The sequence below is a fragment of the Gouania willdenowi genome, chromosome 10 (genome assembly GCF_900634775.1).
Source record: "Gouania willdenowi chromosome 10, fGouWil2.1, whole genome shotgun sequence".
In the NCBI taxonomy this organism is placed as follows: Eukaryota; Metazoa; Chordata; class Actinopteri; order Blenniiformes; family Gobiesocidae; genus Gouania; species Gouania willdenowi.
Window position 1 is genome coordinate 4,744,047 of NC_041053.1, and position 72,089 is coordinate 4,816,135.

General features: G+C 39.1%; 1 long non-coding RNA gene across 1 annotated transcript; it reads left to right on the forward strand.

Annotated features, from left to right (window-relative positions):
- The first annotated feature begins 35,142 nt into the window (after window positions 1–35,142).
- On the forward strand, window positions 35,143–59,362 carry LOC114471408 (uncharacterized). The gene is made up of 3 exons (XR_003674968.1): window positions 35,143–35,155; window positions 49,801–49,808; window positions 59,200–59,362. It is a non-coding gene; the product is annotated as an uncharacterized LOC114471408 (long non-coding RNA).
- The last annotated feature ends 12,727 nt before the right edge of the window (window positions 59,363–72,089 follow it).

Below are 72,089 nucleotides of genomic sequence, written 5' to 3' on the forward strand. Positions count from 1 at the left end.
TCATCAGTAAAATCAATTAAAATCATCAGTAAAATCATCATTACATCAACAACATGACCAAAAATCTCTCTCTCAATCATACACAGTAGAGAAAAAAAGTGCCTTTAACTTTGATTTAAAAATGTTCACATTAGATGCTGACTTCAGCTCTGCTGCAGTTTGTTCCACTTCTTTGCAGCATAACAACTAAAAGCAGCATCACCATGTTTACTGTGAACTCTGGGCTCCACTATCTGACCTGTGTCCATAGATCTGAGAGACCTGCTGGGTTCATACCTGACTAACATGTCACTGATGTATTCTGGACCAAACCCATTCACACATTTATACACCAGCAGCAGAACTTTACAGTCTATTCTGAGGCTGACTGGGAGCCAGTGTACACATCCATAGATTATAGCTACCAAATATCAGCCCGATCTGATCACGAATAACAGAGGAGTAGCAGAAGAAGAAGAAGAAGAAGAAGAAGAAGAAGAAGAAGAAGAAGAAGAAGAAGAAGAAGAAGAAAGTAAATGTATGTGTAATATAAATGTTGTTGACATCACCAGCTGACAACAGCAATAATTGGATAAGTATTTGATTTAGTCTAGTACGTATACGTTTATTTATGACTTTCTTTCTTTTTTTCATTTTATAAATATAATAAGTTACAAGAGAGGGAGATGCTGAATTACTTTAAATATAAATTGAAATAATGTGAATCAAACCACCTGCTCAGTTAGGATATAGAACAGTCAATTAAAACTACTGTATTCCTATTTGGAACCAGATCACGATAGAATAACACAAATTAAATAATATAGATTAATATAATTATAATTTAAATGAGTTTGTGAAATATATCACGGTGCTTCAACTTATTTTTTCTTCAGCAAAAGTTTTTATATTATATTGATAGATTATTTCTGCACAGTTTATGTTAAAGGGTGATCACGTGTTTTTGTTGTTTCTTAGAATATAAATGTTTTAACATCCGTCTACACTTGATAAAGACTCATAATCATTTCCAAAAGTCATTCCTGACTGGTTTTCCCCACAAATAAATAAGAATGAATCAATCAATCAAATTTTCACATCCCACGGAAAGAAAACTGATATCTGGTTAAAATAGAATACACACAAACTACATAACTATCATAGACTCACCACACTATATGTGTTTGAATATGAAAAAAGAAATTGTAAAATATGTATTGAACAGCTTTTGTAATCATGTGAAGTTTTCTATGTAACATTGATTCTGATGAGCAGGTATTCCACTTATTGTTTGTACTGATTATTTCAAGTTTGCTATGAATATATAATATAAACACAAATCATGTTTGGTAGAGGCAGTGTGATGTCATCTGCCCAAGATGACGCCACCCTGATTCTTTAGGCTCATCAGTAGGTGGGACCAGCCTGTCAACAGCCATCCATCTCTACAGACTTTAACTACATTATCATGACTGACACATTCATTCATGCTGTAGATCCATAGGAGACAAGTACAGCTCTGTAATGGAAAGATGTGCTTCTTCTGGATCCTTCTCTAAGTACAACATTTTTGATGAAACTACTGATAATATGCAGAATTAGCCTAGATTACATTTTCCTTCAGCAAATGAAAATATTTTGGAGGACAATAAGGAGGGGAATGTGAGCTGTTCAAGTGCAGAGTTATAAGTACTTTGTTATTAAATAGATTAAATCTAGAATATAACATAAAACTCAAAGTAATCATAGCTTACAGTAATGAATCTGTAAATATGGACAGTAATATGACACTCGAGAAATGTAAAACAGTGTAATATTTATGTGATAAATGAGAGGATGAGAATGTGTTTCTTCTGACTGTCACAGTATTTACAATGTTGTGATTTATTTTTAAATGTGAACAAACTGAATAAGCAGGCCAGGCTCAGTGGACCTACTCTATGGCATAGTAACACCAGCTAACCAACTAAGTCATGTAGTAGTGTTGCATGTACTTTTTAAATAACAATAACTTACTTTAGTTTGTTATTAAAGCTTCTCCCACTGCCTCTCCCAATCTGCCAGAAGCCACGCCTCTACTTTTCTGAACGTGCATTGCAAAACATAACAAGGTTGCATTGATATATGTCTATGGTTCAGGTAAAAGCCAAAATCATATTTACCTGTTTGCTGAATCACACCTAAACATAGATCAGCTTTAAGGTCAGATGTGTTGTTATAACACTGCACTTATGGATAATTATATTACACTTCTGGTCAATAGTTTTGGATGACCTACTTATTTCAAAATTGGACTTCAGATTGGTACAATGAATACACACACACACACACACAAGGTGTTTATGTCAAATCAATATATGAGCTACTAAAACTCAGCGTACAGAATGGCAACAGGAGGAGATATATGCATCAAATCCAACTTTATTTATAGAGCGCTTTTTATATATACAATATAAGTCAAAGTGCTTTACATCAATAAAATCTTACATACAATAAACACACACACAGACACATAAAATTAAGATCAGCACAATGGCACATGACTCCTGTCTTGTACAGAGGATCTTGGAGGAAAGACAGCATGTATACGTTTACTATAGGAATATTACTAATATGATAAAAAAAAATAATTAGAATTATTACGTTTAGTTTAAACAAGCAATAATTCAAAATATTGTATTATACCAGTAATATTTTGTAAATGTGACATTTATTTGCGATAAAAAAGGTACACAATTTCCCTTTACAAATATACATCAAGAAATGAAAGATAGACTACTGTGCAGGTATAGACATGGAGGATAGAGATAAGAAATGACCCAAAAAACATAGTGAAATTGATAATAAGAAATTATATTTATTACATGATAAGGATACTTTACATGATACTTTAAAAATAACCACATTAAAATAGTTATAAAAAGGTGTCCAAAAGAGACATTCAGTAGTTGTGTAAACAAACATATTCTAAAAAGCCTTGTGTCAACAACAATCTTGCAATTCTATTATGCCAGCCCCACTGTTCCTTTGTAACAGGACCTTATTGTAAATACTTCCACTAAGTAACTAACGATTATCCTAAACATAGTCATAGTATTGTAATACATGTGAAAGGTGATTCCAACACAACAGTGATTAAAGCATCTGTAGGCTGCACAAAAGTCTGACATCGTCACTTCATTCTTCACTTCATTCTTCACTTCAATCTTCACTTCAATCTTCACTCAGTAATTTCCTGTAGGAATCATAATGTAAGATGTTTTTAACAAACTTTAACAAGTTAAATCTGCACAACTATGCTGCACAAGAGCTGCCCGAGTCAAGATGGCTGCCGGTGATGCCGTTTCAGAATCTGTCGTAAGACATCTAGCCTTTATATGTACAGTATGTCTATGGCTAGAACACTCTGTGTTTCCATATTCAACATCCATATGCTGTTACGCTTTGACTGGGAACTAGTTTAACTGGTGACCCACTTCCATTCAGTTGTACTCAGTGTAACACAGAGAACAAAAAAACAGCTGCTTTATTCATCACAAAAAAACACACTTTGATGTTAATGAGCTGCACAGTGGGCAGGGATTGTCTACAAAGTCACACACCCAAAGGAAGAGCTGACAATAACATCAATAACCTTATGATTGGTTGATTTATTGATTGATTATACTTTAATAATCCCCGAGGGGGAAATTCAGTTTCAGTTACATCCCGACCAAGAAACATCAAAAGACAATCACGTATAACATGAGGGGGCAGGAACAGGAGAACTGGGGAGGAGCCAGCAGCAGGGCAGTGCTCCGTTTCTTGGATGAGAAATATGGAACAATGGGTAGGAAGAAGAGAAAACCAAACTCGGCCCATGTAGAGAGGGCGGAGTTTGGGATGATGAAAAAACTCTTCAGCAAACATTGCGACAAAAACCACCAAACACAACACAATGGCACGTTAGCACAGGGGATGGGTCTTAGGATGGGTAGTACGTAGGTCAGCCACAGGATGGCGCTGCCCTTACGGCCTCGCCTCCTGCTGCCATCTGCAGGGAGGGAGGAGAGTTGGGGCAAGACGAGACGTTGAAGATACGGGTTGTGTGTGTAATATAGGAGTGAGACTCAGTGACGTGTAGGCTTGAGCCTGTTTTCTGAGACTCTGCTGTAGTCTCTCCACAGAAAATTACTATTGTCATTATGAATTGAATAAAATGTATTTGAGGTTCATGTCTCCCACTGCCTTTTCCATCAAGCGCTGAAAGGTTGCAGGGGCCCCAGTGATGCCATGTGGCATCCTTTTGAACTGGTAAAACCTCAGTGGGCAGATAAAAGTGGTCTTTTCTTTATCTTCCTCTTTCATTGGGATCTGATAATACCCACTCCTTAAATCCAGCACAGTGAACCAGCAACTTCCAGAAAGGCAGTCTAAAGCATCTTCAATTCGAAGCATAGTATACTGATCCAGAATGGTATGTCTATTTAGAGTGCGATAATCAATGCTCATCCTCACTTTTCCATTTCTCTTTCTAGCAATCACGATTGATGATGCATAGGCGCTTCTAGACTCTTTTATAATACCTGCCACTACCAGCTCTTGGATGTGTTGTCTGACATCATCACGGAAAGGTCGGTCCTCTGAAAGCCTTGTACTATGCTCACCACCCTTAGCTAACCCCACGTCCCATTCATGGAGTGAGAAAACATCAGCTCTCTGAGCTAATTTATCTTTAAGTCTCACCTTCCAACTTTCTGGTATGGGAGAGTCACCAAACACAATTTGGTTTGCATCAAAAGGCTCTGTTGGTGTGTTGGCTTTGGGGAGGTTGGTTACGACATCGGTCAAAAAAAGATAACCAAGAATGGTTCCGGATGGGATAACTCTCTCGGTCATAGACTCATTCTGCAACAAGAGAACAATTTGGTTAGACTCCATCGCATAACTCGGCACAACAGTAGGCTGCAGAAGCACGCATGCTGGAAGAGGATGAGTTACGGAAACGTTGAGCATTAAGATTTTGTTTTCTACTGACTCCTTAAATGTAACACTAGCAGTCACAGGCTGACTAGCCCTTGGGGGTAGAGTTCCAGGAAATTAGGGGGGGTTGTTTTTCCTCTCTCTTACTCTGAGCTGGATTAACATGAGGTCCCACGTCACCACGCCTCGAAGAAGCTGTTCCACTCGAGCCAAGTCCATTTGATGGGCTGACAATCCACCTCTCTCAACGACTTTGGTCAATGAACATTCCAGTCTCTTTAAGAATTCAGACAGCTTTTCACCTGATTTTTGCTGCATGAGGCGAAAAGAAAAATACAGATCCTCTCCAGTCTCAGCTGTCCCAAATGCACTCTCTAGAGCCTCAAGGCAGGGTTCTGGGCTGACTTCAGGATCAGCTATACGAACTGCTTTGAGTATTTCCATTGCTGGGCCTTTAACACTTTCGATAAGCCGTCTTCTTTTCTAACCAATATTCAAAACATTCTTCTCCTACAGGGGTTGGTAATACTCCTGAAAAGAGACGGAGACGTCGATAGCCACCACTCTCAGCAACAGGTTTTGAATTCTTTTCGCGCAAATCCCCAACAGCACGCAAAATAGCTTCAGTGGACGATGGAGCTGTGCTTTCTCCAGCAAAGAGAGCCTGCATATCTTCCACTGTTTTTCCTTCTGTATGCAGTAAAACAGACAACTTGACACCAAAATCTTCATCTGCAGTTGTGGTTTGGCAAACTCATTGGCAGCATATAACCTATACCAAAAACCATTCACATAATTGATCAGATTGCCTGGGGGGGGTCAGAATCCATCAACTGATCATGCAGTAGGTTCATTGGACCTCAAGTCATTACAAATAAATTCAGTGCTCTCTTGCGTAACCTCCTGGACTGCCAGTAGCAACCAAGGCAGACCTTCTGCCCAATCCCTGTCCATTTTCACACAGTAGGTACGCATTAACGATTTTAAAGTTTGGTGAAAGCGTTCTAATGCACCCTAAATTTGTGCATGGTAAGCGGATGATTTATGGTGTTTAATGTGAAGTTGTTTCAACACTTGGGAGAAAAGGCGAAACATAAAGTTTGTACCCTGGTCAGTTTGGATGATTTTAGGGATGCCAAAAATAGCCATTAACTGAGAAAGTGCACACACAACTGAACGTGCAGTAATGAAGTGCAAAGGGTACGCTGCTGGATAGTGAGTGGCTTGACACATAACGGTCAATAAATAGACTTCCCCCTCTTAGAGGGTGGAAGCGGTCCAACACAGTCGATTATCAACCATTCAAACGGCTGGTTAACAACAGGAATAGGCTGCAAAGGGGCGGGTTTGATATGTTTTGCAAATTGTTTTGTTTTCTTTGTAATTAAAGGTGTTACAATTAATGGTGACACACCAAACACTTACTGTATATCAAATAGACGTGTTATAAGATCATGCATTTAGGCAAGGAAGTGCAGAGTTGATGTAATTCTTACCTTTTAAATTATATCTAGAACAGTTTATATACTGTATATAGAATGTTTTTTTAAAATTTAGCCTCAACTTTAACACAAACAACTCATTCTAATTATTATTTATTGTTGATGGAATAAGGTGCCTTCTCTCCGTTTGTCATTCATTTGTCAAAGACATCACAAACAAAAATAAACAGCCAGGCTGAGACCCTGAGCACAGGGTGACATTCACGCCAAGAGTGAGTGATGTGCTTCAAACAGCTCTGTGACCTGACTGTCTATCTCAGGTATTTTACACTCACCTCCACACAGAGCTCAGATCACTGAAAGGGATCACACGGCTGCTCTGATAGTGAACTGTGTTTGTTCCAAAAGGAGATTTAGCATCTGTAGTCGCCATGAGCTCTGCTGATCACGTGAAATACAAATCCCACTAATCAAAGGAGGTGTTTTCAGCAGATTGCAATGTGATTCTGTCCACATTTCACAAAGTCAAAGCAGTAATGTGTTTTTTTTTTTTTTTTTTTTTTTTTCAATCTGAAGAAGAATCCAACTCGCTTTGTTTAAACTCATTGCCTTTGCACCGCACTGACCAGAAAAAGTGTAAAAGAACAATATAGAGAGGTTCAGAATGGTTGCTAAGGTTTGACCAGCTTCTTTTTACTAGAGCTATAATGGAGCAAATGGCTTTGTACTACATATGTATTAATTCATTTTAAAGTGCACAGAGATTTGTCTGCTTAAGAAGAGCTACCAGCCTGACCTTTTCTGAATTTGCCAGTGAGAAAAAGTGATTGTTTGCTCATTCATGTTTGGCTGTTGCCGTTGTGTAAGTCAGACTGCTGAGCAGGTGAGACACACCTCTGTTACTGGTCTGTTCAAACAGTTCTGTGTTACTGCTCTGCAGGAATGTTCTCAGAAAGCTCTCCCATTCCAACCATTCCCTGGAATATCTAACAGGTGTGATCAATCGCACACACAGAGTGCCTCCCTGAATCACCTCACCTTCCTGACCTCTGTCTGCTAACACACACCACACCTTATGTTAGTTTTCTCCACTACTTTAGAGCTTTGTTTTTTAACTGATCATAAACTAAGGTAGCAGGCGGTAAGTGGACACAAACATTTGGTTCTCGGGCTCCAATGATAAGATCTGCCCTTTCAAAGGTTGGAAGCTCATGACCTTCAATGTGTCTCTTGAAGATAAATTAGAGAAGGGGTTCTCAACCTTGGGGTCAGGACCTTTTTTGGGGACGCAAGACACTGAGAAGTGGTCACCAGATGCCTTAAAAAATTAGCAATTCTTTGAGTAAATTTTTGATGTTTTTTTTTTTTTTTTACCATTTTTCTGCCACTCCACCAAACTTGCCATATTTTAATTTTATTTCATCACTTTTTCTTGCCATATTTTTGCTCCTTTTAATGCATTTTTTGCTACATTATTCTCATTTCTGCCACTTCTTCATGCATTAAATTCCAATACTAAACATTTTTGGCACTTTTAAACCCCTTCCACCACTTTTCCACCTAATGTTGCACATGTTGACCCATTACTGTCACTTTTTCACTTTTAGCCTCTTTTCACCATATTTCATGCTTATTTCTTGCCAATTTAACCACATTTATGATTTGGCATGCCCATTATTTGCCAGTTTAAACTAATTGTTCCAATGTTGACACTTTAAACCCTTTTTACCACTCTTTTTTTTTTTTTTTTGCCACTGACCATTACAAGTTACCACATTCAGAAATAAACTCAGTTGCTATTTTGATTACTGGAAAAAAAAAGTAGCTTTTAAGTTACTTAGAATTAAAGAACGTATTAATATTTTTGGATCATTTTTGTCCGTACAGGTTCAGATCAGTGCTGTATCAGAAAATAATCCACTGTTGATCAACTCTGTGGTGGAGGTATAGTGGTTAAGGAAGCTGGCATGTAATCAGAAGGTCAGTGGTTTGAATCCAGCCTACCTCATCTGCTCCTGCTCATTGTTTTGAATAAAAGCCTCTGATAAATGAAATGTTATTGTATCCAACCCTACAGTTTCTAATCAATTACATTCACAGTATAAAACTCTGCTCAGTAATTTTTCTTTGCAATGCCAGTTTATTTAAAAATAAATATGGACCAAAAAAAAAATCGCAGCATTTTTCTGAGCAACACAATACAATGCATATGACATCAGACTAACGAGCTGCTGTTAGCAGTGACTCCACAGTCGTGACAGGCTGCATATTTTTGACAACATACTGAGCAAAAGCTTTGCTGATTTGTCCCTGAATAACAGTCACAGTGCAGTTAAAATCTAGGTGCAGTTGTTTTGGTGGAAGGTTTGCCTCATGTTGAGTGCCTCCACCAACGCAGCGTTAGCTCGATGCATGTAACTTTTGGAGGCAGATTGGAGTTGCTGTTTGTCACAGTAGATAGAACCTTTGAGCCTGAAAGGAACAGCTAACACTTCACTGAAATGTTTTTGTCTTAGAAACACAGAGAAAAAGACAACAACAACAACTCAGAACAGCCTCAGTGAGGAGCATCCACAAAGTCAATCCTTCCTTTCACTGTGGAACACACGGTCAATGTTCTGACCTTACCTTTGCTGAAGGTCTGGTAGCTCAGGTGTTGGTCTCCCATCTTTTAAAAGTTGTTGTTTTTGCTCAAAAAAGAAGTTTCTTTATCAAAAAATAAAGGAATTGATATTTTTTGAATGATAAACATTAAATGGAAAGACATTGAATAAAATATTGGAGAAAGGCATCATTACAGTGATCTGTTTTTTTTTTTTTTTTTCACTTGACTACATTAACGGTTGGTTGTTTGTTTTCATATGCTTGAATACTGATTAAAATCCCACCCCCCACCACTCGTTCCCCTCTGAACAGCTCTGTGTGTTGTGCTTCATGATATTATTCAGTGATGTGAGGCATTGCAGGGGTTTGTTGTCCTTAGCTGGACTAATCAGAGCAAACAGGACGAGCAGAGAGGAAAGGCTTGTCTACATTTACAGCCACATGTTCACTGAACACCAACCCACACACGAGTCAGAAACACAGTTTGCAGATTGAGTTTATACCAGTCTCATGTGATTTCTGTTTTCATGTGCAGACTACGTTGCATGATGATGATCCATGATAAAAGCTGTAATGCACTCGTGGTTATTAAGCTCATCTCTCTCCCCAATGTTTGCAAAAACCTAGTGTGAGCATAAAGTGAAACAGGAACAGTAATAAGACTTTGTCAATAAACAGAGTTCAAAGGTCAAACTGAGCATTTATATCATATTTGGATAATTTGCAAGGTCCGGCACCTCCCAGATTTGGACGGCACTTATTTGATTAGATCCAGCACCTCATTTTCTTATTTTTTTTTTTTTTTCAGCACCTCATTTGCTTTTAGATGTTTTGGTTTAATGTAAAAGTATTATGTTTGGACAGCTGTGTCTTTTATTGAGTTGAAATCACTGGAAATGTCATTGTACACACAAAACTGAATGTAAAAACTAAAGAGGGGAAAGTCAGGCCACGCCCACACTACATCTACAGTGTGATTTTGCACAACAAATGTCTTTCTGTCAGCTTAGAAGATGGTTGAAAATGGCTAAAGTTGGATTTAAAGAGCTTTTTTAAGCCAATAAGTGAAGCTAAGCCTGAGGTAAAGGTTGTTTCTGTGGAAATTGCGGAAAAGAGCATCGGCATAACAGCAGTTAGCGTAGCGACTGGCAGCAGCTAGCGATGATGCTAATACAGGTGATACAAATAGAAGGTGATTAATTAAATGAGTTCTGGCCTTATCGGTGTAAAAGTCTGTAAATATTTTGTATTTGTGGGTTTTTGTGTTCTAAAAGTTTAGTGTCCTTTGTGGCTAGATTAGCATCCTTGGTGCTGAAACATGGCAGATTTGACAGCTGTCACTCAGAGAGAGAGACAGATACGCTCTGTAACGGGCGATTGTCCGTGCTTCTTTAACGCTGACTCATCATTCTTTTAATAAACATGTAGGCTAATTTGTTGTTTGTGTTTATGTGATATTATTGACCCATTTAGTTAGCAAAAGGCGCTTGAAAAAAAATGTATTCTGTGATTTTTTTGTCTCTCTCTTACTGAACAACACGCGGCCTGCGTTCCGTGACCTGATGATTTACAAATGTAGCACTGCATGTGATGATAACTTTTATATTTTAATGCTTGTAAACTAGTGTTAATTTGTCAAACTTAAACTAAATCCAGTGTCGGCGTCATGGGGGGGCATTCGCGGGCAGTGACCCCCCAGCTGAAAACCGAAGATTGTCATTCACAAAGGTGAGAAATATAAAAAGCTCACAGAACAACGCCTTAAAAAGTGGATTTTAAACCTACGTCTATGGTCGGGAGGAGCAGAGTCTGCTGATGCTGTAGCGACCACTTCATGAGGTATGTTAGCGAGCTAACTCTGTTTTTGTGGCTGTGTTTATATAGCATTAGGAATCCGTGTACCCTTCATTATTTGGTTATTCCATTTTAAAACCAAATCAAAATAACAAATAAACAATGTGGTTATTTTGTTTTTCTGATTTAAAACCAAAACAGAAATACAAAAAAAACTGCTTTAATGCTTTAATTTATTTTTTTTAAATTTCTGTTCTGTTCTGTTTGTGTGACATTTATGCAGAAATTAGAGCGAGAACTGAAGTCCGCTGCACCTGGTTTCCCTCCCCAGGTCCTGGACCAGGTCTCTTCACACAATGGGACTGTTTAGGATTTATTTTAGTTTTCTGGTCCTGCTCATGTTTTCATTCAGTCTGTGGATGTTAAGCTTGTAAAAAGCAGCTCACACTGTAGTTTTGTTTGGCGGTGTTATGGTCCAAATAGTACCTACAGTAAATAAACTGGTGACTGGCTATTAACTGTGAGGCTGGTGTGAGGAACAATAGATGTTAGAACGTCTACCATTTGACACTATTGCAACAAAAAAAACAGCTTTTTTAATGTAGTACAAAAAAATATTTTGCACGTTATAAATACCGCTAACAACAGCCGTCCACACACACGAAAGTTGATCATAACAAATGAGACGTAGCAGTAGATTTATTACACCACATATGTGCATGTTTTACGTAACATCCATTCTTTGGTTTTGATTTATTTATGTATTAATAAAGTTTCAATTTATCACCGTGGCTCAGGTGGTAGTGGGTTGTCTTCTGATCGAGAGGTTGGGGGTTCGATCCCAGTACCTGACTATGTGTCGAAGTGTCCTTGGGCAAGACACTGAACACTAAGTTGCTCCCAGTGGTCGACTAGCGCCTTGCATGGCAGTCCTGTCCCACTGGTGTGTGAATGTCAGAGTGATTGGGTGAATGAGCTGATATTTAAAGCGCTTTGAGACTGCTTCAGTGTGGTGATAAAGCTCTATATAAAATCAAGTCCATTTACCATTTACCATCAGTAATGTGACTTATGCGTTGCTTCTTTGTATGTCCGGAGCGGGAACAATGGATACTATTTGGATCGTAACACTGTTTGGTAAAGTTAGCAAGATCATTTTTATCAAACACAGCAGAGTAAAAGTCTTTCTGTCGGTCTCTCTGTGTGGTGAGATTAAAACATCAAGCTGTCGTCCTAGTGCCTCTTAAATATCCAAATATCACACGAACAGAACCAGATTAAATTTAAAAAAAAAAAAAAAAACTTAGTATGTCAGACTTAGTATAAGTAGTACATTAGTATGAGTAGTACGTTAGTATGAGTAGTACGTTAGTATGAATAGTGCCTTAGTATGAGTAGTATGTTTGTATGAATAGTGCCTTAGTATGAGTAGTATGTTAGTATGAGTAGTACGTTAGTATGTATAGTGCCTTAGTATGAGTAGTACATTAGTATGAGTAGTATGTTAGTATGAGTAGTACGTTAGTATGAATAGTGCCTTAGTCTGAGTAGTACGTTAGTATGTGTAGTGCCTTAGTATGAGTAGTACGTTAGTATGAGTAGTACGTTAGTATGTGTAGTGCCTTAGTATGAGTAGTACGTTAGTATGAGTAGTACGTTAGTATGTGTAGTGCCTTAGTATGAGTAGTACGTTAGTATGAGTAGTGCCTTAGTATGAGTAGTACGTTAGTATGATTAGTACGTTAGGATGAGTAGTACATTAGTATGAGTAGTACGTTAGTATGAGTAGTACGTTAGTATGAATTGTGCCTTAGTATGAGTAGTACGTTAGTATGTGTAGTGCCTTAGTATGAGTAGTATGTTTGTATGAATAGTGCCTTAGTATGAGTAGTACGTTAGTATGAGTAGTACGTTAGTATGTGTAGTGCCTTAGTATGAGTAGTACGTTAGTATGAGTAGTACGTTAGTATGAGTAGTACGTTAGTATGAGTAGTACGTTAGTATGAGTAGTGCCTTAGTATGAGTAGTACGTTAGTATAATTAGTACGTTAGGATGAGTAGTACGTTAGTATGTGTAGTGCCTTAGTATGAGTAGTACGTTAGTATGAGTAGTACATTAGTATGTGTAGTGCCTTAGTATGAGTAGTACGTTAGTATGAGTAGTGCCTTAGTATGAGTAGTACGTTAGTATGTGTAGTGCCTTAGTATGAGTAGTACGTTAGTATGAGTAGTACGTTAGTATGTGTAGTGCCTTAGTATGAGTAGTACGTTAGTATGAGTAGTGCCTTAGTATGAGTAGTACGTTAGTATGATTAGTACGTTAGGATGAGTAGTATGAACCAGATTAAATTTAAAAAAAAAAAAAAAAACGCTGCTTGTTTGGTTTTTCAACAGAAAAACCAATCCGTTATTTCAAGTTTTTCCGGAGAGGGGGTTAGATGCTACTCGGAACAGAGTGTTTTTATGCCCCCCACAGTTTTCTTAATGCCCCCCAGTTAATGCTGCCTGGTGCCGACTCTGACTAAATCTATCCGTCAACAACCCAATATTCCATGACTAATTTGTGTAGAATGTAAATTAAAAAAGTACCTACAAGAAAAGATTAAAAAAAAATCTACCTGATTATGATCAACCACCAAGTAAAATTGTGAGGTAAAAGATGACGCTGGTCAGCTAGAAAAGCTGATTTACAACATCCTCAATGACTAAATTGTTTTTATTTTTAGCCAATTAAATATATAAACCAAATCTAAACTCTCAGTTTATGGCTTTGTTGTAAATGTAACACTAATGTACTATAAAATACAAACTCAATCAGTATATACTGTCTACTATATACTATAGTATGATTAGGATGATGAGCGTTCCCATTGAAGTGCACTTCAAAGTTACCCAAGATGCAAAAACCTGAAGCACACTGAGGCTAAACATCTCTGTTGATTCTCCACTTTTGAAAGTTCTGACAACATTTGAAGTAAGAAAGTGACCAAGTAGAATATCAACATGTGCTCATTTGAGATTCCATATTGACCCGTCTACTACTGACAAAACTTCCTGTTAACTTCAAAACAATAGTCCTATTTTCAAAAATGTTAAAAACTAATAAATCTTTGATTTTTAACTTGAAGCCGGTCCAAGGACCATTTTACATTCAGCACTCAATTCATCATGGGACGGTTGAGTATGACTAGTGTACCCACTGTGCATACTTAAAAAAATATCCCCATAGAGTATACATCCAGGTATTTCTCACCTACTCATTCTTTTCAAAATATCTAATGTGAATGCACTACATATTCATTTAGATGTCAGACTTAGTATGAGTAGTACGTTGGTATGATTAGTACGTTAGTATGAGTAGTACGTTAGTATGAATAGTGCCTTAGTATGAGTAGTATGTTAGTATGAGTAGTGCCTTAGTATGAGTAGTACGTTAGTATGAATAGTGCCTTAGTATGAGTAGTACGTTGGTATGATTAGTACGTTAGTATGAGTAGTACGTTAGTATGTGTAGTGCCTTAGTATGAGTAGTACGTTTGTATGAATAGTGCCTTAGTATGAGTAGTACGTTAGTATGAGTAGTACGTTAGTATGTGTAGTGCCTTAGTATGAGTAGTACGTTAGTATGAGCCGTAAGTTAGTATGAGTAGTACGTTAGTATCAGTAGTACGTTAGTATGAGTAGTACATTAGTATGAGTAGTACGTTAGTATGAGTAGTACATTTGTATGAGTAGTACGTTAGTATGAGTAGTACATTAGTATGAGTAGTACGTTAGTATGAGTAGTACATTAATATGATTAGTACGTTAGTATGAGTAGTACGTTAGTATGTGTAGTGCCTTAGTATGAGTAGTACGTTAGTATGAATAGTGCCTTAGTATGAGTAGTACGTTAGTATGAGTAGTGCCTTAGTATGAGTAGTACGTTAGTATGAATAGTGCCTTAGTATGAGTTGCACGTTAGTATGAGTAGTGCCTTAGTATGAGTAGTACGTTAGTATGAGTCGTACGTTATTATGAGTAGTATGTTAGTATGACTCGTAGGTTTGTATAAGTCGTAAGTTAGTATGAGTAGTACGTTAGTGTCAGTCGTGCCTTAGTATGAGTCGTACGTTAGTATGGGTAGTACGTTAGTATGAGTAGTATGTTAGTATGAGCAGTATGTTAGTATGAGTAGTGCCTTAGTATGAGTAGTACGTTAGTACGAGTCGTACGTTAGTATGAGTCGTACGTTAGTATGAGTCGTACGTTAGTACGAGTAGTACGTTAGTATGACTCGTACGTTTGTATGAGTCGTACGTTAGTACGAGTAGTACGTTAGTATAAGTCGTAAGTTAGTATGAGTAGTACGTTAGTATCAGTAGTGCCTTAGTATGAGTCGTACGTTAGTTTGAGTCCTACATTAGTATGAGTCGTACGTTTGTATGTGTAGTGCCTTAGTATGAGTAGTACATTAGTATGAGTAGTACGTTAGTATGAGTAGTACGTTAGTATGAGTAGTACGTTAGTATGTAGTGCCTTAGTATGAGTAGTACGTTAGTATGAGTAGTACGTTAGTATGTGTAGTGCCTTAGTATGAGAAGTACGTTAGTATGAGTAGTACGTTAGTATGAGCCGTAAGTTAGTATGAGTAGTACGTTAGTATCAGTAGTACGTTAGTATGAGTAGTACATTAGTATGAGTAGTACGTTAGTATGAGTAGTACATTTGTATGAGTAGTACGTTAGTATGAGTAGTACATTAGTATGAGTAGTACGTTAGTATGAGTAGTACATTAATATGATTAGTACGTTAGTATGAGTAGTACGTTAGTATGTGTAGTGCCTTAGTATGAGTAGTACGTTAGTATGAATAGTGCCTTAGTATGAGTCGTACGTTAGTATGAGTCGTACGTTAGTATGACTCGTAAGTTTGTATGAGTCGTACGTTAGTACGAGTAGTACGTTAGTATAAGTCGTAAGTTAGTATGAGTAGTACGTTAGTTTCAGTAGTGCCTTAGTATGAGTCGTACGTTAGTTTGAGTCCTACATTAGTATGAGTCGTACGTTTGTATGGGTAGTACGTTAGTACTGTATGAGTAGTACGTTAGTATGAGTAGTACGTTAGTATAAGTCGTAAGTTAGTATGAGTAGTACGTTAGTATCAGTAGTGCCTTAGTATGAGTCTTACGTTAGTATGGGTAGTACGTTAGTATGAGTAGTATGTTAGTATGAGTAGTGCCTTAGTATGAGTCGTACGTTAGTATGGGTAGTACGTTAGTATGAGTAGTGCCTTAGTATGAGTAGTACGTCAGTATGTGTAGTACGTTAGTATACGGCCTATCTTTGTAAATGGAGGACCTTGCCCCGCCTGCAGCTCCACCTCTGTTCAAACATACAGAAAATAAGCAACAACTTGTGAGGAATATGATTAAGTAGTAATATGGTAAATTACATTATTAAACACTTTGTTAAAAATACTACCAATCATGTTCTATCTGTAAAACTCTGTTGTTTTGAATGAATAAATACAACTCCTGTCATTCTCCTGTTTTCTGCCTGAATTTCTGCAATTAAATCCTACTGCCTGTCCAGCCAAGGACGCAACAGAAAATAACTACGACTATAATGTGACTTTAACTAAATCTAGTCTTTAGTGAGTGACTAAGTTGAGAACTGAACTAAAACTTTAGCCGATCACAGCAATAAACTATAACTCAAATTAAAAATACCATTCTTTTGTCTTAATAAGAAAATAATGATTATTATAGTCTTGTGTGTAGCATGTCTGCTCCACGCTTTTTTTGCTTCCTTTGATGATTCAAAAATACGTGCATTATGATTAGAACGTCAATTATCTGTGAGTGAAAGTTTTACATAATGTTGACTTAATTAATTGACCAACTTAAAATGTATTGTCAACTGGAGAGAAAGGAGGGATAGAATGTTGCAGTTTATTTCCATACTTTCTAAATTCTGAACTATGACCTCTGAATATGTAACAACAACATGAAACCTAATAAGAGAAAAAAAATTAAAAAAACATAATTAAATTTAAAAATGTTACAACTGGTCAATAATGGAACAAGATGCTGAAATGAGAAATAAAAAAAATAAATACAGTTAGATTACCACTCCCACACACTGTCTCCCATTTTTATTGTTTATTGTTTATTTTGTTTATTTCAGCAGTAAACATTCTGCTCAATAGGAGTGGGCTGATGCTAAAAGCTTAAGAGCGCCTACCCCCAAAATCAATATAACATTTGCAATTCATAATAGTACAAAATAAAAGGGGAAAAAAACATTATATCCACAATCTGTTCATTGTAAAACTGTCACTGGCATTTACATTATGGAAAATCACATGACTGAACTCATGTACTAATATACATTACCTGAAAGGAGTGATACTAATTACAGTATTAAAAACAATAAGAATAAGAAGCTTACATGTTCAACTTTCTAAACCCTGACACACACACACACACAGCGTATATGTATCCATTTATGAGTTACGTTTATCCTAATGCAAATACATTATCACCCATATATATAGCAGCATCATTTTGTGATTCACCTCATTGACAAAATAACACGTTGTAGTTACATTTGAAAGCAGCTTACGACCAGTGTTTGAACTGGTAAGATCTACACAAAGCAAGCAAGAAAAGGCAGGCGTATATATATATATATATATATATATATATGTGTGTGTGTGTGTGTAACCAGACACATATACATACACACACATACACACTGCCAAGCATTACCAATAGTCATTAGAGAGCCAATATAATATTATGTTATAAAAGCATTCCGTGCTCTTGCTACTTCACTGTTGTCATTATCGGTACAATATTAATTAGTATGCTCTTTATTTTTTGTTTCATGTTTTTTTTTTATGTATATAACCCCCATAGTGGGCGGTTCATTAAAAAGCCAGGCTGTAGAATGGGCCAGATGAAGTGGGCAGTACACATTTTTACGTTCATGTGTGTATATATATATATATATATATATCAGGTCGTTGTTACATATCGGGCACTAACAAGGCAAATGTTTCATAGTGTATAGTGATTCTCTTACATACAAGAGTCATAACAAAAAAACAAACAACATCTATAAAGGGAGTAGGACACTAAAGATCTTCTGCTGTGATGGGAAGGAGACGGAGGGTACACCCTGGATGTACACACACACACACACACACACACACACTTCTATTCATTCCAACTGATATCAATATTTCCAAAAACATGCTGTACCACAGACAGCAAACCAACCATTTGAGGGACTGGTTGACAATAATATAATCCATGCTGGTAATAGACAGGGGGTTCATTAGGAGGTCCTGCACTCATTGATTTCTCTGAGACAGTGAATCATATGTGACAGAAACCTCATTTACAGCCAGCAGTAATGTGTCGGGCCAGCCATGAAGCGACATGTCACACATTATCCATACCAAAGATGATAATAATGTATGGAAGAGAGAAAGTGGGGTAACAGTTTACAGAGCAATGAGGCGGATATAGAGAAAATAAAAAACCTGATTACTGCCTTTTCCAGTTTATAGACCTGATTTATTTAGGATTGTTACTTTGTGACCTTTCTCTGTGTGTTTTCTTTTTCCCACAGTCCAAAAACATGTATCCTAAGTACAACACGGCACTAAAATGCATTTATAAAAGGTCTGTACGTACTGTATGTGTCGGTCCTGCAACAAACTAGTGATCTGTCCTCGATGCATCTCCAAAAAATACATCAATGTGAGTTGGAGATGGTCACCAGTACACTAGGGATTGGTGCCCAATTATCTACCTTCATAAGTACAGACTGAATTCTGTCAGTCGCTTACTACCAGGTACCAATTTAGGCAAAACTAAATGTACTTAAACACATCCTTGTGACCAGTGTTTAATTTGTAAATCATCAGGGCCTGGAACACCGGTCGCGTAATGTTCTGGCAGTAAAAAAGAGACAAAAAGGTCACAGAAAGTGCCTTTTGCAAACTAAATGGGCCAATGATATCACGTGAACACAAACAACCAATTAACCTATATGTGTAATAAAAGAATGACGAATCAGCATTAAATAAGCACGGACAACGGCCCATACAGAGCTCATCCACTCTGAGTGACAGCTGTCAAAAATACTGCTAATGTAGCCACTTTTACCTTTAGCACCCAGGTCCATAACTGCTCTAATGAATCAGCAGCACAGCAGAAAATCAACATATAACGTGTGCGCATCTATTATTTGTCCAAAAGACAAGGAGAACTTTGTATCCTCGCATCTTTTTTTTACATATTTCCCAGCTGAGGCCTTTCCTTATCTTTTATAAACCTAGAGCAGCAGCTCGTGTTGCCACCTTACAGAAAATAAAATAAGGGACACTCACGGGATTGTGAACAAAATCATAGAACGTTATTGCCCCATGTACCTCTTAGCTCATGTTATACATTATTTATTAGTGTCTGCAGACTCCTAAACCCCTTCTGTGTCTCGTCCAACATTAACCTTTTTGTTCATTTATTTCTGATGTTTTGCTCATTTTAGAATTTGAACTATTTTAAATAGTTGTGCCACAAATTATGATTGATGGATGAAAAAAAAGGTCTGTGCGCATTTAAAAAAAATCTTTAATGTTGAAAAAAAAAACAGAAATATTTGTGTACCTCCTAAAAGGTGTTCATGTACACCTAGGGCAGCAGTCTGCAAACATTATTCTTAAAGGAGCCATTTTTCCTCCTCTCACCTGGATTAAAATCCTTCCTGAGCCAAAAAAAATACCTTCTCAATGAAGACAATATAGTGTATAAAATTCTAGTTGCAATTATATAGAATAAATTATTAATAATAATTAATATTTATTTTTTTTGTTGATGTATTTGTATTGCTACAAAAAATCACTTGAATTTGATAACACATGATTATGTCACATTTTAATTTCTTGCAACATATCAAGCATGCATATTAATCCAGCACGTTGGCAGTTAATTAAATATTTCCCCACACAAATAAAATATTTATTTCCAGAATATTATTTTGTTGGTTTAGTTTTCTTACCAGGGATTTGAAACAGAAGGTTAACCACAGGTGCAAGGTGTCAGGTACTAGGCTCAGGATTACCTTCAGCTAGTGGGAGGGTCACATGTTCTGGGCGTTCCTGTCAGCACCACACCTGTAGTCAATCTGCTATAATCACGTCACCTATATATATCCTGTCTGTGTGTATCTTCCTTGTTGGTCTGTTAGTCTTTCACGTCTGGTCCGTCCTACTCGTCAGTCTGGAGTCCAGGTCGGCCGCACACCCCAGGTTGAGGATCACCCTGTTCCTCACGTCAGTCGGTGCTATATGTGGTTAAAATAAAGACTTTGTAACACAATCCTGCCTCTGAGTCCTGCAATTGGGTCCTGTCTGCTACCTGTGACAGAACAGACCAACCATGATGGACCCAGCAGACTCTGACCAGCTTCGAGGAGCGATCAGGAAGCAGGGGAGCCGCCTCACTCAACATGATGATCAGTTGGCTGGGTTAACGGCGGCGCTCCAAGATCTTTCACGTCGACACGTTTCAGTGGAAACACAGTTAACTCAAGTCACCGAACAGGTCCAGATGCTCATCACTCGTTTCTCAGCTCCGGAGGCCCCGATCCTCCCATCGGTTTCGTCGGCTGCCGCCGCCGCAGCGATCCCGTCTTCACAGCTGTCAAACCCAGCGCGCTTCTCTGGGGACTCTGGAGACTCGCGACCCTTCCTGGTCCAGTGTGGTCTCCATTTCGAAATGCAGCCAGGCGCATTTCCAACAGAGAGGTCCAAGGTGGCGTATATGATTTCCCACCTGTCGGGGAGAGCAGAGGCTTGGGCCACCGCGGAGTGGAATAGCCGATCTCGGCTGTGTGAGTCTGTGGACGTGTTTGCTGACGCGCTGTCAAAGATCTTTGATAGACGCCCTGGTGGACAGGAGGCGGCACGGGCGCTGGCAGCGCTGCGTCAGGGCAGAAGGTCTGTGATTGACTACGCAATCGAGTTCCGGACTCTCTCCGCGGACTGTACCTGGAACGAGGCCTCACTGAGGGACACTTTCCTCTATGGGCTGACCGGGCCTGTCCGTGATCAGCTGTTTCCGATGGATCTCCCGGAGGACTTGGATTCCCTGATCGCCCTGGCTGTCAAGATGGATAATCGTCTGGCGGTTCGTGAACGCCTCAGGCAGACGGACGCGCCGAGAGGAGGAGCCACGAACGCACGTGAGGACCACGCCCCTCTCCGCCCCGCTCCGCAACAGGAGCGATCACTCACCGCTGCACAGCATCCAGACGAGCCGATGACCTTGATTACAGGGGTCTGAATGAGATTACGGTTAAGAATCGTTACCCACTGCCCCTTATGACATCGGCTTTTGAACGTCTGCAGGGTGCCAGAGTATTTACTAAACTGGACTTGCGTAATGCTTATCACTTAGTCTGGATTAAACAGGGGGACGAGTGGAAGACTGCTTTTAATACTCTGTCAGGCCACTATGAGTACTTGGTGATGCCTTTTGGGTTATGCAATGCTCCTGCAGTTTTCCAAAACCTGGTCAATGATGTGCTGAGAGATGCGCTAAATAAGTTTTTGTTCGTGTATTTGGACGATATTTTAATTTTTTCTTCTGACCTAGCTAGTCATGTCGGTCATGTTCGGTTTGTTTTGGAGCGCCTCCTGAGTAATCTTTTATTTGTGAAAGCAGAGAAATGTGTGTTTCATGCTCTCTCAACTTCTTTTCTCGGACATGTAATCTCTGAAGGTCAGATTGAGATGGACGAGAGGAAGGTCAGAGCTGTGGCTGAATGGCCGATCCCGGGTAACCGCAAACAACTTTTGCGTTTTTTGGGGTTTGCTAACTTTTATCGGAGGTTTATTAGAGGATTTAGCTCCATTGCTGCGCCTCTGCATGCCTTAACTTCTCCCAAGGTTCCGTTTTCTTGGAATCTCTCGGCTGAACGAGCATTTTCTGTACTCAAGGCCAGGTTCACATCTTCACCTCTGCTGTGTATTGCAGATCCAGGGAGGCAGTTTGTGGTGGAGGTGGATGCTTCAGATGTGGGTGTTGGGGCGGTTCTGTCTCAGCGGAGCGTAGGGTGCATCCGTGTGCCTTTTATTCCAGGCGCCTGACCCCTGCTGAGCAGAATTATGACATTGGCAACCGAGAGCTCCTGGCCATAAAATCAGCCAAGAGATTAAACTCTCGTCAGGCACGGTGGGCTCTGTTTTTTACCAGGTTCAATTGTGTGGTGTCATATCGCCCTGGTTCAAAAAATGTGAAGCCTGATGCTCTTTCCCGTGCCTTTGAGCCGGATCCGGCTCCTCGTTCCCCCACGCCTATCTTACCTCCTACCTGTGTGGTGGGGGCGGTGACGTGGGAGATTGAGGAGCGGGTTCGGCGGGCTCTGGAGGGGGCAACGATACCACCAGGTTGTCTTCCCAATCGCCTGTTTGTGTGTTCCCCACAACGATCTGGGGTCATTCAATGGGCCCATACTAACCGTTTGTCTTGTCACCCAGGAGGTCAGCGCACCCTGTTCACGGTGAGGCAACGTTTTTGGTGGCCAGGAATGAGCAAGGATGTCCGTGAGTATGTCAGTGCCTGCCCTGTTTGTGCACGTAACAAAACCTCTCGTTCTCGCCCCTCTGGTCTTTTACAGCCACTCCCGGTACCCACCCGGCCATGGGCAGACCTGTCCATTGACTTTGTCACTGGTCTCCCTGAGGCAGAGGGGTTTACTACCATTCTTACTGTGGTGGACCGGTTCTCCAAGATGGCCCACTTTGTGCCATTAGTGAAGCTCCCATCGGCCAAGGAACTAGCAGAGGTGATGTTGACTAATGTGTTCCGCCTCCATGGGTTCCCACGGGACATAGTATCGGACAGGGGACCTCAGTTTGTGTCTCGTTTTTGGAGGGAGTTTTGTAGACTGTTGGGAACGACCGTGAGTCTTTCTTCCGGTTACCACCCCGAGTCTAATGGCCAAACGGAGAGGGTAAACCAGGAGTTGGAGTCCATCCTTCGTTACCTGGTCTCTGACAGCCCGGCTTCTTGGTACAGGCAGTTGGTCTGGGTAGAGTATGCCCATAATTCTCTTCCCTGTTCTTCCACTGGGCTGTCTCCCTTTGAATGTGTTTTTGGTTACCAACCTCCCCTGTTTCCTGCCTTAGAATCAGAGGTTAGTGTACCGTCTGCTTTGATGTTGGTGCGGCGTTGCAAGCGTGTTTGGCTTAAAGCAAGAAGCAGGCTCCTGCAGTGCTCTGCAGAGCGTAAAAGGCTCGCAGATCGGCGTCGGGTTCCCGCCCCTGCTTACTCTGTCGGCCAGCGCGTGTGGCTCTCCACCCGGGACCTGCCTATCCGCTCGGAGGCCAAGAAGTTATCCCCTAAGTTTATTGGGCCCTATCCAATAGTTAAGCTGGTTGGTCCCTCTGCAGTTCGCCTTCGCCTGCCTCGCTCACTCCGCGTCCACCCCACCTTTCATGTTTCCATGGTTAAACCTACTAGGGTTAGTCCACTGGTTCCCTCCTCTAGGGCCCCTCCTCCTCCCCGGGTGGTAGATGGTGAGGTGGTTTATACTATCAGGCGGCTCCTGGCAGCTCGTCGGCGGGGACGTGGTCTTCAGTACCTAGTTGACTGGGAGGGGTATGGTCCTGAGGAACGTGCATGGGTTCCCTCTAGGGACATCTTTGACCCGGACATGGTGAGGGATCGCCCTGTTCCTCACGTCAGTCGGTGCTATATGTGGTTAAAATAAAGACTTTGTAACACAATCCTGCCTCTGAGTCCTGCAATTGGGTCCTGTCTGCTATCCGTGACACAAGGTAAGTTTATGGTTGATGAGAGTTATTGCACAATGCAATTTATTTTTAAGTTGACAATTTATTTCATGATTTTATTTGGTGTCAATGTAATTTAACATTAACACCCTCTGTAAGAAATAACAATTCATTATTTTAATATTTCCTTATAGCTATAGGGAGCCATTGCAAGAGTTCAAAGAGTCACATTAGGCTCCAGAGCCACAGGTTACAGACCCTTGTCCAAGGGGTACACGTACCTCAGTTTGGGAATCACTAGAATATACAGAAATCTCTACAAATATTTTTTTTTAACCTCGGGAATATATATAATATAAAATAAAATATTAATGTATGTATCATCTTCCAAGCTGACAAAACACAATTGTAGACTTCAGTTTGGTGTGTATAATGACAATTCCAGTGATTTCCACTTAATAAAGAATGCAGTTGTCCAAATATAATACTACAAAATGTAATCAAAACACCTAAAAGCAAAGGAGATGCTGAAACAAAAAACGGTCAAAATCTGGGCGGTGCCGGATCTTGCTCCAGAATTAAGCTCTGCCTTTAACAATGTTTGTGACAGATCTAGAGTTAAGAGTTTATTATCCAAATGAAGCTCTGCTTGTGACTGAAACGGCAATAAGTTCCTACACAGTTTTGAGACTGCTTTGAGTTATACATTTACCAAATATAAAAGCATAGAACAAGTTGACACATTTAAGGCGGATGAAAAAGCATTAAAACACTTAAATATTGCACTGAACAGTTTTTATTTTAATATGAGCTACCATAGCATGTTATACAAGATTTAAAAGCTTATTTTCTCAAGAAAACCACCAAATCACTCTTGTCCCAACATTAGGAATAAAAAGAGCACTCAACAAAATAATGAAACAAATATAAATGGCTGTAAATGTTTAATAAATAATATCTTACACATCTCAAGTTAAAAAAAATAATTAAAATTCCCCTAATTGTATATGCCCTACACTCTGCAATTTGGGGTTCCAGAGTTATATTTTCAGTGAAGGCTATGAAAGATATGGACAAAATAAACATCAGATAGTGACTAGTGAAGTGGGTGGGCACATTGTGATACCTTATTGCATTTTTACAGTTACTACAGTATTGCACGTTATTACTACTGGTTAATGACAAGTACAGAGATCCCTTATTCATCCCACAGTGGGGACATTTCAATGTTGCAGCGCACTATACAGAACAGGAATAAAAAAGGAGCACTCAGACATGATAAACAATAATAGGATAACAATATAAACATCTGAAATATTAACAATAAGTTGACTCTATTAAAAATCTTACCTGAGGTATAGGCTATAAAAAATATAATTGCACTTAAGTATAGAAGTACTAAGAGTAAGTACAGTATGCCATTAGCAGTAGGTTCAGACTAAAGTGTTTACAGTGATGCATTCAGACTGTTTATGTATCAGGAAAAGGACATGGACAGAATAAACAGCAGGTAAAGTGACGAGTGAATTGTCCGTGGAAAAATTACTACAGTATTGCATAATAGTTACGACAGAGATTAGTGACATGTATGGAGTCAGCTGTGTTCACTGATTATTGTAATAATATCTCTAATGTGAGGAAGCACCAGATTAAACACACGTTAGAGACTCGTTGTCTGCAGCAGCAACACGGGAGAAGAAATAACAGGCCTCGAGACTGCGACCAAAATTGTCGCATATGCAAGTCTTTTTTCAGTGTGTGCGAGTGAAAATTTAAACTGGTCGCATTTGTGCGAGTGCGTATGGATGACCTTATTTTGGACGGAGTGGCTGAGTGCTCCGTCACGTTCCACAGAGTGTACTCTCTCTCTCTCTCTCTCTCTCGCTCCCTCCTGAGGGTGATGAGACAATGCGCACTTATGCAACTTTGCTCTGGGTATTGCAATAGTGAATGATCCAAGTATAAACACCAATGTGCTCCTTTGGAGTGCACGCGGTCCGTGAATGGAGCCAGGCATTACGAGCCGTTCACTGAGTGTGCGCTCACATTGAGAGCAGCAGTAAAAAGGAAGAACGCGCTGAGCTCAGCAATCATCAGAATCATCATGGAGGGACCAGAACTGATGGACTATGATACCAGGCCAGATGTTCAGCTGTGGTTCTCCCTGAGCAGGGGTCTGCAACATGCGGTTCTGGGGCCTAATGTGGCCCTTTGACCGTTTTGCAATGGCTCCCTATAGCTTTAAAAAAACGAGTTATTATTTTTAATAAGTTATTTTTTACATAGGCTATTATTGATAAATGACAAAAGATATAACACTTTGTGAACCTAAAATAAATCACGTTGAGCAATGACTCAGCCGCCTTCCTACTTCATCTCCTGCAACATCTACAGACCATCAACTTTCCTTCACCTGTGACTTACCTTAAGTTTTAAATCCCTGGTAAGAAAACTAAACCAACAAAAACACTATTCTGGAAGAAAATAGAGATTTTAATTGTGTGCGACCAGATTCATTTAACCATCAATGTGCAGGTTAAATATGCATGTTTTATGTGTGGCAAGAAATGACTAATTAGCATGTGTTGATCACATGATCATGTGTCTCCCATCTTTTAAAAGCTGTCGTTTTTCCTCGATCGTCTCTAGCGCTGTCATCCTGCCTGTAGTGTTATCCCGCCCACTAGCTGGAGCGAGAGAGAACGTAGCAGCAGCGGTCACATGGAATCAATTCACTAATGCACTGTGAACTTAGGTATAGCATTTAGCATAGCACGGTTAGGTCCAAAGGCATCATAGAGAGCTGCCTTTGGAGGTAAATGGTTGTCATCTTAGGGAACTGACTGCGCATGTGCAAACACATAAAAAACACGCAATGGGAACAATGGCAGAACAGCAATGTGCTTTTGGGAGGGGGCGTGGCCTCCTCCTGCCTTACAGTGGAGTGAGACTGTGCAGCTGTTTCAGGAAATAGCGCTGTTTAGTAATTTGGGCTATGAAACGCATAAAATGCTGACACATTCAAACTTTTAGGTACTGTAGGCTATTGGAAATGGAAAAATAAATAATTTATAATTATATCATAATAAGAAAGGTCTGTGTGGATATGTAGAGCAAATATCTCACCGAGGCGGTGCGAGTTCAACCTGAAACTCAGTCAAATACCCCGAGTGTGTGTATCTGTTATTTTGGAGTAATTTTGTCATTTCAAAATGTTTATTTTACTTTTATTTCACTTCTGGACGGCCCCGAAATGAAACCTATTCAACTTTTGACCTCAGGGTGTGAGGGGGCGCTAGCGCACCATCTATATCTATTTCACTGCACAGCTCACTTCCGGTGCGTGCACGAGCTCCCGTGGACTTCTCTTTTCTCTTTTGAGTAAAAATACTTTTTTTACTGTTCTTTTTTTGGTGATGACTTTCGAAACGTTTATTTTCATATTAGTTTGACCGTTCGCTATTTAGACCAGACAGACCTCACCGATCAAGCGCGCTTCACAATCGATCACCGTCTACGTGTCTACGTGTCTACGTGTGTTTGTGTGTGTGTAACGGACCACCATTTAGTCAGTAAACGGTGCTACATAGTGAAGCCCGTCTGATCATTACTGCAGCTTCACACACGACACACCTGCCACTACACCTAACTACTGAAAATAGATAAATTTAGCAAAAGTTAGACAGACACACACACACTAAACAACAACAAAAAATATGAAAATGACTCAAAATACACAAAACTAAATATTTATACAACAATTACACAGAGACAGAAAAATAAACCAAACGACAACAAAAACATGAAAATGACTCAAAATACAGTAAACTAAATATTTATAAACCCACATGAATGCATACTTCCGACGGGCACTGTACATTACAGAAAAATACACCAAACGAAAAAAATATAAAAATGAGTTAAAAAAAACAACACATTTATCATGCGCATGTCTCACAGAATTAAACCAGGGAAATTGCACACGCTATTTTACTTTGCACCTGCAAATATACCCCTTCATAATGCTACAACTCTTCTTAAGCTCCCACTATATGAATACATACTTCCGACGGGCACTGTACTCGACTTCAAAAAAACATACATTTACAGAAAAATACAACAAAAATATGAAAATGGCTCAAAAGACACAAAACTATATATTTATACAAAAAATACACAAAATTACTCCTGAATAACACTACTATAGCGACAAAAACAATAATTATACAAAAATACACATGACACATGAAAAAAAAAAAACATTACAAAAAAAAACAAATTAAAAAACAGCAAACATTTATGCACAAAAAGACAACAGAAAGATACACAAATACACATGACTCCAAAAAACATATGTTACAGAAAAATACACCATACAAAAAAATCTAAAAGTGATGAAGTCATGCACATGTCCCATAGAATTAAACCAGGAAAATTGCACCCACATTTTGCACCCGCAAATATACCCCTTATGCTCCCACATGAAACCATACTTCCGACGGTCACTGTACTAGTTCAAGCAAATAATCAAAATATCAATTCACCCTTGGGTAGGCATTGCCTACCTTGCCTACCCTGACTGCACGTCACTGATTCTGAGTGAACTCATCCTTTAATATCTCCATAAGTTGATCATTTAAACCGTAAAAGTGGAGCAAGAAGGAAAATAAGTGATCAACCCTCTCTCTCTCTCTTTCTCTCTACCCTGTCACCGGTTCAACACACACACACACACACACACACACACACACTGGCCACATTTACATGGGAGCTTAATTCCACTTTAAAGTGGAATAAAAGTTAATTAATTTTAACCTGACCTTGTAAACACATAATTCCTAATGCTAATTTGATTCTGAAGTAAAGTTAGTTCCGAATTAAGAGGCTGGTTTATTCTGTTTTTATTTGTATTGTTTTGCGCGCTGGTGACGACATAATCCAAGATGGCCCAGACTCCAGCATAGACTATTTAATAAGATCCTTAAAAGACATAGATATAATGAAAAGAGTGGATGGACAGAGGCATAAACATGTGGACTTTCACACGGACACACACAGACTTATTAAACACACACAGACCTCGGTAAACATAACAGGCTTCACCGGTCGGCAGGCACGAGGATCCGGAGGCGGAGTAAATGCGTCCCCGTACTGCATTTACAGGCTGTGATGTCATCAGTTTATCATTTTACCTGTTGTTAGAGCTACTGTCTTTACCAGGGAGTAAATATTTATTCATGGTGGTTGTTTTCCAGACTTTTACTGGGCTTTTTACCGGTGATTAGTTCCTATCTCTCTTTCGCTCCGCGGTCAAAACTGAAACTGTGTGTTATTGTTGATCTGCTGATTCAAAACTACAATCAAAATGAAATGAAAACAATTCTCATGTGTGGTGTTCTGTGTTATAACAGACAATTAAAGGTTTGTAGTGTGTTTTTCTTGATAGACGTGATACATCACATTCTCCCCCCGTCCAATCAGAGCCTTCCCAACCCTCAGACCTCAAGCGGAATTATTGAAATCAGAATAAATCTGTTTTCCATGTAAACTCTGTTCAGGAATTACTATCTCCATGTGAACACAAAGCAGAACACTTCGAATGATTTAAATCGGAATAAATAATTCCAAATTAAAAAACATCATGTAACCATGGCCACAGTTCCCTGGTGATCTCGTCACTGGAGCGATGATGTGGGAAAGTGACCAAAAAGCACCACTATGTGCAAGCAACTCATCAGGGTTGATTTAAGTGACTGCAGTCGCTACAGTCGCATTTGGTGTGAACGCACCTTAAGACGTCAAAGCTAAAGCTAATTTCACAGACAGCACAGTGCTCGTAAAATGTTGGCGTTATTTACATTTTTCCCTTATTCTATAAAATCAATATCAAATACATTTGATCATACATGTCATACATAAGAATTATCGTTTTGTTCTCTACTTTATATTAAAAGTAACATTTTTATCATGTCGCTCGGGCTTTAAGAAAATTAGAATGAAATTGAAAATGTCCTCCTGTTTGTCACACCCACCTGTCATGTCTCCAATCCCCACCAGGGGGACACGCCACACACTTTCAGAAGCACTGCTCTACAAGAACAAGGCGGGTATGAAAGAAAAATAAACAAAAGTCAGCTTGTTTTTTTTTAATTTATTGAGCATAAAAAAAACTGAACAAAAAACTGCAAAGTTTGCATTAATTTGCACTTGACCACAAACATGTCATTTCTCGCAAAGAATTCAGAAAAATCCCTCCTATATATATATATATATATATATATATGTATTTGAGAATATTGGCCGTAAAATTAAATAATTCTGACTGCAAGTTCCAAACCAGTGAAGCGTTTGACACAGTTGACTGAAAGTAAACGCCTTTAGTGTCTTTCCAAATTATTAAGGATTCACATGAGCTTCATAATGTGATGAAAGAATGTCATTGACCTCTGCCCCTCACTTTGATTCATGCTCTGTTAGTTGAAAGGGATTCAAAGGGAACCATTAATGGGGTACAGGTAAGGTTAATAATGTTAGTGCACTCTTGTAGAAGCAAATTTCAAGGACAAAACCTGCTTAGATAAAATAGGATTGATATGAAGGAGAAGGTGGAGGCAGTAGATCAGCAGCCAAATGACTTTATTATCACTAAAACATGTAAAATGTTAAAGAACATCGTCACACTCATAATGTGAATGTGAAGGAACAAACCCTCAGGAGATAATCTCCGTATTAATTAATGGTATTTTATTAATTGATGATTGTCACCACATAACCACCGTTTGAAAAAATGAATTTTTTTGGAAAAATGAGCTCCTGACTTAGTGACCTGGAAATGTGTTGGCACGCCTGAATGCAAACGCTGTAATTACTCGTGGAATAAATCAGGGGGCGGGGCTAATGACCAAGCCCTTTAAACCCAAATATAAAGCTCATGATAACATATTTTATAACATACACATGCCCGTAACAGCAGGGCTTACAAGCCTTGCACCACGGAGAGCGACTATGTCATTATGAAGTCTAACAAACGGACATGAAGTATAACAAGAGAACAATAAAAACATTAGGATGATCTTTAACACAAATTCAAAACATCTCAGGACCACAGATAGTGACCACATCATTCTGACACCTACTTTAACCATTTCCACTCAGAGCCTGTGTGCAGAAACCATGTTGTTTACATATGTGACGCTTGAAAAATTTAAAAATGGCAATGAATGAACCACTGTAAAGGCTCAAAACTAGTTTGTAGTATGTAGAAAGTGTCAGCTGAGGACGTGGTCGCTTATTTAAAGGGGACATATCATGGTTTTAAATCCTTTCTTTTTACATATAAATCATACAGTTGTGGTCTATATAAAGCAAACCTGCAATGCTTGGGTCTGAATTCCTCATTATTATAGCTCCACCCCTTTTCTACCCCTTTTCTGATGTGCTTCTGAGAGCAACTCGTTTTGGTGCGGTCTCTTTAAATGCAAATGAGACACTTCATACCCCGCCCCCTCTTCAGGAAACAGAGGTGACACTCGGTTCAACTCCACCCTGTTCGGCCATTTTTGTAGTTTGATAGAAGAGATACGGCTATGTAGCGGCGCATAAACTTTTTATTCACACGTTATTTACAAAATGTCAACAACGTTAGACTTGTCCATCCAGCTTTACATGTTCCAGCCAGAGTCTGACCCAGTGGAGCGAGATGAAAATGATGATGACGAACCTGCAGAACCCTAACAAGTGAGCTAACACAAGCGCAGAGCTAACGCTAGCGCCAAGCTAACGTCACTAAATGCATTTTAATACAGTCTTTTCGGAGACAAAAACGTCAAAATGAAATGACTAATGAAAACTTTAGACTTAAATTAAATCACGTAGGCCATATCATCAAGGATCTAAAACGAGCACACAGCGCTAACATATGAAGACGGTGCAACTGGTAATGCTAACAAAACAATGACAGGGACGTCTTATTATCACACTTTTTAGCGTTATTTACAGCTTACCGAAGTGCTCTGTTCATCGTCTCCAAAGATAGAAGGAATTGAACCCTCAATCAGACAAAGTCTTTCTGTAAATCCTTCTTTATACTGGTGGAGGTTGATGAAGCAGTCATCATTGAAGTGCTTCACACACACAAAAATGACCTTACCCACAGATGTGGGTACATTTCAACTCAACTTTATTTATATTGCGCAAATTACAAAAAAGTCATATTAGCGCGCTTAACAAAACATATGGTCAATAGTAAGAAAGAAAGAAAGAAAGAAAGAAAGAAAGAAAGAAAGAAAGAAAGAAAGAACCAAACAAGATCTACATGAACAAGCATTTAGCGACAGTGGGAAGAAACAAACTCTTTTATAGGAAGAATTCTCCAGCTGAACCAGATTCAGAGGTGGCAGCCATCCGCTTCCACTGGTTGGGGTTAGCGGACCAAAGGGCGAACACAATAGGATAGAAGGATATATCATCCAAATGTCCCAGACTATTTGAGCCGTGAATCAGGAATCGTCAGCTCCAGCATCAAGACACCTGAAACAGAACAAGGAGCGGGGGGCGAGGAGAAGGTACAGACTGCAGGAAAACATGAAACACTATGATATACTCGTTCCTAGTGGTCAGGTTAATATTAATATTAATTGTCTAGCGGCAACCATTACAGACAAGATGTTGACTTGTAATGGGCGCACGTAGTGATCTCAGCAATCACTACAGTGGGGACAGTGTATTGTGGGGTCTGCTCTTGTCTATCTCTGGCTCACACTGGGCGCCAGTCCATCATAGGGCAACACAGACACAAAAAACCACTCTCACATTCACTCCTACGGGCCATCTCGAGACTCCAATTCAAATTCATTATTATATTAATTTATCAGTCATGTTTTTGGATTGTGGGAGGAAGCCAGAGTACCTGGAGGAAACCCACGAAGCACGGGGAGAGCATGCAAACTCCACACAGAAAGGACACGAGTGTCCACCCAAGGGCTTGGACCCAGAACCTTCTTGCTGTGAGGTGGACATGCTAACCACCATGAGCACCCTCAAAGTTAAAATAAGACACAAAATAGAAAAACATTTCCAACATACCAGGGTTTGCCAGCCATTTTCAGAGCAGCCAACACCATAAATCCAGGCGTTTTAGATGATTTTCACTGATATTTCAAGTCCCACAGATTATTTTGTACTATGACAATCTGAAAACTGACACCAAATTCTGAAACATTGAAGTCTCTACTTTTATATAAAGAAAATAGTTTCTAGCTTGTTTAGTTCTTCCGTAATCAGCAATTGAATACAGGCAAGTTTTACACAATTTCTGACATAAAGCTGAGAAATCAGCCTTTTTTTCTAAAAAATAAAAACCTGTTAGTGAATTTGAAGCTATTTTTTTTGGCTATAGGGACACCACAACATTTGTTTTCTTCTATAAACTACATTAACAACCCTGAGACCAAGCTTTGGATGACAAAATTATTATTATTTTGCTATCTAGGTCAGAGTTGAATGGTTTGCTTACTGTATTTTGGCCTTTTTCCAAGTATCTCCCTCCGTCAGACTGCTCAGAGACCACTTTCTCCTTGACCCAGATGCGCTAAGTCGCCCGTTTGTTTTATCTTATTTCCTCGCGATTACGACACTCTCAATAGTCCACAAAAGCCCAGTTAGGTCCGAACATGCTTTGGTCAAGTGTGAGATGCTCTGAGCTGCTGGATAGTTCACTCTCAGCTCTTGTAACGCCATTTACAGCTACATAAATTCCTTTTCTGCTTCCCCCACCTCTGCTATCAGCGCTAATGTCTCATCCAAAGAGCGCTGTTGCCTCCTGCTGGCTCAATAAAATATTGTTTACAATTAAGATGTTAGAAGTTGCATAAGACTTTACTGCACCCGTTCCCATTGAAAAACTTATTCGACGTCTTTAGACATCATTGCCAGTCAATGAGTTAATAACTCAAAACACAGCTAAAAAGACAGCGACATAATAGAACTACAATTGCATTATGTCAACAAAAGATCTGCCACAACATTTCAAAGATGTAGACACACGGCGACACATTTAAACTTATGTAAACTAAATCAGTCAAACTAAAACCTAAAGTGTAGGATGAGGGAACATCAAGTTAACAGATGTGTGCCACACTCTTTGCAGTCTTGAAGGCTCTTCATTTAAGAACTTTTTTTGAATAATATTTTACATTAACATTGCAAAAATTTAAGATTTTGTGTTCACAGTTTTATTCTTATTGCCTAATTTTGTTAAACCTTTGTCCTCCTCAATGGTAAAGGGTTTAAAAACCCATGGTCAGTGCTGTGCTGTTTGGCTGGGGTTGTGTGTATAATTTGACAAATTTTGCTTTAGGCTGCTTTCACACTGGTTTAGTGGTGGACTCGGTCCAAATGGGTGGAGGACAGGTGGTAATTTGATCACTTTGGTTTGGCTTAGTTTTAATTCAGAAAACAACTTCTGACTTGCTCCAAACAGCCTCTGGTGCAATTCCATGAGCTAACCAGTTACTATAACTAGTTACTGTAACCAGTTCCATGAGCTAACCAGTTACTATAACTAGTTACTGTAACCAGTTCCATGAGCTAACCAGTTACTGTAACTAGTTACTGTAACCAGTTCCATGAGCTAACCAGTTACTATAACTAGTTACTGTAACCAGTTCCTGTAACTAGTTACTGTTGCCAGTTCCATGAGCTAACCAGTTACTATAATTAGTTACTGTAACCAGTTCCATGAGCTAACCAGTTACTATAACTAGTTACTGTAACCAGTTACTGTAACTAGTTTCTGTTGCCAGTTCCATGAGCTAACCAGTTACTATAATTAGTTACTGTAACCAGTTGTCACGGCAAATTTGCGGTTGACCTCATTTGGAGACATGATTTATTGCTCTGGTTGAATGATGGAGTCCAGTCGAAGCGTGATGATTTTTTATAAAAAGGATTTATTATAAACTAAATGAAAAAAGAGTACAAAAGAAGTGTCCCATCCTGTTGGGAGTAAAGGCGGCCAGGTACTAAGCAGGATGGTTCAAAAGGTCTTGTGTCCGGCTCAGGATATATCCGACTGACCAACAGTTTTCACAGTTTTAAGCTTTATACAGATATGAGAAAAAGTCCCAACCCTGAAAGAAAGAAAAGGAGGGGGTCAGATGCTCCCAACAGTGAAAGTGGAGGAAAGGTTGGCGCCACTGTTATCTGTCCTTGATAGTGTGTGTGCGTGTATATCTGCATGTGAGTTCTCACTAACTTATTACTTCTCTGTTTGTTCTTTAAAAACATTCAATAATGGAGCAGAAACAAGTTGTCCTTCTTTTCCTGGTTTTAAAGCCCTGGTTTGGGCCGTTGCCGGCTTTCCTACAATGCAGTGCGCTCTACGTCATTACAGATACTTTCTATGTTGACGGGGCTCCTAATCGCGCTTGTGTGCTTGAATGTGTAAAACTGTATCCTTGACTTTTGACACATACTGTAAATGTCATGTCACTCGTAGGAACATGGCTACAGCGCTGTGGGAATTATGGGCGAAGCTGTCACTCAAAACCCAATAAATCAAACCAAAGAAGTAGATAAAAGCTGTGGTCGTTATAACACTGAGCAGTGCCAGAGAGCCAGTGTTGGGTTGTGACCCCTGCTCTACATAAACAATCACAAGTATCTATATATATTTTTGTTATTACTATTTTGTAAATCGGGCTCTTGTTTTGAAGTTAACCAAAAGTTTTGTCAGTAGCACTATGAAGGATCACCAAAAATCTGTGAAATATGTGAATGAAGTGTGTAAACGTGAGTTTTATGGATCAAATGAGCACATGTTGATATTCTACTTGGTCAATTTCTCACTTTAAAGGTTTTCAGAACTTTTAAAGTAAAGGTGGAAAATCAACAGAGATATTTAGCCTCAGTCTTTGTCCTTGTAGGTTCCAAATGCATCTTGGGAAACTTGAAAATATACTTCAGTGGGAACGCTCACCATCCTAATAATAGTATCCCTTTTTCTCATTTCTGTATCCATGTACCCCCCTTTGTCCAACTACAAATTTGAATGAGTGATAACACACATTTTTAAAGAATATCATTTTGGAAATAAGTGGAGATAAATAGTATTTACTGCAGTGGTTCACAATCGTTTTTTGACCTTGACCCCATTTTGATATCAAGAATTTCTGGAGATCCCAAAGACATTTTTTTATTCAAGTTGTTTTTTATCACATTTGAGCTCATATGATACTAAAGAGGATTAGGGCCATTAAAAAAAAAAAAAAAAACAGAGCCAGTGAAAGAATAAAAAGAAAAAAAAGTCACAATTGTAATCTTAATTTTTGTTTGTTCGTCTTGAATTTTTTGTTCAATGTGTTTTTTTTTTACATTTTTTTTATCCTAATTTCTTTAGTTAATTTATTGTGTGAGATTGTATGTTGTTTTTATAATATAATTAGAACATTTTAAAAATCTATTTTAATTTTTCCGAAATTTCAGGAGACCCCATTTTTAGTGTGAATAGATTTATATCTATAGTTTTTAGTCACTTTATTTGTTAATCTCTCTTTCCCTCTCTCCCTCTCTCTCTCTCTCTCTCTCTCTCTCTCTCTCTCTCTCTCTCTCTCTCTCTCTCTCTCTCTCTCTCTCTCTCTCCCCCTTGAAACACTGTAGTAGACAGTATATACTCATTGAGTTTGGAGTGTTACTTTAGTGGGACATTAACAACACAGCCATGCTCTCTTGTTTAATGCCAACCTGCGCTCTCGCCACTAAGAACGTACGACTTTTTGTTTCGTAAACAGAGCCAAAGTAAATAATTGCATTCTGAGATATTACAAATAATCAAATAACAAATATGTTGCCATGTCTACTATTAAAATTAAAAGAAAACAAACATAAAAACTGATTAAGTAATTATTTTATCATTATATAAACAAAAATAAATAGAATTGTGAAAGATCCACAAAATTTGTCCTAAGAACTTCCAGATGACATAAAACAACCTCAGTGTGTCTGAATTATTCAAAGGCGTTAAGCACATTAACTTTCTCCTGACGAATGGTGGAGTGCAGAGCATTAAAGAAACATCAAAAATTGAGAGGGAGAAAAGTAGCTAATGAATTTTGCAGATCTGTAAACAGCACATGTGCATAGAAGATATCAAGTGGTTTTATTGATAACAGTTTGTGACACTTTTTTTTATTATGGTTGATAATATTGATTAAATTTGATATCTTAAGTGTGTGGGAATATTCCCCAATGCATAACTTTCAGAAGGATCAAAAGCATGGCGTGTTGTACAGTTAAAGTTGTGATAAATTGTGTTTACGCTTGGGGAATAAAGATAGTAGTCATGGCATCATTATCTTTATCCTGTAGCTTTGCTCCTTCCTCGCTCGAGTGTTCAGAGCAGAGGAAATAATCCCTCCTGAATATAACTAAACTTGCTCTTAATGGTTACAAACAATTTGGTTTAACATGTCATTCACTGGATTTACAGTGTGTGAAGTGTAGGAATAGAAAATTATTTATAAAACAAAAAGTCGATCATGTTATTCCAAGTATATCCAATAAATACTCATTTTCTTTTAATAAACGTGGCTAATAAAATGAACAAAACACCTCCAGTTGTAGAAAACAAAGATATTGAGTCAAAACTGTTCAGCCTCAAAGGTTTTACTTTAAGATCATTTTTAGAGTTAATTATAATCTGATGGAATTCCCAAGAAAGGAATCTCTTATCTAGACTGTGTTCACAAACATGGATATGGACAGTGTGAACGCATAAACCCCTAATTTCCACTGGATGTGTATTTGCTGCGTAACAACAGAGCTGATACATTTCCATTCTAGTCAATGTAGTCCATATGTGCTCCATCACTGCTGAGTAACGACTCCTTCAGTCTGTCTATACAGTCTATACAGAACTTCTATATTTCCCGGATGCCGGAACAATTATGCATGAATTGTTTTTTTTTCAAAATAAAACACTCCGTGTTCAAGGCGGATTGTGTTTCCATCCATGTTTGGAACCTCTTGCTCCTTATCAGGGTGTCTGGGGTCACCTGGCGTCTATCTCCAGGTTTCTTCAGGCGCTAGGGGGCGGGGCTCCACCCTGGACAGGTATTTCACATATAAATATTGACCTTGTTCATGGTTGAATCCACTAGCGAAACAAATCAGAGGTGGGCCGGAGGCGGGGCAAATGATCGGGACTTTTAAACCCAAATAATAAAGTTTGTGCTGCTTCCGTTCCGGGTCCTTCTGGCCCGGGGTCCAGTCCCTGCTGGCTCTGGGCCCACCGGCGGGCGACCGTCGGTTGCCCATTCAGCGCGGCTCTGGCCGTCTGCTGGGCATGGGCCTTGGCTCCCCTGGTGGGGTCTCGGGTGGGGGGCTCTCTGGGCCCTCCCCTCGGGGGTTTGGATTTTTGAGTGTGGGTGGGTGGGGGGGGCGGGATGCTGGCGGGGGGCCTTGGGGTTGGGGGTTGGGGTTGGGGGTTGGGGTCGGTGGCGGGATGCGCTCGGTGCTCGGGTGCTTGGGTCTTCCTCGGATGTGTGTGTGGGAGGCGGTGGCTGCCTCTAGGCCTGGGATCTTGGGGGCGTCTGGGGGGCTCCTCGGCCGGGGGGGGTGGCCTGGGGCTCCCTGGCCCCCGCTCTTTCTGCTGGCCTGGCTGCATCTGCAGGCCCGGGGCAGTTCCTAGGTTTGAGGTAGCGGTTTTTGCACGTATACTGGTCTACAATGCATTGGCTTGCGATGTGGGATAGAACTCACACTGGGCTTAACTTTAGACATGGTAAATCTAAATACCTGCTTTAGGTACTACCACTCACTCATTCCCCCTGTCCACAGCCACCACCTTTATAGCTAAGCTTCACACTTGTCACTAAACTGGCTTAAAAAAAAAAAAAAAAAAATGCTACATGGTCACTAATAATAAAACAACACAAATTCAAAACATCTCAGCACCACAGATAGTGACCACATCATTCTGACACCCACTTTAACCATTTCCACTCAGAGCCTGTTTCAGTAGCTATAAAGTTTAGTAAAACTGGCACAGTGGCCCACATGTTCACAACCACTATTTCATATTGAAGTACTTTAGACCTACTCACCACTATATGAAGGGCAGACGACGGGACCATGAACTCGTCCACGATGATGGACAACATGACAAGTCCACTCATTCTCTCCTGTCCCACTGTGATCCTCAACTGGTTTTTAATTAGTTTTAACTTTGAGAATGAGCGGGACAACAAACATGACACGTGACTGACGTAACCATGATTACATATGTGACCAGGGCTTTAATTTAACACCCGCCAAGTTTGGCGGGTAACATTGTAGCGTTACTCGCTATTTTGGCTCCTGAAGAATTAAACACCACTGCTGTGTCTGTTTGAATCGGCAGGCTGCGGAAAGTCATTGTTGCCAAATTGGGCTGTTTTCCACCAAGAAATTTGAGGGTTTTTGTTTGTGTTTAGACTTTAAAACATAATGTGTATCTGGCAACACTGCTGGTTGTACTAATCCTACATTTCCCATGAACACTATATTGTGACGTGTCATTCAACAATAGGCTATGTGCTTATGTTAGCATGATTGTTATTGGAAAAAACAAACAGAACGGCGCAAACCAAACAATAGGATCTGAAAATAAATTGTAAAATTAGTTAGAAAAAAACAAACAAACATGTAGATATTTATCTGGTGTCTGCTGCTGACTCAGGACGACCAAAGAGGATCTGAAAAGAAGATGAAATTGTAGTGGCATGAGTAGCTGGTATTCAACCATTAAAATGTGCACTATACAGTTTGTGGGGTGTGGGATTTGTTTACATTAAGCATGCATGCCAGTAAAACATGTTTTCTTTACAGTACATGTAATTCTTAGTCCTGATTACTTCTATTCTTTCTAACTTTAAACAGTGTTCCAGGATCCAATTTTCATCTGAGTTAAGTTTGTTTATTAGGTTATGAGAAAATGTTTACTTCTCTGACACACCCTGTATGTGACGCTTGAAAAATTGAAAAATGTCAATGAATGAACCGCTGTTAAGGCTTGTAGATAGTTTGTAGTATGTAGAAAGTTTGTCACCTGAGGACGCGGCCACTTATTTAAGGAAACTCACTTTAAGTACTGGTGAACAATTGCGGGATCAATGCAGTATAATGAGTGGTCATCCGATGTGTGCTCCTGACCTGATGTTCAATGGCCAGACATTTATACATAACCCAGTGTATAAACAAAAGAAAACTGAAAAGCATTAAGTTGCTTAGAACTACTTGTTATGAACGGGCAGGTAGGACGGCTGCTGTGCCGGCTGTTAACGAAGGTTGTATTTCCACTTATTCTGATCATTTTTATTGGTTGAGTTTCCATCTCTACATTAAGTCTCCTCCTCACTGTCCCACGTTTGCAAATGCATCCATTTACAGCTTTTTATGGTCTCTTTTTACTGGATCCATACTGAGATATCGCTCCGTCGGCTCCTGTGAACCATCGCCTCAGCAGCGATTACATTGATACAATCGCTTCTGTTGCCTGTGCGCACATGTACCTAAGTTAGTAATCATACGTCACATGAAATGGGTCTCTATAACCCCTGTATGAATCTGCATGATGGGTGATGTTAAACAGACTGTGCCTATACTCTGGGCGCCTCTGGGCACAAGTCATGGGAGGCCCCACCTTCTCCAGCTCCCCTGAGCCGTGGTAGAGGCCCGGCTCTCTTAAGTCCTACCTCCCTTCAGGGGCGTGCCAGACCCTAGCGGCCCTGAAGCCCCACCCCTGGTTTGATCACAATAATCTCCAAAAACACAGGACAGGACTGAGTTGATTTCCTTCTGCTCCAAAGACACTATCAACTGTTTGTTTGGCTTTGTGCTTCTCTTTAATTGCATTCATTACAACTCACTTTATCGCACAATTACACGCGGGATTTTCCGAGTCCTCGCTGCTACACATACACATCATAGACAGAGGTGGTGGGGATTGATGGACAGCGGAAAATGGAGACGTTACAGAGTAGTTACACATCCAGAGGAAATCTGGTGTATGTGTATAAAGTTGTACCTGATGGGTAGTTTACCAAAGTGGAATTAAAAGATCCAGGATAATAAAATGATGCCTGGCTTAGCCACGCCCTCTGACCATGCTGACTTTTTCAGTTTAATCAAACTCAGTTTAGACTGAAGAGCAGCGCCTTAGCCAATCCCTCTTTGTTTTATGATGAGTATAAAGCAGATTACCAACCAGGTAGAATTACACTTCAAAATGTCCATGGGTTGCTAAACATTTTGGTTTAAATACTAGAGCACCTCAACATTTTTACATACATTGTCTTATTTTTATAGACTTTAATTAAAGGATAGGGGAGGCTTTGTACAAGAAACACATTTTACAGCGTGTAATGAAAGCTATGAATTAATCAGTAGACATGTTGAGCCATCACTCATCTAGATCTGCAGCTATAGTAATCTTTCTTTATCGCTGCCCTGGAGAAATGATTACAGCAGAGTCAGATGATGGTCACTGGATGGTAATGGTCTTAAATACAATCAGTATTTAAGACACATTTATCATCTTAGCAAACATAACGACTACACAAAATAGTGACTTTATTTATCCCGCACCATCTGAGATCCTAACATTTCCACATGAGCAGTGTCAGGAACAATGAAGTCCTTTAAACAGGAAGAAAGCTCCAGCAAGAATAAAGTGCACATATTTTACAATAGTATTAATAAAGTAATAATGAAAATAAATATTAAATTAATCAGTCATGGAGTCTTGAATTGCGCATTCCACAGTTTGAAAACCACTGCTTTATGAACATACGGGAAACCATTAAAGAATATTCGGAGCGAAGAACACTTTCTGTGATGGATGAAGCTTAACGTACTATAAAAATGATTAAGATGTGTGGTGTGTGTGTTAGCAGTAAGGGTGTGAGAAACAAGTTCGGATGAACTACGCCGAATAGCACGTACCGAGAATTCAGTCAAATGACTCGGTTCCACCGAGTAAAACAAATTAAATTGTGCAACGTAAAATCTTAATGTACATTGAGTTGCATTTGAAATGATATATCACACGACTGTGTTCCGATAAAATTTAGAAATTGATGGAAAAGGGGGTGAGCCTCCAATCCCCCCTTTTCAAAAAGGTCTCAGAGAGGTTCTTGACATCTGCTCATAGAACATCCATGTCAAATTACAGCCCGATTCAACTAGCATTAACAAACGAGTAGTCATTTGAAAAATGGGGCCCCCTGGTGCCCCCGTTCATATATTGGAATGTATCAATGATTTGGTACCTCCAACTGTCACAATATTTGACTCACAAATAAATGAGAAAACAACTTTGATGGGAATTGCCAAAAAAAAAAAAAAAAAGCGGGTGGGCCCCAAATCAAAAATTGAGCTCTGAGCATTGATGCGTACACATCCATAGATTATAGCTACCAAATTTGAGGCTGATTCGTTCACGGCTAACAGAGGAGAAATTTTAACAAGTGTACATAACAACAAGAACATGAACAGTGAGTGGCGTTTTGAGTCCCGTAGCCCGGCCATATATCGTCAAATCAATTTGGTGATATATGGCAATATTTTGCAATTAATATATCATCCCAAAAAGTCCTGAATCAATTTTTTTAATCATGTTTTTTTTTTTTTTTTTTTTTTTTTTTTAATGAGAAAAGTATTTAATTGTGCTAACATCTGTATAGCACGTAAACGGCCAGTCACTCGGTGTCAGTGAACCACATCAAACCTTGTTAAACTACCTCATTCCTCAATGTATGTGATTACTTTTTAAAAATAATTTCAGAACTAGACAGAATCTGTTGCAGAAGCAAAAGTTAAACTTAAAAAAATAACAATAATTAATTTGACTGTTTGATAAACGTACCACTTGTTTTTGATATTTGTACTTGAATTACAGTTAGTTACCATTTACTTATTCTCACAAGTTAATACCATTTTGTACTTAAAGGTGAAATTTGTTATTACTGAAGGCATCTGGCGACCCCCTCCCAGTGTCTTGCAACTCCAAATGGGGTCCTGACCCCAAGATTGAGAACCCTTGACCTACTATCAGTTTGTATTGATCCATGTGGTTAAATAGGCAGATTTGTTTTTCTTCTCGGTTTAAAAACAAGAACTTGGAAGCATTTCAGCTTCAGCTCCAACTTTTCAGCTGACAACATCTTTTACTGTTCAGAACTGCAGCCAGTGTCCCCAGTGAGTGTGTGAGTCTCGAGCCTGAATGTGCACTTTCTTACACTTCCAGCTCAGGCTGTTTGAGAGAGAGGCTCTAATTGGCCGGTGACTGTGAATGTGACTGCACCGCTGACCCCCTGTTCTCCAACTGTGTCCAGTCTAGCTGCTCCTTTACATCTACTTCTCAGTTGGTATAAATTATGTAAGCTGTGTGACTATGTTGAGAAAGCATAGATCCAAATACGTTAACATTCTTCTCATTCTCACAATATCAAAGCCTTGCCATGGTGGATTCGATCTTCTGGAGTGTGGCACCTGCAGGTCCTTAACGAAAAAAAGATGATTTTTCTTTGCTAAGCCTCCAGTACATCACGGAAAATCCATGAGATTGGCACAGCATCTGGCATCCAAAACTCTTCTTTTCCTGTGTAAAGATCTATTTCAATGTGTTGGCTTTTCTGAAAATAAATAAATAAATAAAGTGTTTATTTGCAAGTCGTCTTTGAACTTATCCTCTCTTTGAGAATAACTTTAAAGTGTATTTGGTCTAAAATAAAAATCTATTTGATATTTTTCATCATAAAATGACCTTTAAAGGAGATTCAAACCTGCGAAATGTGAACATGCAGCACAAAACTTCACTGCAGATGCTGATGGACAGATTTACTCAAAACACTGAAATGTAAAAAGAAAAAAACATTTCTCATGTAAGATCTATAATGTATACAGGATTGTAGAGCCTCCAATTTTTCATTTTATAATGTTCCTAATTCCTAGATTTTACCCATCTTTTGTTTCTGTTTCATCCCTGATCAGATCTCATTACAGGCCATTGAACTTCCTGAAATCATGCAAAACATGCTTAAAGCTGCAATATGTAGTTGTTTTTGGCATAATTTGTCATAAATTAATCCTAACCTTTCAGCATATTGTTATTCAAAATTTTCTGAGAGAACTTAGCTTTAGAAACCATTGAAATCAGACAGAAAATACATTCATTTACCTTTTTGCGGTGACATCAGCATCCGGGACATGACCTAGCATTGCCCGCCACCATTTTAAGAGGGGTATGCTTTTGCTTGACAACCGCTATTTACGCTATTGACCGCGGACAACGCAAAGGTTTTACTCAATGTCTTGTGAATATTTCAGCAGATTAGAGCCAAAGGCCAAGCACCGATATGAAGAAAAGTTACGTGGTTTACGTGACTTCCTTGTTTTTTTCATCTCTCTTCTGAGTTGTTTCCTGGTTTGTTCCCACTGTCGGCACTAATCTTGTGAGAACGGCCACTCAGGCAATTTCAGGTGGCAGTTCTCGTGAGGCAAGTGACAGCGTTCAGTTTAGTGAGGCAGAGGAATGTTTGAATTATTATTACATTAAATAGGATTTTTACGATAAAATACTAATATGGGATGATGGCAGGAAAAAGGGGTGAAATACGGGAAATTCCCAGTCAAAACGTGATCCTTGACAGGTATGTTCATTCCCCCTTTTTTTTCCTCTCTTCATGGCCCGTACGCCAGTCCGCCCTTGCCTGTTACTATGCGTTAAGATTAATGGCACGATTCACGCAAATGCCAAGAATCAACACACTCTATTTTGATTTGTTAAGTGAAGTTAAAAATGTCTAGAATGACGACAAAAATGATATTCGTAAAGCATCATAGTTAGGTGTAAACCCAGCATGAAAGCCCTCTAGTTAGGCCTAGACCTATAGCTATAGACTAGCCATAGACATTTCAGTCATTACTGAATAAATTATAATTGAAATATAGGTTAATTCATAATCAATGTCATAAAATCAGTCAGGAAGAAATTAGATCCCCAAAATACTCAATCTACCATGAACGAAATGTCTACTGCAAACATACAACCATTTTGATTTTGGGCTTCATGTACTTCTTTCGTCGTTGGTTCGCCTCAGTGCTTGGATCCATAATTTCCAATTTCTCGCCTTTTTCTGTAGGTTTTCTGTAAAATGATATATTTTCGTTCAGCCAGCCAAATACTACGCAGGATTTGGGCATTCTAAGATAAAAATCTGCCAGACTGCAAAATCTCAATCGTGAAATGGCAGCGCGCGTTTCTAGCTCAAGTGCTGTCATCACAAGGAAGGGTGTATAGAGCAGTCAATTAAATTTTTCTTATAACTGTAATATTTTACATGCCACTATGACAGGTGAGGCTCTGCCTACCCTCACTGCTTGTCACTGTGTAAGATGATGTTCAAAGTACTTTATATTACCTTTTTTTTAGGGGAGGGTGGCAGCTGCAGCACATGGCCAGGAAAGCACTGCACAGGAAAAAAATGATTTGACTTTTTCTTAATGTTTTTGGCTAAACTTATGAGAAACCAAAGAGAAAGCAATAAAGATTTGAACGTGAGCCACTGGTTGCAGGTTGGAGTTGAACACAGATCTGAAGGTTTGTGATGCATTTAAAGTCCAACAGAGGTCTGATGTAAAGGTCAAGGAGTGAAAAGTGAGCAGAATGAAGTCTATGCTGATGTACCTGTAGAGCTTGAGTGATGGTCTGAAGTCATCTCTGTGCCTGGAATAGTTTCCGTAATCACTGATCAAATTCTCTTGCTCTCAAATATGTGAGAAGATGAAAATGAAGCTGTCTGTAGTTCAGAGGAGTCAGGGTTGATTGATTGGAGAAAAAACGTGGCTGTAATGGTCTGGGGGATTTTTGACAGCATATGGTCCATCAAATTAGAAAGCTAGAGCAGCTTTGGAGCGAAGCCGCTCCAGCTTTCCATTTTAATCAGCCCTTTCTTTGTTTTCACACTTCAGGCCTTGATGTACGGCTTGTGTTTCCCCAGTGTTTAGAGTGAGTGCTTATCTTTACTGCAATAATGCTAATGTCTAGCATTCTGTGACCAAGTTCACTGTCACTGAGTTCTCACTTTTTGGAAGAATGTTCTCCATGTGAAAAGACTCCCAAAGAAGAGCCACCCCTAAATGCTCATAGTGTTCTTCCTCACCGCTTTTTGATAAAAAGTATTATATTTGTACAGCTGTGTCTTTTATTGAGTTGAAATCACTGGAAATTTCATTGTACACACAAAACTGAATGTAAAAACTGAGTACGAGTGAGGGAGAGGGGATAAAGTTATGCCACGCCCACACTACGTCTACAGTGTGATTTTGCACAAAAGTTGTTTCTCTGTTAGCTGAAAAGAAGCTCGACTATGGCTAAAAAATGCAGTTGAATATAAAGAGGTTTGTTAAGTCAGTCTGAGGTAAAGAAGACCAAGTTTGTTCTGTGGAAATGACAGAAAAGAGCAGCAATAGCAGCAGTTAGTGTAGCTCGTAGCAGCACCTGCAGCAATGATGCTAATGCAGGAGAACCTGCCTCCATCAGACAGGACTCAGTAGGAGAACTATCCAGGAGACATGAGGACGACTCAGGGACAGAGAGAAGAGAAGGAGACCACGGTTAAAGTTCTGATATAGACATTAAGACAGAGACTCAGTTCAAAGCTAAGATGAGCTGCTGCTCTAGGTTTATGAAAGAAAAAGCAGGCCTCAGCTGTGAAATGTGTAAAACAGTTGCAAGAATACAAAGTTCTCCTTTTCTTTTGGACAAATAAAAGATAAGCACATGTTTCATTTTCTGCTGATTCATCAGAGCAGTTATGGCCATATGGGTGTAAAAGTTTGGAAATATTTAGTATTTGTGAGTTTTTGTGTTTAGAAAGCTTAGTGACCTTTGTGGCTAAATTTGCAGTGATTTTGCGCTGTCCTTGGTGCTGAAACACAGCTGTCACTCAGAGTGAGAGACAAATGTGTTCAGTAACAGATGATTGCTTTATAAAAGCTGATTCAGCATTCTTTTATCAAAGATTTTGGTTAATTGGTTGTTTGTGTTCATATGATATTACTGGCCCATTTACTTAGCAAAAGGAATTTTAAAAAAATGTATTCTGTGACATGTTTGACTTCCTCTTTCTGCCAGAACAACACCCGGTCTGTGTTCTGGGACCTGATGATTTACAAATTAAGCACTGCTTCAAGGGTACCTGTAGTGGAAATGTATATAACCAAAAAAATGTGTTTCATGTTTTACCAATAAACACAGCTTAGCCAGAGTTCACAGGAATGAACAATTATGCATCATATCCTGACCAAAATGTCAGGTATAAAATTGTTCTAAAGCAAAAATGACATATATCATAATAGAGATGTAATCAATATCAATAAAAAATATGTACGATAGAATGTTCAATTATTTCACAGAACTCCAGTAGAAAAAACCCGGAAACAACCCCTGACCCAGAACCACAAGGTATTCTGGGGGATGTAGGCAGCTGTGTACATTAGTAGTTTCATCACCTGAAATGATGAGCTGAGGAAACGGCGTGGTCAGTGTGCCCTGCTGCAGCTCCCCCTCCTGCCACACACACACACACACACACACACACACACACACACACATACACCAAAGTGAACCAGTCCAAGATCCTCCGGCAGATCCACCCAAATTTCTCGAAAACACGAGATACATGCTGGAAACTCCACTAAAGCATGCTAAGCTAACCCACCGACACGTGTGTATTGTTGGACACAAACATAAAAATAACGCTTTACAAATGTGCACTTTATTTTTCGATTTAAACATATGCAACATGCAACACCAGCGTAGAGCGGAGAGGGAACAGTGAGGTAACCTGATCCATGGCCCTGGGGAGCAGCGAGTTGAGAACAGAGCAGCTCTGTAAAACTTGTCTTAATAACGTCATTAGGGTCCGCCTAAACCACCACTAACATCGTCTAAAAACAACGTAAATCATCACTGACTAAACACAGAGCCATCAGTGCTCGTTTAACTTTGCTGTGTCTGTGAAGTTTCGTCCGTTTTTCGTGTAGCGCAGCGGTGCTCTGTGAGAACGTGATCAGCTTTAATCATCTACACCTGCTCAGTGTTTGAACTGTTATGTCTGGCTAACTAAGAATTACTCAGTCCATGTTGTCCTTTAGTTCTTTTTATTTCAGCCTTTTGTCCGTACCTCGTCGGTACACATTCACAGTCAGCAAGCTACTTCAACTACAACCGTTTCAGTGGGAACTTCCAGTTTTCAGAATAAAAGTCCGTTGGAGCCACGTTATTAGAATGTTACATTTGAACAACATCTCATCAGAGCTACAGAAGATAGGACCATTTAAATTAAATTAAGTTGATCAAAACTGAATCAATAAACCTGATCAGATTCAGTAAAGCATTGATCCCTGAGAGGAATTATGGTGACATTAATCAATCAATCAATCAATCAATCTTTATTTGTATAGCGCCAAATCATAACCAATGGTATCTCAAGGCACTTTACAGTAGAGCAGTCTTAAGGACGGACTCTTCATTTTATGGATACACACATATGCATATATACGTATATACACATACATGCTGTTCTCATACATCTTTATATGACATATACATAATTAAAAAGGAGCAGTCAGAATAATCCATGTCACTACAACTTATAACTACGTTTTAATTGTATCCTACTTTATTTTTGACAAACATTTTCCTTTACATATTGAGTTTTTTATTTATTTATTAGTATTTATTTTGTTTCCTCACAAGTTAAAAACTATAATAATTTCTGTAAAAAAAAATGATGAATATTTCTAAAAAAAAAAAAATGAAATTTATAAAAAATAAAGTGGAAAACACAGAATTTGGGAAAGAATGAAATGGAATTTTCAAAAAATAAAACAGATTTTATAGGGCCCTAAGTCATGTCTGCTCCTCTGGCAGCCTTCACAGCATGTTGGTCATTGTTTACTGTTGATGAAACACACCCCCCCCCCCACACACACACACACACACACACACACACACACACACACACACTCTGTAGGTACAGAGACGAGGCAGAGTAGTGATAATAACAGTAAACACACACCTTTTGTCTGTGGTTGACACCGTTTGGCGATGAAGTAAAATAATAAAACTCTAGCACTTTCTGTCCATCTCGGTTCTCTCTTTGACTCAATCCACTGTAGAAACAACTCTCGTATCGCTTCGCTAAAAGTTGAAACATGGCGTTGTTGACTGGAAATGCCAGAGACTCGGGCTGAGGTTTGGAGCGGACCAATCACAGCCCTTACATTCTGCATCGCCTCGACACTTTGTCAGGATTTTTGGGAGGCACACGTCAGGTTATGGGGAGGGGTCTACGTCTACGTAGAGCGCTACGTGCGGCTACGAAATCGATTTGACGCTGAACCATATATCAGGCTTTAGGCTGGGCTAAGAGCTAACGCTAACGACCAGAGCGAGTAAAAGGAAGCGACCAAAGAAGAAGTACACGGCTTACTGTCATCAAACCACAAAGAGCCACAGATTTATTTATTTTAACACTTGTATGTGTGGTGGGTTCCCCTTTATCTAAATGTTGATGTGATGATGTGAAGAATTCTCCACAGACACCTTCTTGATATAAACATAAAATTTTATTAAAACAAAGTGAAAATGAGTGTCCGAGTTAGACACTCCAAGTCCGAGTCCAGCAAAGCCGAACGCTACTCTGTGGAAAGAACAGCCAAGCAAAGACTTATATGGATCTGACGAAAAACCTGAAACCCAACATGTGGAGTCTAAGGCTTTAGCTAAGGGACAAAGAAAGGAAGCAACAAAGGTTTATTATGGTGGTAAAACTCCCATATATCAACAAACAAAGGCTGGAGTTAGACTCGTTTATGACATACAGCTGTAAAACTTTCAAGGTTCATATGTCAATATAACATTCCAACAGCAGTGCTTCTGAGGTGTCAAGGCTAATTGTGAAAACATGTGTCCTGCAAGCATGCAAGAGGCCAACACTCAAATGTAGGTAAAATGTATATTGCATTAAATGAATCATATGAAGCAGTCAATACACCTCATATGAAAGGATAAAAGCAAACATGTCACACGTTGTGTGTAATAATTTAATTTAATTATATTTCACGTGTTCACAGACAAAGCTGGCCCCATTAGACAGTAATGTAATTACTGTGATTACTACACTAGAATATACTGTTAGTACTGCTCTCAATAATTAATGATTAAATCAAAAAGCTTAATCTGGTTTAATTATAGGAAACCAGAGAAATATTTATCAACCATAACTTTATGTAACTCATTGTCAGATATCATATAAACAAGATTCAGCTGCAGTGTAAGTAATAAGAAAGTAATTGTAAATAAGGAAATAAATGCCAAAATTGCCCCCATAATACATACCCTGCTGTTTGTTTCATGTCAGAGATGTTAGTTCTACCTCAGGTGTGCACTGATTATTTATAAAATGTGTTTGATTAAGCATTTATTTAATGTCTATATTTGTACATTGAACAGTTTATTTTTTTAAATGAATTTTTTTCTAGTTTATTTCCATTATTTTGTTGACCTTTTTTTAACTGTTAAATATTAGGTTTAAAATAAAGTATTTGAATTTGGCCTTTTTCTTCTGGTCCTTATTTTGAAGAAGTTAAAAAACAAAACAAAAAAAAACACGAATCAATAATTATCAATATTGACTGATATGAAACACTTATATCGTACATATTTCAGGTTTATCGCCCAGCTCTAATATGAATCAATTCTAAAGTTTTTTGTGCACCGTCTAAATATTTATCAATTTGCATAAAATTAATAATTTGGCCAGATGTGGAGCAAAATGCAAGGTTGGACCACCCTAGTACTTGTATTTATATTCCTCCTCCATTTCACCATGTTTCTTCCTGTAAAAGTTGTGAAATCTTAGAATCATGTTGTTGGATTTCAACTTTGTACCTTCGTTTATGGGTTTGTTCTTCAATAGGCCTATTGTTTGCATCACTGAGTAGGATACAGTTAAGGCCTTAATGTGAAATCCATGTTGAATTGAAAATATTATTTCTAGGGGTGGCCACAGCCAATCAGATTCCTCCTTTCCCTTCTGTCTCCTTTGTCCTTCTTCCACAGCTTTACACTGTTAATTGCTTTCTTTTCCTTTCAACATAAACCTTCACTTCTCCATTTCTTTCTCATTTCATTTTTGTTCTGATGAATGGTTTTGTTTGAACTTTGTACAGAAAATGCATTTTTTTTTTCCATTCATTTGCGATCATTTTAGTGTTGCAGTAGTGTTTATCAACCCCTCCAGTGACTGAACGTCCACCCCAAACACATATTTGGCTCTTCAAAGCCTTATTCATAGTGGCTGTTACCTGGTACAGAGTGCTAAGCTAATTGGCTAACAGACGAGCACTTACTGACTCATTTAATGTCCATTCAATGAACCATTAGTGAAATCTGTTTAAACTGCTGGAAGAGTTGCAGCACGAACCAATGGGGTCATTTTCATAATTCTGCAGTTTTTTTAAGCTCCTCGAGATAAGAGCTGAATCATGATTCATGACGAGCGTGACTAACATTTAGAAATCAGTGAAGTCGATAAAGTCCTGTCCTACAAAACTTTGGTAGTTATTACGTGTTAACCACACGTCATCTTGCCCCAAAGAAATACAGACAAAAACAGGCCCGGATCTACCGGGGTGGCATAGGGTGGCAAATGCCACCCGACAACAAAGCCTTCCATCCCTGCTGCCACCCTAATTTGTGCACACGGGCAAGGAACTATGCGGCCGCGGTCCGCCGACCGGTAATGCCCCGCTGCCGCTTCCTGACTGTGGAGCCAACGTTCTAAAACACCAACAAAGAAGACGCTGAAGTATCGCGAGAGCGGCACGGAAATGCGTTGTTTACATTGGCGCACGAGAGGAAAGAGGTAAAAACAGCTGCCAACCCTTACGCTTTTTGTAGATTAATTCATGATGTAACTGGAACATCCGTTTCATCAAAGAGAAAACACATCAGTTGCCATAGAGACTAATTCTGTGTAGCTAGCCTGCTTCTGACAAGGGCAGGCTTAGCTTAGCTTATCCTGCTGTTCATTCAGCAGAGTTTCTAACGGCCCTTCACAGCGAGCTTCATGTTTCACACCATTCTTACAATCACAATGAGGAACAGAAACAAGATTTTTTAAAAATAAGTAATAAATAATTTAGCTGGCCTCTCTCCTGCACGGTCGCCGCCTGCTTTGACGGGGCAGGCCGCTCTGGGCCGGCTGGCGACGGGGATTGCCTCCTGGACTGCTGGGGGATGTGGCTGGTGCCTAGCTCCGCCTGGGGGGGGTCCCGCCGTGCTCCGTATGGCTGCCGCACTTTGGGGGGGTGCCGCGGGGGGTCTCCGGTTGTGCTGCTTGGCGCGTCTCTGGGGCCCGCGGTGCTGTGTGCCCGTCTGCGCCGTCTGCCCTCTCCGGTTGCCCGCCGTGCGGACGGGCCGGGCTCCTACCAGACAGGCCTCCTACATGGACACTTCACATCACTCACTCCCAGCTGGTCTGGCTCACCCACTTGTTGCACCACACTCACATACCCAACCCTTGGGGGGGCTGGATGGTGGGGCTGGGGGTGGAGGGGGCCGCCGCCTGTGCTACTAAGTAGTGGTGCGGGGGCGGCACTCCCACCTGTGGATGCCCTACTAATCCCTCCAATTTTAATTACACCTCAACACACCACCCCCCGGAGGGTGGGACCACCACTTCCACCCTCCGGAGCTATTGCACCACATACACATATATACACATAGGCTGGATGGGGAGCACCGCGCGGGCGGCATCAAGTAAAGGCGATCTGCCGCGCTCTGGGGTTCTTGGTCGGTGCGCCTGAGGGCCGGCGGGGTAGCTTGCAGCATCCCCTTGGTGCCCTCGGCGACTATGGGCGTGGTTGTCGTCCCTGGGGGCACTGCTCTCGGTGCTGCTTCCGTTCCGGGTCCTTCTGGCTTGGGGTCCAGACCCTGCTGGCTCTGGGCCCACCGGCCGGCTGCCCGCTCCGCGCGGCTCTGGCCGTCTGCTGGGCGGGGGCCTTGGCTCCTCTGCTGGGGGCTCTCTGGGCCCTTCCCTCGGGGGGTTGGGTGCTTGGGTGTGGGTGGGTCGGGGGGCTGGATGCTGGCGGGGGGCCTTGGGGTTGGGGGTTGGGGTCGGTGGGGGGATGCGCTCGGTGCTCGGCTGCTTGGGGCTTCCTCGGATGTGTGTGTGGGGGGCGGTGGCCGCCTCTCGGCCTGGGATCTTGGGGGCATCTGGGGGGTTGCTCGACCGCGGGGGGGTTGCCTGGGGCTCCCTGGCCCCCGCTCTTTCTGCTGGCCTGGCTGCATCTGCGGGCCCAGGGCAGTTCCTGGGTTTGCAGTAGCGTTCTTTTTTTTGCACATATACTGGTATACGATGCACTGGCACGCCTTGGGATGTGGGATAAAACTCATACTGGGCTTAACTTTAGACACGTTAATCCCAAATACCTGCTTTAGGTACTACCACTCACTCATTCCCCCTGTTCACAGCCACCACTTGTCACCATACTGGCTGGATTACACAACATAATAAGCACAATATATTCTACAACCTCACATCTCACCCTCACTGCAAAACAATCTATTTATCCCCACCTTTTCTATTTCCTACATTGAGTCTCTCTTCCCTGCTCCCCTTCCCCTCCCCTTCCCCTCCCCTTCCCCCTCCCCTTCCCCCTCCCCCTCCACTTAGGTGTAACACTGCTCTCCCTTTTTATATCCTCCCTATAATAAAAGATTTCTTACCCTTCCTTAGGAAGGGCTGGTGATGGTCACAATTAAGCATTAAAATAAATCAATGTATTTTAATGCAATAACAAAATATGCATTGCTGTCTCATAATGATTGCACTTCCTGTGGTGTTGACCTTTGACAGCATGTGCAGACAAGTAAAAGAAGAAAAAAGAAAAGAAAAAAAAAAAGTAATAAATAATTTACACTGTAACCTAATCATAAATAAGCTGCTGCGCCTTAATTTCTGGAAACTTTCCTTTCGTTCTTCCAGGATGAGAAGGCTTAGTTTTCCCATTTCTCTCCTTCCATCATTACTTCCACTTGAAGTTGCTTTTAAACGTCGATCCACATCAATTAGTAAACAACACAAATCGCAAGTGTGGGGTGAGAGTGGCAAAGGCTGTTAGTGTCTTCCCTCAGATTTCCAAATTTTTTCCCTCTGTGCTTTTCCCTTCACTAAACCCTTCAAATCCCAAACGCTGCTGTTGTTTCCACCTGTTCTTATACCGGCCCAGTAAAATATGACACACTCCTCTTCACTTTGATTATTATTATTATTATTATTATTATTATTATTATTATTATTATTATTATTATTATTATTATTATTATTATTATTATTATTATTGGTTTGTCTCCTACTGTGAGACCAAACCAAAACAGAATCCATGCACATCAGTGCAGAAAACTCAGGGATTTTAAGAAGTTAAAAACTTTAACTTAACTTTGGTTAAAATGGTGTTGAAAATGTGTAAAATAATAATTGAAAAATATGTGTTTATTTGATTTTTTAAATAAAAAAAAGTTTGTTTTTTTTAAAATCCAAAGCCAGAACAACTAATGCGTCTTCTGGCAGCACTTTGTTTGAATAATTCCTTAAACTGTAGCTTGTTAAGCGTTTTGTTGTGTGTAGGGATGTAACGATTAATCGTAAGGCAGTTAAAAATCAATTCATAGGTATCACGATTGACATCGATACTTTGAAAATTGAATCGCAGTACTTTTTGTAAACAGCAGAGGGCGCTATATATCTATCCCTTCTCTTGTCCAGCAGTGTGCCAGCGGGCGGAATCTGCTACTATTTTCTTTCTGGCCGCCTTCTACTGTTACATGTTAATGTTACATGTTCATAAATGATTCATTACCCCTTTAGCACCGAAATAATATTTGTAATATTACGTGAATATCTGTAAAAGTCACGTTTTTCTATTAGATCTGTCTGCTAGCATAGCATCTCTTCTCCACTGCTTGATTAGCTGCATGTCAATCAACCACTTGGTTACCAGCGCCCTCTGCTGGTCCAAACAAATATCTGACGTAAATCAGTGCAATGATGTTTTTTTTTTTTTTTTTAAAGTCAATTGTTAAGGCACAAAATACATTTTCAGTTGCACTTTTAAAAAGAAAAAGAACTATTATGTAGTTTTGCATTGTTTACTATAGAACCAGAATTTAAATGAATAAGTTTCTTCTTCATTTGTATTATTCCTTTATTTATTTCATTCAAGATTTATTTTTAGTTAAATTGCATTGTTTTGAATAGTTTATCAAGGGATTATTTTGACAATTAAAAATAAAAGGAAAATAATACAGTATTTTTCAGTCATTGTTTGTCTACAGTCCCATTTTGTAAAATAAATCATGAGAGAATCGTATCGTGAACCCAGTATCGTGAATTGAATCGTATCGGGAGTTGAGTGAATCGTTAAATCCCTAGTTGTGTGTGTTTGTTAACTCTCCCAATTTGTTGGGTTGTTTGATTTTAAGGATTTTATCTTTACATTGTGGATTTTGTCATTGGGCATCACAGCATGAAGTGTTTAATTTTAAATTTAATGGGCTATTTTAAATTATATATTTTAAAATGAGAAAAACTAAAAAAATACGTTTTTGAGGAAAACCACTTTGTCTTATGAGGGAACTGTGGCGACTTTTACCAGCTTTGATCACACAATTACTGCTGATGTTAACAATAATTCATACCAAACTGATTTCCACCATTCATCCACCAACAACAACAACATAGTGGGTGATTGACAGTTTGACCTGTGCGTTGCTCTTTGCTCAGCTTAATATAGATCTCAGTGGTTTGTCAAATCCTTTAAAAAAACTGAGCTCACAAAGTGAAAGGGCATTTATTGATTGACCTGCAGATTCTCAGATAAGTGAATAACTTTGTTGTCAGTGGCCGACTGCCCTGGAGAAATGTCATCGTTCAGGTTCTGAGCTGGCTTTGGGTTTGGAAGTGCGTCAGACTGTCTCTCTATTGGCTAACGCAGTGGTTCTAAACCTTGGGATCAGGACCACATTTGGGGTTGTGAGACATTGGAAGAAGGTCGCAAGATGCCTTCAGGAAAAACATTTTTAGCCAATTTTATCAATAATCATTTTAATCACTATGTTTACCCTATTTCTGAAACTACACCAACTTACCATATTTTAACCTATTTATATATATATATATTAGAGGTGGGCACAGATTAATTTTTTTAATCTAGATTAAAATGGGTAATTTTAATTCTCCCAAAGGCATGCGGAATATGTGTGCAACCCAAATAATGACTAAAAGGAAGTCTTTGAGAACGGGTTTATTAGACCAGGGGCTCATCTCCTGTTTCCAAAATGCATCACAAACTGATTGAGAAAGCAGTTCTATTATAATAAATGATGATGAAAATAAATCATGTTCAATAAGAAGAACTTGTGCCTACTAACTGTTTATTCTGTTTAACATTAATTTTGAACTGAACATAATAGGTCGTGATGAAGTGATTACAGTCACATTACAGTCAAGAAACTGCCTGGCACACGCTTCAGCAAAGTGACGCTCTTCTGTTTTCATCACACCTAACGGACAAAAAAGTAGATCCGAATAATGCTGCCTTCAAGTGCTATCGTAATTATGGTAAATACCAAAAACCGACATCGAAATTGCACTACTACTCGTAAAAAACTAGCATCATCAAGAAGCAAACATAATGTGGTGGTAATTCGTTGTGTCCTGGTAAGTAATAGATTAAGTCAGGGGTCTTCAACGTTTTCCAGGCCAAGGACCCCCAAACTGCTGGAGAGATGGAGCGGGGACCCCCTACTTATATATATTATATAAAATTGTGTTTTATATTAAACTGGTCCTATAGTGCCATGTATAAATGTACTATTGTGCATTCAATACTAAGACATTCAAAACACAAAGGTTTATATATTCTTGTTTTTAGTTTAAACATGTGCAAGGTACAGTGAGTAGGGTGGCCATGCCACTGCCATTCATAAACATAACATAACATAATAAACTGATACCTGCCAAGATCAACAATGTCTGTCAAATTGCATGTAACAACATTTTGCATAAAAGCTGTTCAAATGGACATTTTTGTTCAACATAAATGTGGAAACGAAAATTATTGATGCTTGTTAGTGCCACTGGCATGCATAAACATATGTTATCTTGCATACAATACTGAACTATTAACATAATTGACAGATTCATGTTTTAATTTTAAACATACATGTAGTATGGGCAGTGAATCCTCAAACCAGCTATGGATGGCATACATTAGTCACTAATGTATGATGGGACAGGTGAATGAACCAGTGCCCAGCTTGAAAGAGCTCCTGTGTGTCGCTGAACGTGTGCATTGCTGACTGAAAGACATCTTCTGCCTCCATTTATCTGTTCACTACAGTGTGTTGGATTCATGTTAATGTGTATTTAAAGACATTTCAATTTATTGAAAAAATTGCGGGGGGGAATATTAAAAAATGTCTAATTATTTTTATTATTATTATTATTATTATTATTTATTTTTTTTTTTTTAAATATCTAATTAACCAAAACTTTCGCGACCCTCCCTGCAGTACCTCCGCGGACCCCCTAGGGGTCGCGGACCCCCTGTTGAAGACCCCTGGATTAAGTAATTCAATTAAATAATGTAATTTAAATTCACATGACGTATCTTACCTAAAGCGAAGGAGTGAAGTTCCCAGCTGGCATCGATGAGGTGTACAGTAACGCCGAGGTAGTTATCGTTGTTGACAGATGTCCAATGATCCCCCGTGACTGCTACCCACCTCGCCTCGACAATCTTCGCATCCTTTGCGGCTTTCTTTGCGGTGTACTGGTCATCTATTCTCCTCATAATAGTTCGCCTCGCAGGTAGCTTGTAAGATGGGTCACCTGTGGCAGCCTGGAGAACGAGCTCGAGCCCATCATCTTCAACCACGCTGATGGGCCGGCAGCTGGTGGCAATCCACTGAGCGAGGAGATTCGTTAGCTTAGCTGATAGAGCTGTGCTGATGGGCTTGCCTCGGTTGCACTCAAACATAGTAGTTTGACGACGACTCTTCCCTTGCGCTCTATCAGCGCTTGACCCGGCATTAGCTAAGGGATGCTTTGCATTTAGGTGGTACTTTAGACTGGTAGAACTCCTACAATAAACTAATTCGGCATTGCACAAGGTGCAAACAACCTTTGACTTGTCGAAGTTTCCATTGGGAAGCGTTTTAAAAATAAATTTTCCCTGAAGCAAACCCGGTGGCTTCATAGCTGCATCCATGTTAGCATGTCACGTTGGATGTGGTAATTTACACAGGTTCGAAGACTCGTTATCCTCCCCTACAGTGCAATTCGGCTCCGTGCTGTATACATCCGCGGTGAAAGACATCATAGCTTGCGTAGTATAGACCCAGCTCCCAACTTTGAGAATAGATTAACGGCGATATTTTTTTTATCGCCCGATAAGAGGCTCGCGTTAACGCAGCACGTTAACGCCGATAACGGCGCGCCATTAATATATATATATATCACCTTTTTTTTTTTGTTCTTATTTTTACATTTTTTAATAAATTTTTTCTACATTTCTCCTTTCTACCACTTCATCAAATTCCAATGCCTTTACTGCACATTTTCTCCACTTTCAAAACACCCTTTTCATCACTTTTCTACCTAATGTTGTATGTGTCAATTGTGACTTTTAACCTCTTTTCACCATATTTCATGCTTACTTTTGCCAATTTAACCACATTCACAATTTGTTGTGGCCATTATTTCTGTTTAAACAAATTGTTATTATTTTTCTAATTACATTAGCCCATCCCCCACATTTCTGTCACGTGTCAAGTGTAACATAAGCCTGGTGCCTATTAGTATTATTTATAAAGCAGTGTCATTAGCATCAGCTAAAATCAATAAATAGACTCAGCTTCTGGAGTAACTAAGTAATGAAGAGACAGAGGCACAAATGGTGGTGGTAGCTTGTATTATAGTGATTAAGAAAAACATTTACAAAACCAATAGAAGAAAAAGTTCACAAAAATAACCCAAACAATATTTACTAAGGGTGTAACAATACATGTATTTGTATTGAATCGTTTCGGTACAGGACGTTCGTTTCGGGTACAGGGTTGTGCACGGATGAGTTCCCGCAACGGAACGGAAGTTGCGTGTGTTTACTTCCGCCTGCAGCTACATGTGTAGCCCGTTTACATCATGGCTCACGCTAGCGAGAAACCAGAGCTGGAGAACCCTCCCCTGTCGCTAAAGTCTCCTGCTTGGGAACACTTTGGCTTCCGGGTGAAATACTGCAACGGAGAAAGACCAGTGGATAAAACGAGAGCAGTGTGCCAACGTTGTTCAGCTGAGATCTGGTATGTTTCCGGGAACACCACGAACATGCTAACTTGACAAGAAAGAAAATGTCCTTAATGCAAACACAGCTGACTCAGCATTTAAGCAGCCTCTGCCTAGCGACTCAGAACAACTGTCATCAGAGTTTTTATAGCAGTGGATAAACAAGCAGTGAGGAGCTTATTTTTTATAATATTTGATGTATTTTTTGTTTGAGAAGGTTATTATTACCAGGCAACACTTTACAACACTACAGTATTTTATTTTTTTAACTTTATTTTTATATTCTGTATAATGTTAAATACATTGTTGGTTTACTAAAGTTTCGAATAAACAACAAGCAAATTTATGTTTTGCATTTTGTTCCATACTGTACCAAAAGAGGAACCGAACCGTGACCTCAAATCCGAGGTACGTATCAAACTGTGATTTTTGTGTATTGTTGCACCCCTAATATTTACAAATACTGCAGTATTCTGTTTCATCAGCTCAGTTTGAGGAACCCCAACAGTTAGCAGAGTTCAAAATAATCTCATCCAGGTTTTCTTTTCGTTTCACAGTGATTGTGGCAACGGTGAAAGTTCATTCAAAAAATTAAAAATTAAATACATTTAAAAAATCAGGAAGTTGCAGGTAAAATGGCTGCCCTGATGTAACTATTGGTTGAGCAAGGTCACATGACCATTTCTACTCCACAGAGTTCAAAGAGGTGTTGATGCATGAGTTGAAGTTGTTGAGGACAGTAAATAAATACATAAATTAATTATATATATTTATATAAAAGGTGAGTTATACCTGTTAAATACTATATAATATTAATGATTATTATAGTTTATGAATATATACTAAGATAGATTTTACCTGGGTTATACAAGATAGACACTTTGAACCCTTTTTGCCACTTTTTCTGTTAGTTTATGGCCACTTTCATTTGCAACTTTGAACCAATTTCTGTAATTAAAAAAAAAACAACAGCAACAACATTTCACTACCTTTTCCACCACTTTTGGTCACATTTAACTCATTTTATTTCTGATTAAAACAAGGATCACCAAGTTAAGTTCCTCGTGTGTATAACATACATTCTTGGTCAATAAAGTTGATTCTGATTCAGATTCGGATTCACACCTTTAAGATGACTATACACTATGGAACAAATGATACTAAACTCCCTGGATAACAGTGAATAATATTTAGATCAATAAATAAATGTGGTTATCACAGATTCAGTGAATCGTCTTACTAGCAAGAACCTCCTATGAAATCCAAAATGCAGAATTAATCAAGCGTTTTATTACCAAAACACAGCTGAAGCAGGGTCTGGGACCCTCCAAGCAAATGGTGATGAACAGTGTGCACTAATCAGGAGACTGAAGGGAGCCAAGAAAAAAAAAAACAAAGACAACACCATTAACTGATTATTAACAATGGACCATCATTTTGATGATTTTTCAGATAGGCCCCAAAAATCACTCCCCTTTATTCCCCCTTATAGGTGGTCCTGTCTCCACATGACTGTTCTTCAATGTTCATGTCTGTGTTCAACCACCTTCAGCTACAGTGGGGGTCAATGGTCTATGGAGCCTTTATTTTGGGGGTCACGGGCTGAAAAGATGAAAAACCACTGGTCTAACGTACACTTAGCACACGTGTAGCCCATCAACTAAGTGTTACTTAGACTATAATCAAAACGTTTATAAATGTATTTTATTGATATTGTGCTGCCCAAAATTATTGTCTTTAATGAACTTCAATATTTTTTCAACGTATTTTAGTTTCCAGGTTCTGGAAAGGATTTGAATTTGGAAAATTCAGTGTGAATATTGTCTCATCTTTTAACAGAATGTGTTATTTCTCTCACATCTTTAGCAGCAGATGTGAAGATGTGAATAATTAGCCTTCTTTATAGTCAGCTAATATATGTAGTGCCCTCTAATTTTAAGTAATCATTAAATTTCTCTTTCTCTTTTGTGCTGAAGCTGAACCTGACTTTGCTCAAAGGCGTTTTAGTAGATTTTACACCTTCATGCTAATTATAAGGATTTAAACCCACCAATCATGGATTAAGGCTTTTACCCATTTATATACTGAATGAACTTATCTTTTATTAAGTTATGCCTGAGAGGGAAGTTGTGACTAAAGATAGAGAATTCTGCAATAAAAACACAGTGAAAGAAAGAGGTACGTGTGCCTCACTGTGGTGAGGTTTGGTTCATTGTTGTTTTGTCATTGATTTTCATTCAAATTAATGAAGAAAACCGTACGTTGAAATCAAAATATAGTAATCAACGTAGCAATTTTTAACACAAATCCATTAAGTTAAACCACTAACTTCATCGTCTTCTTAGAAGCACCAGTAGAAGCCAGATATTTTGCAATCACAAAGTAAGTTGTAGAAAAGGTGAAGAAAAGTTGAACTTAGAGACAAATTAGGACAATAACGTTCTCCAAACAAGTGAACCTCTGACCATTTGTTTTCTAGCATCTACACTCAGGAGAATTTAGCCCCTTATAACTGTAATAAAATAGTCAACTCACAATATGATATGAAATACATTGTAGGGCTCATTCAAATCCCAATGAATGTGTAACAAATCAAAAGTGTGAGACAGTGTGTGGGAGTGTTTAACTTTACAAATAAAGAATGAAACTAAATGTACCAATCTAACTGTCCATCCATCCCTCCATCTTCATACCCGCTTATTCTCGTTTATCAGGGTCACGGGGGTCTGCCGGTGCCAATCTCCGACTCTCATAGGGCGCTGGGCGGGGGTACACCCTGGACAGGGCGCCAGTCCACAATCTAACTGTTTTTATTATTATTATCTCTCATCTCTATAAATATTGAGTCAGATGGCCTTTATACGTTGGACTTTCCATTCATTAGCTCCTCTTTCAGTACTGCACCAATGTTTTGGCTTGTGTGTAATTCAAATATGGCTGGTGTTGTGTTTCACGTAGCTTTCCCAATTTTCACGTAGATTTCCCAATCATGGTCTCAATAGTGTGGCTCTAACTGTTCTGTAGCTTTGAGCATCACCTGAGAGTGAACACATCACTAGCTGCATTTCCATTACCCTTGAAAATGCACAAAATCTAAATAACACTGTAAAAACTGGTGATGGAAGCACCAGAATTAAAAAAAAAAAAAAAAAAAAAAAAACTCAAATATTGCTAAAAAGTTTTTACGCTTTCATGAGGAGGTATTTCAGACGTTTTGATGTTTAAATGTGTCAAAAAAGCGCTATGAAAACACTTTTTTCGCAAATACACGTCACGGAACCTGGTCTAGGTCCAAGCATTTCATAGCATTATACTTCAACATTTTTACTGCTATATTAGACGTGAAACAACAAAGGAATGCAGAGTGTTCTAAGGAATGTTAACCTTTCCTGTGTCTCGTCTTCAGACCGTGGTCAGAAGACACAAGGGGGTCTAACTTCGCTCCGGGGGCCGAAGCTATCCTCAGCTTCAGGGTTAACTCCCTTGTTTCACAGTAGACATGAGAATAACATGGGACTCTGGTTTAATTCAACAGTTGCAACATTTATTTTGCCAATTGTTCAAAACGGCATACAGCTTATAATCAATCTGCTCCGGTCACACACGCTCCCTGTGTGTTTGCAAAAAACTGTAATAGAAACACAGCTATTATTTTCACTCTATGCTCCATCTCAACCTCTGCTTAGAACAAGCTTTAGTGTCAGATGTGTTGGAATACGGACGCACCACGGACACGTTGGTACTGGTGTTGTGGTGGTCGAGACCGGTCTGGGTCTCGAGACCAAATTTTAAAGTTCTCGGTCTCGTCTCGGACTCTGAAGCATTTTGACTCGGGCTGCCCGGACTCGGGATTTTCCGTCAAGACCGTTCTAGACCAGCACTAATTCCTGCTATTTTAAAACTTTTTTATAATGTGATAATAACACGGAGAAGAACGGGATAAAACAATCTTTTATTCATTATTTAATCCACCCCGTATAATGACCGCAACCTTCCTTCATGTGACTGAGTGACGTGTGTGACACACTCATGCTCATTTGGACCGCGGAGCGCAAGGGAGAAATGAACTAATCACCGGTAAAAATCCCAGTAAAACTCCAGAAAACAATCACCAGTAATAAATAATATCTCCCTGGTAAAGACAGTAGCTCTAACAATTGGTAAAATGATAAACTGATGATATTACAGCCTGTGAAGGCTGGATAGGGGACGCACTTACTCTGCTTCTGGGTCTTAGTGCCAGCCGAGTGGTGAAGCCTGTTTCATTTACCGTGTTTACTGAGGTCCGTGTGTGTTTAATAAGTCTGTGTGTGTTTAATAAGTCTGTGTGTGTTTAATAAGTCCGTGTGTGTCTGTGTGAAAGTCTGCATGTTTATGCATCTGTCCATCCACTCTTTTCATTATATCCATGTCTTTTAAAGCTTTATTACATAATGTCGGCTGTCGTCCGGGCCGAGGCCATCTTGGATTATGTCGTCACCAGCGCGTCATTGCTGCAGAGTTGCAATAGCCCAGAATGAGTCAAATAACTGTAAAGAGGTCTTATATTAGTCTATTTTCTTTTTAAAGTGGTGTTTTTTTGTGTTTTTAGACTCCAATTACATGTATGTATATAATATGTTCCCCACAATATAAACAGGTTCATAATATAACTAATTTTATAGTTTCTGTTTCCACTGTATCCAGAATAATAATAATTCTCAACAAGAACTATTGATTGATTTGTATTTAACTGTTGAACCTTGCCATAATTGTATTTATTTAAATATTTTTTTAAATTGAAAAAAAAATGTTTATGGTCTTGGTCTTGACTCGGTCTCCGCTCCCGAAAGTCTTGGTCTTGTCTTGGTCTCGGTGCATTCTGGTCTTGGGCAAGTCTTGGTCTCGGATAGTGTGGTCTTGAACACAACACTAGTTGGTACATTTACAGATAAGCACACACTGACCACATCTCTCCCATGCAATAAAAAAGTACAAAAATGTGTATAAAGATCAAACTAGGTTAATTATTATTATTATTATTATTATTATTATTATTATTATTATTATTATTATTAGAGAACAATTCCTATCTTTAGGAATCTCTGAAAGAAACAAATGCTACAGTATGTTATACAAAGTCTATAAAACATTCTATGTGGAATGTCTATGTATGCATCTATGTATACAAACTGTTTAATAAACAGATTACATTGATTATGCATAAATTGCGTATAAACATCAAAAAAACATTCAAAAAATGCTTAATGAAATTATGAAAAGTAATAATAAATTTTCAAGTAACAAAAACATTCTTCAGGCGCCTCATTTATAAACGCTGCATACATAAAAAAAGGAAGTGTACGCCACTTACAAGCAACGTTTGGGACTTGGTGAGATAATGTGAGCACCTCCACAGCAGCTCTGACCATGCCATACGCACAAAACGGGAAACTCCACCCCCAACAGGATAAGGATGAAATGAATGACAGCTCTGTGAAATTGATCGTGTGCGTGCCTACAGTTTTATATTAAAGGGGACATATCATGGTTTTAAATCTTTCCTTTTTACATATAAATCATACAGTTGTGGTCTATATGAAGTGGAACTGCAATGCTTGGGTCTGAATTCCTCATTATTATAGCTCCACCCCTTTTCTACCACTTTTCTGATGTGCTTCTGAGAGCAACTCGTTTTGGTGCTGTCTCTTTAAATGCAAATGAGACACTTCATACCCCGCCCCCTCTTCAGGTGACATTTGGTTCAACTCCACCCTGCTCGGCCATTTTTGTAGTTTGATAGAAGAGATATGGCTATGTAGCGGAGCATAAACTTTTTATTCACACGTTATTTACACATTGTCAACAACGTTAGACTTGTCCATCCAGCTTTACATGTTCCAGCCAGAGTCTGACCCGGCGAAGCGAGATGAAAATGAAGATGATGAACCTGCAGAACCCTAACAAGTGAGCTAACACAAGCACCGAGCTAACGCTAGCGCCAAGCTAACGTCACGAAATGAATTTTAATACAGTCTTTTCAAAGACAAAAACGGCAAAATAAAATGACTAATGAAAACTTTAGACTTAAATTAAATCACGTAGGCCATATCATCAAGGATCTAAAACGAGCACACAGCGCTAACATATGAAGACGGTGCAACTGCTAATGCTAACAAAACAATGACAGGGACGTCTTATCATCACACTTTTTAGCGTTATTTATAGCTTACCGAAGTGCTCTGTTCATCGTCTCCAAAGATAGAAGGAATTGAACCCTCAATCAGACAAAGTCTTTCTGTAAATCCTTCTTTATACTGGTGGAGGTTGATGAAGCAGTCATCATTGAAGTGCTTCACACACACAAAAATGACCTTACCCACAGATGTGGTACATTTACTTGAAAAATAAAACTCAACCAGACACTTTGAAAAGGTTCTGATGCTGGGAGACGGTGTAATGAAGCGTGTGGGTTACTACATCCAACAACTGAACATTTTGACTTATCCTCTCGTAACATCAGCATCCTTGAGCTTAGACTACAAAATAAAAGCGAGAAATAAAAATGGCGGATTGCTCGAAGTGTTGGACCTGGAGTTGATGTCCTAATTTGGCAGTTCCGTGGCAAATACTGTGATGTAATAGTTCAAAAAACGTAATAGAGAATAGAAAAATCGAAACAGATTGAAAAATATGAGCAAAACAAATATAAAGATATCAACGGAGCACCTGAAGAGACTAATTTGATTTTTTCTGTACTTCTAAACACTCTAAATATACAACAAAATGCATTTAAGGGCTAAAAAAGTGGATTTAGCATGATATGTCCCCTTTAATAATGATTATTCATATTGTTAAAATGAATTAAAATCACATAATCATTGCACAAAACTACTGATCATCTGGCTGCAACCCTGTAGCTGTTATAAAAAGGAACGCATGCACAATGCGTAAAGATACACAGTAAATCATCAGGCACTGCTGGAGGACGAGGTGCACGGGAAACTCTGGAGGGAGAGGATCTATAGAGACCATTGAGACCTATAGGCAGGACCCCCCGTCAGGACAAGGTGCTGCGGAGCCCCCGTCCTACACTCACCAGTAAACACCTGGGGACTGATGAAAAATATGGTTTTACCTGAAATCAATTATTGTAATTTATGTAACGGAAACAGGCGTGAGGCGAGCGTGCTGGATTTATTTTACTCTGCAACAGACTTTATTTTCAATGTAGCAAAGTATTGTTGAAAAAAAATTTACTTAAGTAAAAGTAAAATTACAGATTTTAAAAAATACTGAAAAAAGTAGAAGTACACGAAAAAGCTACTCAATTACAGTAACGAGAGTAAATGTAATTTGTTACCTTTCACCCCTACAGAGGAATCACTATGAGGATAGAGTAAAATGAGTCCCAATAAAGCAGAACAAGCAGAAAAGAAACAGGTGAGTGTATGTAGAGTAAAGGCAGAGGTAGGGACATGATAAACACTGTAATTTGGCTCTTGGACAGCTGGAAGTGAAGGTTTGTAATGGACGCCATCTTTGCTCTTACAGCTGGAAGACAATATCAGAGCTTCCAGATTGTCACTTCCTGATACCGATCTGTTATCTTAATAGATTGTGAGATGGCACTATGTATTACCACATGGCCTTATCCTAACAATCATCATGCTGTAATGATGGAAATTATGTGTTGATTTCAGCAGTGACTCCAATTTCAATAGCTTTGACCTCTGCTACGGTCTTTTAGTGCATATCTATTCTAAACATCTTTCATACATATTTATTATGAGAGAATGTCTCTCTTGAAGGTAATGACTGGACGATTATATGTGGAAGACCGTATATTTCTGAAGATGATGTATACTTGCCACCTACAGTGATGATTACTAATTATTAACTTGTGCTGCTCTATAACCTTCATCTTAAAGTTCATTTATTGTCGTGCTATGGCTTTTAAGTTTAACATGGAACAGCTCTGAATGATCACCACTATTTGATGAAGTGACTAACACTGACCACCTCTTTATCATTGCACCTACATTGGATCCAGATTGGACGTGTTTTACTCAAGGTTGAGATGTTAGAAGAAGAAAGATTAACAAAGCAAGTCAAACATATGAATTCATGTTGTAGGTGGGAATGAAAGGCTGAAATGATGATGAACACAAAGAGATAAATGCCATGAAAAGAATGTCTTCAGGAGGTTCCATGTCTGCATCTTTATGAATAAGAAATAAGGTGGAGACTTGTGCCTGTAAGTCAGTGTGCAGGGATTAAGAAATCCTGCCACGTGACTTAATAAGCCAATCACAACGCACTAAAGTGTGGCGACTTTTAGCATGGTTAGCATGGTTAGCATGGTTAGCAGCTACAGCTTGAGGAAACATCTTTAAAGTCATTGTCCAGTCTGATGACACGGAAAATAAACTGTAAACATTGTTTATGTTGCAGTCGTTTTTGGTGCTTAGAGATGTGGGCCTCCATCATCTTTTAAATATGCTGGATTCACTTTACAAAAAAATGCTCAGTTTAAGATTTTTACAACCTAATTTATGGAAAGTGATGAATTTTCTTTATTTATTTATTTTTTTCTGTATTAATATTTACCTAGTTTGTACATGTTTGTAATATAAACAAAGCCACAGTGGTACCTGGACTTTCTAAGTAACATATTTATGCAAGTTTCAGTTTGTTTTTGCAGAACAAAACCACAATTATTGTATGGATAGATTTTCAAGTGTCTTGTGAAATGTTTCCCATACATTGTGACCAACTGTATAATAGTATTAATGTATTAATGGAGACATCAGTGTATTTCAGGCCTTTAAAGTGTGAATGATCAGAATCATTGATCCAGATAACTGAAGATATCTGTCCAGGAGGAGGTTTGGCCTTTGGTGGAGGTTTGGCGCTCTCTGAGTGCTCATGTTTGAGAAATATTTCCCTCCTTGTCTTTGCTCTGCTGTGGCACCGCCCACTTTTGTATTATATCCTCTAATAAAGCTTGACGTTTTTCTCCACAGGTGATGGTTAGTAATATGAACTAAAAATAGTTATTCATGCAGTGTCATTAGAAAGGATCGTTTGACCAAGAAAGCCTAGTTTTTCAAAATAACGTCTCTTTATTGAATATGTACACCAACTGTTTTATATACCTATATATATATATATATATATATATATATATATATATATATATATATATACATATTAGAAACAGCAAAACTGTATTATTTTGTCGGGGATCGTAACGTGGGTTCATCAGGTTTATTTATTCCAGGCTATAAACAGCAGAAGAATGATAAAACCTGATAGTTTAAACCTGTGTACTTGGACAAGTGATGCAGATGTGTTTGTTTGTCTTTTTTTTTAAATGTGAGTATAAGCTCCTGTGTTTGTGTGGACATGATGTCCTTGCAGAATGTAGCAGACTGCATTATCATGTGTGGCTTGTCTGGTGCTGACCACTTGAATGGCTGATGGCGTTCTGTCACAGCAGTCGAGTCAGTCAGCCATGTAGCATCAGGTGAGAGGAGAAAAACACGCTGTCACGGCGCAACCGGGAGAAATAATCTGCCATCAAAAAGCCTGGCCAGTCAGACAGAACGTGTAGCTGCACATCCATCCTTCACTGTCCACATAAATGTTGTTTTTCAACCTGCTGCTGCTGCGTTAAGCTCCATTATCCATTATCTCATTAATAAGAGAGGAAGAAACTTTAATTAAAATGTGTAAATTTACACACGTGTGCCTTTGTCTGAGTCTTTGTGGACCTGTGAGTTTTTTCTGGTTTCTCTCAATGTTTCCTAATGTTATTCACACAAAAAATGTGCTTATTTGGTGACTTAAAATAGATTAATCTCTTCCAGTTCTTCAGATGAAATATATTATAAAGAGGTTCCTTACAATTGGTTGCCAGGGTAGGAAATCCCATGTTCCCTCAATGCAGTCACATGACCAAGTGTCACTGATCTCAGGTCAGTGTATCTGAATGAGCCAGTAACCTATCTTGCACCAGTCATGTCTGTAGAGTGACACCTGTGAGCCAATCACAGCTTCCCTCGACCGCATCTGTTTATCAAATCAAATCTGACTTGAATTTAAAAAATACCTTGATTATGGGCGGGGCTCCTGGAGCAGATATACATTCACACTTACTATAAAATTTCCAGAAAACAATCTATGCTATGCTAACTAGCTACTTAATACTCACTATACCTCTCTATTCTCCACAGGTGAGGGGGCGGGGCCAATAGTGTCTCACAATAGTCCAATGACGTCGCTTAATCCCATTCTCAGCCAATTGCAAAATTCAATTGTAACAGCTGGGCTTGAACCCATAGAGGGCAGTCACTCTGACATTTTACACCTAAATACTTCAAAGTGAAATCGTTTGACTAAAGAATTGGACCTGGGGTTTAGTTATTCTTTATGTTTAATTTATTGGCGGTACTGCTTCGCCAGCTGTTGGCGAACAAACGTGTTTAAATAAACCAGCATAAAAGAAGAGACTGTAGATAAACAAAACAAAGGTATGTGTGAAGTGGAACTTGCCATATAAAGACGTTTAACTGGCAATGTAAAGCGCATGGGTGGAAAAAGTCCAGAAAAAATCTACTTAAGTAGAAGTACTGTTACTTTAATTACATTTGACATAAGTAGAAGTGTAAAATCTACTCGAGTAAAAGTAAAAAGTAAATTAAAATGAACTCAAAATAAAAGTTCCTTGGTTACTTTTTTTTTTTTTTTTTTTGGGGGGGGGGGGCATCACTCCCATGCAATAAAAAAGTACAAAAATGTTTATAAAGATCAAACTAGGTTATTATTATTATTATTATTATTATTATTATTATTATTATTATTATTATTATTATTATTATTATTATAAAGAACACCATTTCAAAATAACGTGCATGAGAACAAGACATGGTGTGGCTAACCTGGATAAATAAAATAAAATAAATGTAAATTTGATGAGGTCAGTGTTGTGTCAATACATCCAATGTGTCAGAGCATCCAATAAAACATTTTCCAGTAAGAGAACAATTCCTATCTTTAGGAATCTCTGAACGAAAGAAATGCTACAGTACGTTATATAAAGTCTATGTGGAATGTCTATGTATGCATCTATGCATTTAAAACAAACTGTTTAATGAACAGATTACATTGATTATGCATAAATTGTGTATAAACATCAAAGAAAACATGAAAAAATGCTAAATGAAATGATGAGAGGTAATAGTGATTGTGTCAGTGCAGACATTTATAAGTAAAAGAACCATTCTTTAGGGGCCTCATTTATAAATACTGCGTACGTACAAAACAAAGTGTACGCCACTTTTAAGCAACGTTTGGGACTTATAAATAAACTGATCAACTGGCTGCAACACCTGTAGCTGTTATAAAAAGGAATGCACACACAATGCGTAAGATGCACAGTGGGTTATCAGGCACTGCTGGAGGACAAGGTGCACGGGAAACTCTGGAGGTACAGGATCTACAGAGACCAGAGAGACCTATAGGCAGGACCCCCCGTCAGGACGAGGTGGTGCGGGGCCCCCGGTCTACACTCACCAGTAAACACCTGGGGACTGATGAAAAATATGGTTTTAGTTAAATATTGTAATTTACGTAACGGAAACAGGCGTGAGACGAGCCAAGTATTGTTACTTGGAACAAAATTGACTTAAGTAAAAGTAAAATTACAGATTTTAGAAAGTACTCAAAAAAATAGAAGTACATAAAAAAAGCTACGCAATTACAGTAACAAGGAGGCACGTGCGGTAAAAATAATTTTTAGAAATAAATAGCGTAACATATTTTCTACTGTGGCGTCACATGACTTGAACCTGAGCCCCTCCTCCGCCCCTCGCCATTTTGGCTGCTGAGTGCCACCACAACCTGGTGAGGACACAGTGGAGAGCCCAGGTTGCATTAGAGCTTCTTTGCCCCTAATTAACAACTTAAATGCCATTGAAGAGCCGGTAAGTAAGTGACTTTATTTATTAGCTCGTCAGGCTGGGACCATTTATTGACCTAATCAATGACGTTAATATGTAGCGTTAAAGATAGGGACTCCCACTGCTGCTCACCTAAGACAGGTTCAGCCTCTCGAATGGAGCAAACTGTGGCTTAGACTGGAAAGCAACCAGAAAATGTCACATGACAACTTCTATCTCTCTATTTATGGGACATTTATAATTATAATGAGACTCGCTAACGAGTCCAGGTCAAACCACTGTGTTACAAATCTAAAGGAATTTAATTTTATTAAAACTTGAATTATTTATAACTTGTCCCAACATTGAAAAACATAGTTCATGTTTAGTTAAAAACTGTTTGTTTGAAGGGAAAAGCTGAAAAAAAAAATGATTTTGGATTTTCGTCTCAAACCAGTTTTTGGTATTTACTTTGAGTAAAAAAATATTTAATCAAATAATGAAAAAATATTGTTTGAATAAACACAAAAATAATTGTTAGATTAATTGTTTAAAAATTATTGTTAGGTGCAGCCCTACTAGCAGATAGCTTAGTAAAATAATCATGCACATACCAAACCATGCATGAATGGATATGAAATGCATATGATATGAATAAGATGATGGTTTGGTTTTAGTCAGTCATTGTCATATTGTGTGTTTGTTCTATAGGCTTTACTTAGGCATTTCCTTTTTTTTAAATAATCTTCCTTTAAATATATTTATTTCATTTTGTAGGTCAAAGATGCCACACAAAGAGAGACACATTTAACAAAAAAAGAAGGAGCTGCGTGAGGCAGCTAAGGTAGTGGATCACTGACCAGCTGGGTTAAAAAGAGCAAAAACAACAACAATTCATCGTTTTTCAAGGTTGTTTTGAGATGAAGATACACTCAGGATTTATTCATTGTTTAAATAGTATATCAGTGGATCAGAGAATGAAGAACAAACACCAAAGAAGAGGTCAGAGTAGAAGGCACTGAAAAAGTCTTTCAAAAAAATGTTAAGAACTAAGAAGTTTAGTTGTAAATAGTTGTAAATATTGTGAGTAAAGAAGACCACGAAGGAAGAAGAATAGAAAAGACAGTCGAACAAGAGAAGAGGGA